This window comes from Microtus oregoni, unplaced genomic scaffold (assembly GCF_018167655.1).
Source record: "Microtus oregoni isolate MIOR12 unplaced genomic scaffold, Mior012 000067F_ref0000223, whole genome shotgun sequence".
Lineage (NCBI taxonomy): Eukaryota > Metazoa > Chordata > Mammalia > Rodentia > Cricetidae > Microtus > Microtus oregoni.
The window spans coordinates 657,192-729,001 of record NW_024543974.1 but is presented as its reverse complement, the minus strand read 5'-3'; the positions used below and the strand labels follow the sequence as shown (position 1 = coordinate 729,001).

The following is a 71,810-nucleotide window of genomic DNA, read 5'->3' as shown; positions in this document are numbered from 1 at the left end:
TCATGCCTGTACTCTGACCCCTCTACCTGCTCATCCTTCTTAGTAGCACTTCTTTCCATGTCACCACCAGATAAATTATGGAGAGCTCTCTGCTTTTGAGCATTGAGAACTCCCTCCTGGAAAGCAAGCAGGTGCCCTTACTAAAAGGAGCCTTTCCTGTCAAAAATCAGCTTCAAGAAAACTTGTACGTTCCAGGGTAGGAGCATGAGGATTAAAATTATTAGGCAAAAGGAACAGAGATATAGGAGAAATAAGAGACAGAAACAGAACAGCATCGGGAGGGACAGTCAGGGAATACTGAATCCACCTCACTTATTTTCCACAGGCTTATAATTTAGTCCAAAGGTGGAGAGGGGAGATAACAGACTATATTAGCATGACACAAGGAATAGACTTGAATTTTCTGACTTTGGTAGAGGTATCTACTTCAACACTCAAAATGCTAGTTAACCATACCATAGGTCAGCATGTCTCCTTTGTGGACACACCTGCTGTCAACAACTTTGAGAAAGCAAAAATAAGCTCAAACTCTCTGGCCTTCAGAAAAAGTGGAATGGGCTGACATCTATGTGTGCCCTGACATTTTCAGGATCACATTGCCTTGGATGGCAAGTGAGTCTGTCTTCTAGGTTGTAAGAGCCAGTGGCAAACAAACAAACAAACAAACAAACACACAGACACACACACACACACACACACAGAGAGAGAGAGAGAGAGAGAGAGAGAGAGAGAGAGAGAGAGAGAGTTGCTCTGAACATGGGACCCTCATGAGTTCCTAAGAACAAGGAAGTGGTTTCTGGTGGGCTTGCAGTAGAAAATCCTGAGAGCTAGGACATAATCACTAATCAAGGAGAGCACTATATAAGCTGCCCTGGAACATAATAAACTAGCATTCTTGTTTCAAGAGTGACCTACATCTCCATGTGTTCTTTACTCCCCAGACACTTGCCCGACTGCAGTTCTAAGTGCAGGCGTTATGGTGTGTGTGTGGGAACAGTGGGAAATGAAGACATGAGAGAGATAAAATGATGATACAATTTAGCTAGCTTCAAGCTCACTGGAAATCAGTGGTGGATTGATCTTGCCTTGAAGACCATCTGGCTAGTTTCTCAGCCTAGAGAGGGGTGAGTGACCCAACACCCAGAGATGTGAGAGGTAAATTTACAGTTTTCATGTAAGTTAGATCTGCCTTAGGCATTTTGTTACAGCAGCACAGATGGACACAGCAGCCTGATTGTCCAGCCTGGAGTTATGAATATGTAACCCAAGGGCACTTGTTCCTTCTAGCTCAAATTACCAGCCTACATGGTCTGCCTGGATTGCCCTTTTGTCTTGTGGGGTTCGGTGATAGCTACTTTAGGAGTCAACCAACATTCATGAACAAGTCAACATCTTGCAAGAAAGAGGTCTTTATTCAAATGCACTTTTGTGCTAGTCACCTCATGGAGACTCCAGGGACCTGGATTCCTGGGTGATGTGGATTCAATTTTCCACAAATCCACACTCATAAGAGGAAGGCTCTAGCTCTTGTTACCTCAGGATGTAACTTATTGGGAGAGGGTTGCTGGACACTTAATTTAGTTTTAGATAGTTTAGATGCGGTCCTACTGGAAGAAGTTGGGTACCAGAGCAGATAGGAATTTTGGTCTTGACACCTCACAGCAGCAGAGGCAGCTGTTGACCCAGAATAAGGACGGGAAAACCCTACGTGAGGGGAATGCACATCTTGTTGCTGCTTCAAAGGAAGCTGCGGACCCACAGGAGGGACCAGATTTGACACAGGGCAAGACCCAAAGGAACATCGATTCTAAAACCTACGGGAGTGTTCAGAGAAAGGCTAGACATAGAGCCTCTGGTCTAAATCCCCGTCATAGAGGAAAACAACACTGCAAAGTTATTATGACTGTAGTCCTCTTGTAAACATTGTAATTATTCCCAGTGAAAGAAGAAAGGAAATGAGAATTTAAAAAAGAAAAAAGAGAAACTCAGGAAACAAACCAAATCTAGATGTACAAGTCCAGCACAAAACCAAATAAATAACAACAACAAAAATAATATACTTTCTCCAAAAATTGCTGATCTCAGAGTAAAGTTTCTCATTAAGAACAATTTGCAAGCACTTATAGGCAAAGAATTAAAAACTATATTCAAATAACAGAAAGAAATTAATAATGTAAAATCTGCCTTCATCATCCAGTACTCATTTGAAAAAAGGTATGTGGACAGGTATGTTTAATCTCAGCACCAGGGAGACAGAGACAGGAGGATCAAAAGGAGCACACACATACACACTCACAAACATGCACGCGTGCAAGCGTGCTCACACACAGAGAGATAAAGAGAGGGATAGACAGAGAGAGACACACACAGAGAGACACACGCAGAGAGACACTCACACACAAAGACAGGGGGAGTCCTTTGAAATCAGGCTATTCCTAGGGTCACAACATTTCCAACCCCTTCTTTGGCTTCAAAGCACAGCCTCAAAGCACACATGCGTTCCTCTCCTTCAACGTGAGTGAGCCAAGAGGGAGGTAATGGAGAAAGCAATGGGACCTGCCCCATCCAAGGCACCCTAGAGAGGACAGGGAGTAAGGGGAAGAGTCAGAGACACATAGAGAGACACAGTGTCATCAGGAACCTGGTGTGCTGTCTGGGTGCATGGGGTCCGTGCAGAGAGGGCAAGTCTGCGCATAGCTAGCTAATACCCCACCCATAGCTGGTGACGGTCCAGAGAGGAGACCCCAAGGGACTTCTCCACGCTTGGGCACAGGCCACAGAGGGCTAGGCCCGGCCTGAAGCTAACAGGAATTGCCGAATCCATGTAGACAATCTGCAACGTCAAGCACGTTCGTGAACGTTTATTTTGGGGGTCAGGGGGTAGGGGTGGGGTCTGTGTGTGGAGAAACACGTATGCAGTGAGGAGCGGTCATAGCAAGCCCCACAGTCTCCCAGATGGTTCTCTTTTGGAGGTGGAGCTGCAGGGGGTGATGGCAGAAAGGAGGAGGCTCCCTTCTAAGGAGTGGGCGCAGGAGGGTCCCTGCCAGCCCCAATCCTGGCTGCTGACCTCTTCCGGGCCGCCTTTAGGATGGTCTTCTCAAAGAGCTCTTTTTCACGATAGTGCACAGGTGGGCCACGCAGGTACTTCTCTTCTGCCTCCTTGTAGCTGAGCTCATCCAGGGCAGCGATGGAGCAGATGATTGCCTCTGGAAGAAGAACCTCCATGGTGAGCCGGACTTGGTCTCCTCTTGCCAGCGAGAGCAGGGCCTGGTCTGCTTCCTTGGATATTTCTTGCAAATGTCTGGCCACGAGGTGCAACTGGTCTTCATCCTCCAGGTAGGTCTCAATGCAGAAGACTTCCCTCTTTGACTTCCAGAGGTCGTCCAGCCACCGGGACGGTTTCCTGCCCTTCACGATGTCCAGCAGGTGCTGGTCGGCCCCCTTTCTCTTCACGATGAAGTCTACGAGCTTCTGGTTGGCTCTGTCCCAAGCGGCTCTCATGCGGTCAGGCAGGAGTTTCTTGCGGGGCCTCTTCCCACCGGGGGCGGTCTCCTCCTCCCAGTCTTCCAAGTCGGCATAGCTCACCTTGGGGAAATCAATGCGCAGGTCGCCCTCTTGAATGGCTCTCCTCAGCGGGTAACTGGCTCGGGCGGTGTAGTAGTCCATAAAGGAGCCCCGGAAGGAGCCACAGGCGAGGTCCTCTCTGTAGCGGTCGATCACAGAGAGGCACCAGTTGATGCCCTGGCCGTACACTTTGCTGGCTCTCCGCAGGAGGGAGAATCTCTCCCCACAGTCCAGGAGCTTCAGCTTGCGGAGAGGGACGCGGACACCCCTGCGCTCAAACTGCATGTTGCCCTCGATCAGCAGCACCCTGGCCGTCTTGTCGTTCTTGCTGACACTCTTGACCACCGCCGGCCAGAAAGGATGGTCCTGGAATTTGAACCAGACCAGCATCCCTCGTTCGATGGTATTCGTCTCCTGGGCAGAAGCCACACTGGTGGCTTGGCAGTCTTCCTGAACTCCAGGGGCTCTCCTCTTGACCCTGGCCTTAGTCACCTTCGAGCGCACTCGAGTTTCCAGTCCCGAGAGCCCACAATGTGCACACAGCACATGGATCTTCCTTTTCCTGCCAGCAGTGCGGACTGATCTTCGCAGGCTCGGGACTGGAGGCGTGCAGGCTGCCGATGCCCCCTCTGAGTCTGGCCTCGGGGTCGGCGGACCGGGATCCTCCTTGTTCTCTGGGAGGGTGGTCTTCCTTTGGGCTCCAATGGCCTGGATCTCTAGGCCACCACACCCTACTTGCTGCTTGAGAGCTTTGGGCGAGGTAGAGGCGTGCCTCCTCGGTGGCCCAGAGGCAGGTCTATGCTCATTGTTAGCACGGGCACCCTCCCTAGAGGCCCGGGTGCTCAACTTTCTCTTGCCAGGATTATCACCAGCATTTCCTGTTGGCGTCTTGCAGGAACTTGGCCGAGCTCTGGTGCCCCTTAACATGTTCCCTTGCATTTCAGAGTAAGGGGACTCTACAGTGGCATGGGCCTGGGCTTCCCCCCCTTGCACTGCAGGATCATTCCCTGAGCCCATCAACACAGGTCCTGGGCGGCCTCGCTTCCCAGGACTCCTGTGGGAGAGCCCTTGGCCTCTCTGGTTGCGCCCTTGGGGGTGCTGGCGCTGGCGTGGGCTGGAGCTGGTCTCCTCTTTCGGAACCTTGGGAGCCACTGTGCTGGTTCTTCGGCCACCTGCCCTTTCTCCTTGATACAAGCGGGTTCCCTCGCCCAGAACATCCAGGGCCACCCTGAGGGCTCTTCTGTATGCCCTGGTCTGCCCTGGCGGGCCACTGCCCTGTGACTCCTTTCCGGCCAAGGAGGCGATGGTTACGATTTCAGACTTGGTTAGGGGCCTCGCCTCTGTGCTCCTCACTCTGGTCTTCTCACCAACAGAGAGAATTTGGACCTCCAGGAAAGAGGCCCCTCTCCTCTTACTATGGGCCGAGGTCCTGGGTCTGGTCAACACCCTTGCAGGCCACAGCTGGCCCTTCCAGCCACAGAGCACATACTCTGCAGAGTCCATGGCGATGGAACCCTGGGGCTGTTCTGATCAGGGCAGGGTGACCCCCTGCGTTGTGGTGGGCACTGCTCCCTGCTGGTCGTCTCTGTCTGGCCTGGCTCCCCTGCCTGCGGTGCTGTCCTCCCTCCAGAATCTGGTAGACAAGCTCAACCTGAGGGCCTCTCTCAGGGTGATGTGGGCCTGCCCTGTAAGTGTGGGAGAGGGAAGCAGAGCTGCGTTAGGACGGAATTAGCCTTTAGTGGATACTGAAGCAACAGCTCAGTGAGGTGAGGAGAGAGAAAGCAAGGGGGTGCCCAAAGTCTGTCGTTCCACAGGGATGAGGGTGTGTGCCTGAGAAGATATGGAAGGATCCAGAGCAGATGTGTGACACACGGTCACCCACCCTGAGGCTAGGGTGGTGAACTTCCTCCCGGAGAGGTGAGTGTCTTTACTTGGCTTGTGTATTTTCCTGCCCATCCAATGCCTTGGGGGCTCCCCGGGATTCCGTCCGGGTGGGGGGAGCCTCATTGCTTTCTTTCCTAGGGAGCTAACCCCCCCTGTGCCCCACCCCAGGAAGCCTGTGCACACCTAGTGCACCTTGCCTTCTGCACCAGTATGATACCAGGTTGAGGAACGGGGTGTGTGTGTGTGTGTGTGTGTGTGTGTGTGCGCGTGTGTGTGCCTGTGTGTGTGCGTGTGTGTGCGGAAATCTTCATGGCGATTTGCATAACATGGCAGGTAAGGATGGTTGCTGTCACTGTCATAGCTTCTGGCCTCCCTCCCCTTCCCCCGCCCCCTCATAGTTTGGTTCTGACCTCTTGCTCCCAACTCCGTGCTGGACCGACCTCGCTATGGGATCAAGTGCACGCGTGGCACAAAGGAGAGCCCCCCCAAGGAAAGCACTTCACCGTGGAGAAATGCTTTCTAATTGGCAGACTCAGTGGTGTCAGATGAGAGCAACAGGGTAAGTGTCGCCATTGGTATTGCCCACTCTCCTGCTGCTGCCTCAAGTCCATGGGCCCTGCACACCCATATCTGCTGGCGATGGGCACTGTTCTACCATCAGATCCCAGGCCACAGAACTCTCCTGCCCACAACCTCTGTGCCATAATGTTAATCCACAGGGTCGTCTTAGACAGACAGGAAATCAAAGCGGCTGTTTGATGCCCTGGATGGTCACTTGCCCATCCCTAAGTCCAGAAGGCATGCTTTGAATCTTAAGTGGTGTCCAATCTCATCTGTAGCGTAGCTCTCCCATACATGTCCCTCCATTCTCTACCTCTCCACACAGGGCCTCCCCCGTGCTTCTCAGTGGAGTCTCGTCCCTTTCTGCTCACTGTGAGTGGGTGTGTGTCAGGGGTCTACTCCTTTCCTGACTGCTCTTGCCTTGGGTCCGTGGGGCTTCTCTCATTACCGGGCCAGCACCAGGCACAGCGCTGCAGAGCACTGTGGACCAGGGGGTCCTGAGGCAGTTCCCTGAGGACCCTGGTCATTTTGGGGACTCCTGTTAGCCCACGACCCCTTCGGTGAGTGCGGGCACCCCGACCTCTCCCTTAGGGACTCCAGGCCTTGCCTTACCCATGGGAATTCCCGACCGGACAGAAATATGGGAGGCAAATGATATTCGCTTCAGTCCCTCAGCCCTCCCCTTCCCACCCTCTGTATCCATAAACACCCGTCGGTAATTCTAGCACCAGATCCCTATTCACTGCTCAAATGTACAGTGTCCCCTCTGTCGTATTCCCGTTCAAGTCTTACCGACTTCCAATCTGATCTCACAGTGCATAAAGTGGCTCTCAACATGCAGGAGTCTAGGTCTGGCCCAGGCCACACCTGCTGGGTGATGCAATAGTAAATGTGGACTGTGCAATCTGGGGCCCAATTTAGGGATCACCCGCAGTGGTTCTTCCTCCGAGAAATCTGTGTGACCTCACAGGGTTGGCCTGCTCTGATCCAGCCTCCGTGGAGTCCTCGGCCACAGGTATCTATCTGCTGAGGACACAGAGGAAAACATAGGCACCTCAGTTACTTCCGGCTGCCCTCTGCTGGACCTTCCGAGCACATGCTCACCAGCAAGGCTGACTGAGCACCATCTAGCCCAAGCAACCATGCCCCCATCCATATGCGGGTACCACACCTCGGGCACGAGAGAGCTCACCGCTCACTCGGTGCCCTTAGCAATCACGGAGGCCCGCGTTATAGTTATAGAATGCAAGCTTTCCACCCCAGGCAGGGGTGCCTGCAGGAGCTTCTGCTTCCCTCAGGCGTGATGTTCTCAGCCTCACACACTTCCTGAGTTAGAAAACATACCCGGGAATATCAAGTTTGTGTTCAAGCCCACATGCCAGGACATCCAGGCAGCATCTGTATCTCAGTCACAGAGAAAAGCGTCTGCACCCATTATCAGGCCACGCTCTTCCCGGCGTGTGTATTCCATCTGTGCAGGCCTACTGCGCCGTGCCTTAGAAAAGCCCTCCGTCTTTCTACAACCTGCTTAAATATTGTCAGTTTTGCCATCCGGCTCCATCGATTCAGGCATCACCTCTAGTGCACTACCTTCGACAGTTACCTTTCCGATGAAAGCAGCAAAGTCTTCCCCAGAGGTGCACGGAGAAGGGTGCAAGATGGAACCCTGAAATCCCTGTCTCAACACATGCTTTGGCCCCGTGCCCGAGGCCTTCTGTCAAGAACTCGCACACGGTCTCCGTGTGCGACATCCATTCACGTTTTGTCCAGATGGGAACTTCCAGATGGCTCCCCTCCCTGTGGTGAGACAAACAGACGGGGCCCAGTCTGACGAGAGGGTGCGAGAAGGGCACAGAGCGTATTGTTCACACGCAGGGGCTGAGATACAGGGAGAGATGCCGATGATGGGCTGCTGGGTCAGAGGGAAACCCCAGCTGCACACCCTGTAACACAGCCCAGCTGATGCTTAACCCATCTGTGAGCAGAGCAAAGACTCTGACCCGGGCACAAACTAACACCCATCGAGGAAACAGACGCTGCCCCTTCTTCAGGTGCTCTCATACCGCACTGACTTTTTTTTTTTTTTTTTTGCCTCAGTCTGCCTAGCTGCGATTAGTGGCCACTTTAGAGGCGGCTGTCTTTTGGAGGCATTTCTTCCCTTCTTGTGTCAGGTCTCCAGGCCAAGAGATCTGGAGACCTCGGCTTCTATCCTCCAAGGGAACTGCCAGTCCTCATCCATGTTTACCTCCTCCTTAAATGCCTTCCAGCTTCTCTCTCTCAGACAACACAAGCTACAACTCTCTCGGGTAAGGTGCCATCGCACCAACACGGCCATTCTGTCAAGAGCACGTGTGACAATCATTGCCAAACAGCGACGAGGCAGCCATTTATGTAGGTTGGCGAGCTATCCTTTCAGAGCCTGAAAGGATAAAGCTGGCACCAACGCGGTGAGGTGTCACCCGAGGACAAAGAGACAGGGCTGGCTGAGCACCAGTCCTTGGGGCTTCGCGTCAAACAGTAATAGCCAGAACCTTTCCTGTCCCACGAAAGAGCCAGCACGTACCCACGGCACACTCACGGGCCCAGCTCACATTCACTCAGGATGGCTGCAGGCACCTACCTGTCTGCCTCGTGTGTCTGTCTAGTGATCCCACGTCTCCGCTCTGTGAGTATCTTTCGCTAATATATCTGTAACCAGGAAAGAATGGCTTGTCCCCATTGTCATGGCAACCACAGTGTCATAGGAAAAACGTTCTCCCCTAGTAAGAGGCCAGTTCTCGGTAGAAATCAGGAAGGAGGCTGCCTGACTGTTCACTTACATCTCTGTCACCTAGTTCCCCCACCATCCCCTGCAGCTGCACGCATGAAACAGAGTAAGCATGCACACAACGACAGAAGACGATGTTGCCTGCCATTCCAGGGTGCAGGGGCCTTGGTGCTGGGCTTTGACAAGGGGCCGGGACAAGGCAAGACAAGAGCTGACAGGCTCCGTTCTACCTTCTACTATAATAAGATCAGGCAGGGGCCAGGTCTGAGAAGGACACCTTTTCACCTGACAGAATTTGAAAGGCAGGCACTTTGTCTCTCCAGCTGGAAATAAGTGTTCTAGGTCACTTTGCAACAAATATGGAGGACCGGGAACCTCCAGGAAATCAGGTGGCAGCATCATTCCCCCCACCCCGTCCTCACAAAAAAAAATTACACGGTGAATCTCAAGCAGAAAGGAGAGAGAACCCACTTCAAATGGCAGGAAGCTTTGGAAACCTCAAAGCCATGCACAGTGACATATTTCCTGCAGCAGTGCCACACCCCAAAACAAACCCAAACAGCAGCCATCTAGGAGAAAAGAAGTATTCAATATCCCCAGGCGGTGGAGGCTATCTCATTTAAATCAACACACCACACACACTCACACACACACACCACACACACACCACACAAACACACTTATACACAGACACACTCTCACACAGACACCAAACAATACACACACACCACACAAACACACTCAGACACACTCTCACACAGACACCAAACAATACACACACACACACACACACACACCACACAAACACAGACCTCTTACACCTGTTTAAGGTAATGGCAGAACAGAGAACAAAGTTAAGTTTAGGGGAAAAAATTAGGACCAGGGAATTGAAGGGGGCGTTTCTGACTGTTTTTTCCTGGAACTCACAAGAATTCTTAGGGTTTGTGAAAAAAGAAGTTTCAGACATATACATTGTATAAACAGTAGCATATTTATGTCAGAATGGCTGTGACAGATATTATTGCACAATGAAAAGTGTTAAGACTACGGAAGACAGCGTGTGAGAGAAATTTGATAACTTGTGTTCAAACTTGTGTTTATAAAAGCTCACACCTTTATAACCTGCAGGTCTTGTATTTGTATTTACCTGAAATTTGTTTGGTGAGGTTGTCCTTTTAAACTGACAAAACCTCTCAGCTGTCAAACTGCATCAGAGACCTTTGAGAAGGATGAAATTTTACTTGAATTACTGATTAAAAAACGACAGAGGACTTACTTGTTTGGCACCTAGACCTCAGGGTTCTCCGTGGTCACTGAAGGTCGCGTTTGTCTTTTGATGTTTAGAGCAGGGCCTGCCAGGCTCCAGAAGATCCTGCGGGCTACGAAATCTGTAGGCAGACAAGCCTACCTTGACCTGAGCAGCTAGGCTGTCGATTCCAGAGATTCTTTTCGTGTCTGGAGATCCTCAGTTCAGATGAAAGGCAGTTTTTCTCGGTGGTCAGCGCTTGGCAGTCGAAGCAAAGTGTGGATGGACGTTGTTCTGTGCCCATTTGCTTTCTGTCTTCTTTGAAGGAAGTAGAGTGCTGCTGCTAGGAGCCAACCTGTCTCTTTTTGTGAGGAAAAGTTTATTAATAATTAAATATTTAAATGCCATGTCTCCCAGATCTCGGAGCAGTTGTGGGCCGTTTATCAGGTGGAACTACAGTATAGAATCTGCCTGGAGAGCCGGGCCTGAGCTTGACTGTACCGGCTCTTAATTTACCAGGCAAGATTTACATTTGTAAAAAGACAGAAAGAAAAAAAACTGCTTGCAATAGAAGGTTAAGGGCAGAACTGACAATAGTAGAGAACATCTTACTACATTTTAAATGAGGTTTGGATCAAATATAAAGTGTTTTTGTAAGAAACTTAAAAGTACATGCCAGCATAAAACATAAGACTTATTGTTTCTGTAGTCTGAAATGAGATGCAATGAACAGACAATTATAACATTTAACGGTAAACATAGGTGCACCTAAGTTACATGTACGAACATACACACAGAGGGAACAGGAATTGGGCAAAGTGGATGTTCTTGGTGCGGCCAACCTAAGGCGTGCCACTGCACAAAACACACAAGCAACAGAGTCAGCACTGGGGGAGCAGACAGGGAACACTTCAGTAAAGATGACAGGACTTGGTCATCTACCTGGCTCTCAGTTAAGATGTCGGTGAAGTCATCTGACCTCAGTTAAGATGATGGTAAGTTCACCTGACCTCAGTCAAAATGGCAGCGGGACATATAGTGTATGGAAAAGCCACGAAATTTGAGCCGCAGGGATTTTAAGTTTAATAAAAAGAGAGACCCAGAGGCGTGATCCGCCCTGTACCGAACCACCATACCACAAGCCGTGGTGGGGAGCAAAAGGCTGGAATTGAAAACAGCCGCCTCATGGATCCGACCAATCTTGTTGGCAGCAGTAGCGGTGGCAGGGACAGTTTGAGGAATCTCCTTCCGTTTGTTTGTATGTTGACAGTAGTTAGAAAGCTCCCATAAAAGTGGAGCCTGGGGGACACTGGCGGAGTGAGGGAAGGAGCTGAAGAATTAGGACATTAAGGCCTGGGGTCTTAGGGCCTCTAAAAGGCACTCATCCCAGGGAATGGCTGGACTGACGGACATGGATGAAAGCCTGTGAAAATGGTGACACCACAAGGCCTATAGGGGGACATCTCCCATCTAAGGGCGGGTGACTAGGCTTCAGGGCCCGCGAGGTGATCATGGGCCTCACTTCCACCCTGGAGTGGACAAGGCCCAGAAGGGCTGCCTGGGAAAGCTTCCTGAAGGTGCTAGGGACCCCGACGCATGAGCAGGACCGCTTGTATGCCCCTGCAGAGACTCGGGGCCTTCCACATGGCTCGTTCAGTACCCTTTGAGCATTCCCGCCATTCCTCACAGGTCCTTACTTCCACATGTGGGAGCATTGCAAACAGGGAGCAGAGGTGTTCCGGGCACTTTCAGCCCTTCCTAGGTGAGTTTCCAGTTTGTGCATGCACAACCGAAAGCTCCAAGTCAAGTATGCTTCATTGCAGGGTCGGTCTCAAGACGGACCAGCGCCAGCCTGGCTCACATATGCTGACATGGTTTTCTATAGAGGTAGAACACTTCCCCATAGTGAGGCCGACCTGGGATGCCGGCCCCTCCCTCGCCCACCCGGAGGACCAAGAGCTAAAAGGGAGTCTGAGGATTGTGGAGAGCTGCGTCCCTCTGGGTGAGTGAGTAGTTACTGAAACCCAGGTTAGTCTCTGAGATGACGTCCTGAGCCCAAATTCCCCAGTGGAGTGGAGGAGGCCTGGAAGGGCTGTGTGGAAAGCTCTGATAGGAAGCAGGGACTGAGAAGAGTGGGCGGGACGATATGTGTGCTCACAAAGGACCAGGGACCTACCACATGGCCCTTTCTGATGTCTGGGCCAGTGAGACATTCATCCGGGTCCACAGGTCCACAGTTGTGCTGAGTCAAAACACGAGTGTGGGTGTTTAAGGTCCTCCCGAGCCTTAAAGGGAAACTTCCCCTCGACGCGTGCATACGTGTGTGCATGCCTGCGTGCATACGTGCTTGTGCGTGGTTGTGGGCGGGCCTAAAGACATTGGACAGGAGCACGCATGCTCACGCGCCCACGCTTTTCCACAGAGGCCGACGATTTACCGGAAGTGAGAACTAACTGGCTGTGACCACTGCCGAGGGGAAGCCGGGTTTCGGGTCGCCCTCCCGAGGCCATTCCTCTAGGTGAGTGACCAGGTGTTAGGACCCAGGATCTTCCCTGAGGTGGTTGGTGCCTGGCTCCTGAATTCCACACCACATCTCCTCTCCTCATGGCCCAGGTTCCCGGAGGAAAGTCTAGGAATGCTTTGTGAGGGACGCGGGACTGAGAAGAGCGGACCAGAAACAGGGGTGCTTGGGGAAAGACTTAGGGACCTCCCCATGGCCCGTTCCGAGGTCTCTGGGCACTTCCGATGTCCTCCGGGACATCCGTGGAGGGCGGGCCTAGGTGAAAGGGGCGGTGGGTGTTCAGGTTCTCACAAGCCTTAATCCGCTCTATTCCGGGACACGCGTGTGCCACCCCAACACTCAAGTCACGTATGTGTCATTGCCCCGTGGGCCTAGCTAGGTGTGACGCACCTTCGTGGGTAAGGAGGGTCTGTGGGGATCAACGTGAATCCTGTCCTCCTAGGTTTGTGACGAGGTATGGGGCCCCAGGAGAGCCCGTGATGTCCAGAGCCTCGCTTCTGAATGTGACTGGAAGAGGCCAGATTGAGCAGTCTGAGAAAGCTGTGCTGGGGCCCCACGGCCTGAGGGCACTGGGCAGGGCAGTTTTGCCTGCTGCTGGAGGGACTAGGGACCTTCCAGGAGGCACCTTTTGTACCTCTTGGGCATTTTCCAGATTGGTCCAGGGCAGAGAGCTAGACGGGCGGGCACACCGAGAAGAAGAGGTGCTCTGGGCCTTTCCCACCCTCGATAGTGGGGTCCCGTTTCAGCCATGTGTGACTGCAAGCCCAGAGTCCCTAGACATGATTTCTAGGTGAACCTTACCATAGAAGTGGAAGAGCCTAGGTTAGACCCTTGCCTACCCTCCTTTCCGCTCTTCCAGAATCAGGGATTCTTAGGTTCAGGAAGTGAGGACGAACTAGGTGTGATCCCCCTCGAGTGGAAGGACAGTCTCAGAGGATGGTGGTGAAGCAGGTCCACCTTGGCGAGTGACTGGTCACTAGGGCCCACCATGGTGGCCCTTGAGGTGATGTCTGGAGCCTCCCTTCTGCATCAGACTGCAATCAAGGACAGAGGGGAGATCTGAGAAAGCTCTGTCAGGACCGCAGGGCCCTGAAGGAGTGGGCAGGACAGCATGTGTTCTGGTGAAGGAAGTCCTGTCCCTTCGAGCCCCCGTCACTGCAGTTCCCGGACCAGTCGTGTGCACCTTCAAGTCCAGGTCAACACACAAGCTTCCTTACTTGCATGGGTCTAGTCCTTTAGCTCCTTGCAGCAGGCTCATCCATGCATGCCTGCATGCTTCTCCACCTGATCACACATCATCCCATTCGGGGATGTGGGGCCCACTCAGGTGGGACAAGCTTCCCAAGGGAAGAGAACTCTCAGGGAAATGTGGCTGAAGTGTGGTCACGTTATCTGGGTGGGTCCCTCTTCTGAAGATCTGGTGGTTCCAAAATCAGAGTCAGCCTGGATCCACAGTACTTGGTGCTGTATCACCTACCACACACGCCAGGCACTACCCCACCCCCATTCTGCCACACACACACACACACACACACTCACACACACACGCACGCACACACACAGACAAACACACACACTCTCCTCATGTCTGTGCACCAGCTGGGCCCACATGCGAGGCATCTCTCATGCATAGGAGTTGTTCCAGCCAGTAGGAAAGCATGCTTGTGGAGGCAGGCAATGTCTAGGTGTTACCTTCCTCTAAAGAGAAAGAGGTTTCTGAGGGAAAGGTCTTGGAGTAGGCTCCTCTTGGTGGGTGACTGCTTATTCTAAGAGAAACTGTGTCAGAGTGTGCGGAGGTGATCAGGCTTGTGCCTGGAAGATCCAAACTTGGCCTGTGAGGTGACTTGTCGAGGGGCAAATAGAAGGGCCCCCGGGGGCTGCACTTCATCACAGAGGGGTGTGGATCGTCATGGGGCTCCCTACAAATGCCACAGTGAAAAGAGTAACGATCCCCACGAGATCAAGATGAAATCTGTGTGCAAATACCTTAGTTATTTAGCAGATGTTGGTTCAAACTTCTAGAGGCTGACCCCAGGCGGGTTGTTTTTGACACGATTAAATAAAGCACAATTTGGGGGAAAAAATTCTTGGTAACGATGATCTCAGTAACATGTGCAGAATGAATATGGAGGCCTGACTACATAGAAACTCTCTTGCAACGTACATGTGACCTCTACCACGAAGATGGGTTCTATAGCTTAGGGACCTGGGGTCTGGTGTGGCTCAGTCACGCGGATAGCGTTGAGGTCACCAGGCCGTAACGTCCATGGGCCATCTCCCCTAAGGATGGGCTCTGTTGACCGAGAAACCAAACTAAAGGTGAAGGTCTAGGGAGGGAGAGTCAAACATAATAATCTGGGAGATCCGGGTGTGGCCTGGCTCTGCAGGCAGCACAGATCACCAGGCTGTTAACAGCATCCTCTCCAGGTCTTCTGGTTGGAAAACAGACGTAGGCATCCCTTCTGTTGACGAGACTAGCCTGGGTGCTTACCGTTCCTAGTTCCCATAGTGCTTGTCTGTGAGCACAGGGGCCTCATGCCCGCTTACAGGCTGTGTGTCACTCCCTGTGCGAGGGTATATTGGCGAACCTCTGCATTTGCCTCCATTGGGTCCTTCAAGGATGTTGGAGTCCATGTGTTGCTTCTGAGACATGCAGACTCAGAGTGGGTAGGGATTTCAGCTGAGTGTTCAGCAGGACTCAAGCGTGAAGTGCAGGGACTTGGCTCCAGTGACCCCATTGGCCGTCAGTGGGCTGGTGTCTGGGTTAATGGCCACTTGGTTTGGGGCCAGCCCAAGCAGTCCTATCCTGGGGCCAAGAAGTCAGCAGAAAGGGCCGAGACTGAGGGCTACAGGGCTGTGGAGAGCTCTGCATTCAGACAGAAAATTGGGACAGAATGTGATTGGATGTTGCGGGATATCGGTGTCATCCTCCTACCTCCTCTTGGCTGCAGCACAGAGAGTGCCAGGACTCATGGCCACAGCCTGTGCAGTCCGGGTCCCTGTTTCCATTGCGACCACGACATTCTTCTCGGTGTCTTTACTGTCTGTGTGCACCAACATTTCAGGAGTCGTCCCCAGCCCCGCAGAGCCCCAGCCATGTCAAGCAAGGAGCAGAAACATACAGAGAGAAGTGCCAAGCGCCCTAGGGTTGATCAGAATCTCCCACCAGATGACTTGCAGAACCCAGGTCGAGTCACCCCCGGTAACAACTGATATGGGGCATATGGGTGGGGGGATCCTAACCGAGGGGGGACATTCTGCTACTCCTCGACGGGTGGAGCACCGGGGTGGCCTAGTACTCACCGGGTCTTTCCCCGGAGTTCCAGGTGTGGGTGTGGGGATTCGCGTGCTGAGAAGTGATTCTCAAGCACGCTCTGGGTTTCTGTCCCCACCCGATGTTCTTCCCCGTGGCTGGGGTGCAAGGGAGTTGGCCTTGGCCAACAGGCCTCTGAAGAACCCGTGGGCCACGGTGGTTTTCCTTGCAAGGCTTGTACAAACACAAGTACCTCCTGTCCCCAGACTCAGGCCTAGTTGAATTTCACCTGGGTGGGACTGGGGTGGGTCATGAGTTCCTGGAAGAGTACTTTAAAACTGCCCTCGGCGATGGACTCTGTGGACCCCAGACTGAAGCTGTTTCCCACGTGGGACCATGAGAACAGCACACTTCATTCACAAAGGTTTTTCCTTTCTTCTCGGTGCAGCAAACAATCCGGCGGCTGATACCAGTGAGATGGGCAGCTGTTCCTCAGGATCAAACGTGCAGGAGGCCAGGTGATGTCTTAAAGCAACTTTGGCCTGACCCAGGAAGTAGTTTCAGTGTTGTTTTCTGCAGAAACTTCTGCCCTTTTCTGGGAGACGGCTACAAACGGAGAGTTTGGTGTTTCGTGAAATAAGCCAGCACCAGAGACGACAGTCAGCTGTTTTCTCTCATTTGAGGATCCCAGATTATAAATAGGTCCATAAAATGATATCACCCGAACTCAGAAGGGAGACTGGGGAGAGGCAGGCAATGGCCAATAGAGGGGAAGGTTTGAGGAGTGGAGGCCGACTCTGGAGGTGGAGTGTGGTCACGTGGCATGAAGGTTGAAGAGACACTGCTGGGTAATAGAGGAGGAGTAAGTAGCGGGAGGGGATTGAGGATGGAGGAGAGTGAATACGGCTGTAGTTCACGAAAGACGGCTGGGCACACCTCTATGAAACCCGTCAGTGCTGTACAGTGAATGGGCTCCGGTCAGCATGTAGTATACCAACCCCTAGGCTGTCACAACATAACACAAAGCCGCTGCTTGCGGAGAGGAGACTCTTTGTGGAGCCCAGTGCAGTTGGGCTGGGAAGGCCAGGGATGCAGTTTTCCTGAGTCATCCAGCACCCAGCCTGAGGTTGGTTTCCTGGGGATATGGCTGACTTTGAGTCACCCACGCTCCAGTAAGTAACCCTTAACCGTGTGCCCATATGTATCTGCAGTGAGCTCTTTGGTTCCCTGTGAAAACCTGAGTAAAGGAGTAAGACCAATGACCCGGGAGAGGCAAATCCGACTTTGCCTCACATGAGCGCTGGTCTCTCCGAAATCGCGTGCCTCGCCTGCCTTTCCTTCAGAGCGAAGTTAGGATGTTTGTCCTCAGTTAAGGATTCTTGTGTGCATTTTCCACAGGGAGCCTGTTCAGAAGAGGATACGGGATTTCAAAGGTGTGTTTGAGCAGGTCTTGCTAGTCCAGGAGCTTTCTTTCCGACCCTACAACTCAAGCGTGGTGAGAACGTGGTCGCCTGTCAACAGGACAACAGGAGTCTGTTAACAGTTCTGTCGCTCAGGGGATGGATTTTTATCATCATTATTATTAATTTTTGGAAGAGTAAATTGCCATTGTCGTCTAGGGGCTACCTTTAGCTTAACTTTTCACTAGCTGCTCTGAACAGGGGGATGTTGCAGCTGTCACTGAGGCGGGGGGGGGGAGAGTGTCCTGCTTCCTGCATTGCACTGGAGATGATGGGCAAGCAGGTTGATCTCTGCTTTTTATCTTACTGCACGAATGGTATGTGGCATTTCGGCAGCTGTTTTTCACCTTCTGAATTAAGTCACTTTTCTGGCTTTCCAAAGTTGCCCTCCTCCAGGAACCCGTGCCCAAGAAGGGCTTGGAGAGCAGCATTTAGGCCGTACACACCCGTGAGCCTGTCAGGGAAGGGTGAAGGCAGCCAGGCCGTGGCCCGGCAAGAAGAGTGTCATGGCGTGCGAACGAACATCAGCATCACGCATGCCACACTAGCTTGTGGTCTGTCGTCCACGGTAACCAAGTCAGAGTACCACACGCCCCTCAAGCTGAGACAGCTTTTTTTTATTACTTGTGTAGGTGACCCTAAAACAGCATTACAAGAGAGACATCGTCAATTCTTTGCCGGTGTATAGAGTCAGTTCATGCAAGCAAGGATGTCCGACAGCATTCCTTCTTTGTGGTACAAATGAACTGCTTGGTTTTTGAGGTTTCCAGAAAACGGTTTGTCAGTTCAGTGGTGGTCACTCGTCAAAGCACGATGCCCCCGTTTCTGTATTGCTAGCACAGAGGAGGTAGAGGCGGGAGAAACCAGAACTGGAGGTCGTGGTCGCTTACCTCTCAGGTTTGAGACCGGCCTGGGCTGCGCAAGAGGCGGTCTAAAATTTAAGAAAAGAAAAATAGAACAAAGAACAAAATGAACACCAGATCTGTACATACTCCTTCCTGTTACCGTGTAGGTGGTATGTCAGGGATGAAAGAGCGCCTCTTCCTGTGGATACTTGATTTAAAGTGATACCATTTCCTTTGTCGACTAGGGGACATTACCCGGTCCTTCCTGGCAAAGAGGAAGCAGTTTGAAAAGGATATACATGCCTCTTTCAGAATCCTGAATGCAAACCTCCACAGTATTTTCAAAGCGCAGCAGAAGTCAAGGTAAAGTTGTGACCGACCCTCTGTAAAGGAAACCTGTACCGCTTTCGCTCTTCCTTCCAAAGTCACTCCCGCCTGCCATTGTGACACTGTGCTGAGTGGAGTCGCTAATGGGACCTAGGTAGCACTGCATTTTCTCTGTGAGCTAGTCCTGTCCATAGCTGGAGGACCGCCCCCCTCGTTTATGCCGCTCAGGTGTGTTAGCTGCAGCAGGACTGGTAAGAGAACAGTTCCTCACCGGTCAGATGACAATACAGATAATGTCCTGTGAGGAAGGCCAGGCCTCTGTGGTCCTCAAAACTGTACCTTTTAGGATGTGCCATCGGCGCTCTCTTTGGTAAATCGTCGTCCCCGTGTGGGGAAATGGTTCTGTGCACTCTTTGTGTATGTGACTCCGAGAAGATGAAGGGTATGTTGCCTTCAGTACACGGACTTGGGCTTTCAGGATATCTAGGTTACTCCATAAGGGGAAGGGAAGATGAATCTAATTTTAAGCCGGAAATGCAATCTTGGGAAACGTATGCCTCCGAGCATCCTCGGCGTGCGAGAGGGAAGACGCACAAAGTGATGACACCGGTAGCAAATTAAGACAAGTTCTTCTGGGACGAGAGTGATATTTCCGCCTCTCAGGAGACAATTTAATTCATGCCCCCTTTCTCTTTTGCGCCTGGCTCTTGTCTCAAAATGTGAAGTGTGTGCATGCGTCCTTGCCGTAGCCTCACACAGCGTGACAGTGCTCAGTAATTGTGACTGTGTTTCACAGGCAAGAGCTTCACGCCATGCACTCCCAGATGTTTGAGTCGCTGCATCAGGGGTGGCTGGACGATGTGGAGAGTTCAAGGAAGCAAGAAGATCACCTCGCTGTGAGTGTCGCTCTTAGCTTGGAATAGAGCCACCTTGTCTGTTTCCGAAGTGGCGGGGCTTTGATGCTTTGATGCTGCATATCGCCACGGAAAGGGACCCGACAGGACAGGACGGGACATGAGCATCGGGAGACAGGGAGGGTGGTGCTTGTGTCCCCGAGAGACTGGCCGTCCTCTCCAGCTTGCTTCTTTTTCTGTGGAGGGGTGGTGTGGTCATGGCTGAGGAGCCAGCATAGGAGGGAGGCGGAGTAGGCACTGCTTGGAGAGCGCAGGAGAAGGTATGGGCTTGGGTGCTCAGAGGGAAAGCTATACCATCCGTGCAGTGTAGATGCCAAAGGTGCAGGACAGGGTGAGGGTGCGGTCCCAGGTAGACTTCTGACACAGTGACGAGGGAGGCAGAGTGAGAGCAGTGCCTGTGGCTGTGGCAGAGCAGGTGGAGGCTTAGCGTTCAGAGGTAGCTAAGTGTTCATGGACACAGACTAGTGCTGTCTTTGAGGAGTCTTTCATCCTGATGGAGGACAGGGCGGTACTCCCAAAGATGCTGACTTCCAAAAGTAGGGAAGCAGAGCCTGGAATCTGAGGGAGATGGAGACAGATTCCAGTCTGGCGGTGAGGAGCATGTTCTCCGGACCCCACTGATTGCCATGCAGCCATAGTCCTGCTGCTTGCTCCTCATGAAAACTCAGAAAATGAGTCACCTCCCTGCCTCAGTTTCCTAGGAGGGTGAAAGCAGAGCCGTGAAGAATCCCCGCCTTTCTAGACTTTGTGTATCGAGTGCTTGCAGTTTTTGACATGTTGCTGTGGAATGTTTGACCACAGGAGCTGCAGTATGTTTGCTATTCGTCTTCCCTGCCCTTCTTATTAGGTCGATAATACAGTTGATGGGATGATGTCACACTCCGGGGAATGACTGATTGATGAAGAACTTTTGGGGGGGCGAGGGTTGGGAGAAGGGATTCCTTGGAAGCTAGTCCGTGCCCTCGGTGTCTTCAAAATACTTTGTGAATAAACAAAGGAACGTTTTGTGCTTAATTTTGGCGAGTGAGGAGGGAATCCACAGATGAGGTGGGGCTTATGTTAATTTCAAACTGAATAACGATTTTATAGTATTTTTGCACCAGCTAGACGGACTATCTCCCTCTGTGACAGGTCAGGTCTTGTTATGTTGCTTTTGGCACTGAAGGGCATGTCTTCAAACGCGTTCTTGAAATGTCAGCACACAAAACATCACGGGAAGCGATTTCTGTGACTGGCAGCAGGGTTGGATGTTCAGTTGTACTGACATTTTGTCATTATTCTCCTACGTTTCAGCTTATAACTTGGAAGCAGATGAAGATTTTACAGAAAGCTATAGGGGATCACGAAACTACGATTGGAAACGCTAAAGATTTACGTGACACATTTTTGAAGGTCTGGTAGATTGCACTTGTCAACAGAACACACCCCTATGCCATGCCACGTGTCTATAAAAGGAGAAGACAGATTGGCCCTTTCTCAGCTTGTGGGAGAAGTAATTAGTTTTGCAGAGCATGATCACACTCTCTTGGGAAAATTTTCCCCACACCTAGGAGCGATGCTAAGGTTTGTTTGACCTGGGAAGCCGATGACAGTGTCGGGGGCAGCTTTCTAGCACAGGAGCTGGTGACGAGAGCTCTGCTTAGAGAGGATCACAGTGCATCGCAGTGATGAGTTATGGACCTCCGGTGACATTGCGATGGAGATTGGCACGTCTGGGGATCCTTCTGGTTTTCTCTGACTGTTTGGATTGGACAGATCAGTGAAATACACAATGGGCAAGGGTAGCTTTTATTTTCTTTCATACATTTATAGTCTTCCGACATTAGCATTGTTCTCCAGTGTTGGTGGTCATGCGTTTCAGCATCTCCCCAAGAGATGTGGGAAATGAAAAAACTGGTAGAGGGTTAATCCTCTTTGAACTGCGAGCTGGCAGTTCTACCCTTGCTGAAGCTCCAGGTCCTAAGTGACCTCTGTATATCCAGGGATTGAAGCAGCCCTTCAATGGGAATTCTTTTTGATGCTCTCATTAAAATGCTCTGTGAAAGATCTCTCCTCAGACCCGACTCAGATGCCCTATCTAAAGTGCTCCATGTGTCATAGTAAATTGAATGTTTTCAGGATGCTGGCGAGAAGCTAGGTCTGTCTTCTCTGAGCAAGTGTGAGTACCCCTGTTGGTACCCTAGTGAATATTCCTAGCACCCCCGTGTACTCCAGGAATGTGCCTATAAGCCCAGAGTGGAGAGGGTAGAGACAAAAGGATCCCTGGGGCTTGTGGGACCACCAGAACAGTCAAACTGTAAAGCCTCGTGTTTCGTGAGAGACCCTGCCTCAAAACTTGATGTGGTGAGGGGTTCTGGAAGGCGCAGGTGTTCCCGAGTGCACACGTATGCTTGCAGACAGGTACACGTGAAGGAAATCACTTTGAATTTGTTATGACCTCTGGTCGCCATACTCAGACACATGTGCATGCACACTCTCCTGCACCCCCATGCACGCAGAAATATAAGTTAGTATTCAAGACCTTGAGAGCCACCTACATACATCTAGGCCTTTAGGAAGAGCTTAAGAAAGGGAACATGCAGCTCTAATGCAGCTGAGTACTGCCTGGGAGCCTGTTGGAAGAGCCACCCAGAAAGGCTCCCTTCTAACTGTGGGTGCTCAGTGTGAGCAGCAGCAGTAGCTCAGAGGGAGCCTTGTGACTGGGTTTCTCTGGCTTCCCAGGTGGTCCCTTCTGCCCTGTGCTCGCTCTTCTCGCTCTCCCTCTGCTTCTCCACCCAGGCTTCCCTCCTTTCCTAGTCCTCAGTTCTGCCTCTGAGAGACTGTTGTCCTGAAACACGGCCTTTCCCTCTCCCAGATTTCCCGGTGGCCTTCTTGCTTTGTTCTCTCTGTTTCCTGTGTCCTCCGCACAACACCCTCTAACATACACACACACACACACACACACACACACACACACACACACACCACCCACACCTTCTTGAAAGCTTCACTGGCTGCTTGCTTCTGTCTCCCCGTCTTCCCTCCCAGAGTACCAGCTTCTCCTGAAGTGACTCCCATTCCCTACCCATGCTTTGCTTCTGTTTTGTGCCCAGAAAGCACCATGTGCGCTGTCTTCCCTAATGTTTCTACTGCTTGCAGTCGCCATCTGTGTCCTCTTCAGCCGCCAGCCCAGCAAGCTCCCCTTCCATACCTGTGTTCAGCTAGTGTGCAGGTCATCTGTTCCTAAGCTGCTCTGGACCCTGGGAATAGGGCAGGGACTGGACCGGCGTTTTGCCCTTTTCTGGACAGAGGGCGACACACTTCTTTCTCCTCTGTGTCCACCCCTGCAGTGTCCTTTGAGAGAACAGAGGGATTTGAGTCCTGGCTTGAGCTTTCCTTAGACCAAAGGGTCGTGGGATTGCACACTGTGTGTTCTTCGGTGAAAATCACATTCTATGGGCATGGCAAATGGCTCCTTCCTCTGGGCAGCCTTGGGGGTGTCCAGTGTGGGAATCCTTGGGGAGTCTCCAATGTGGGCCCATGCCTGGCCTCCCAGGTCTGCCCCACGTGAGGCCTTTAACATATCTCCACCCATTTTCCTGATAAGTCCCTTTGCTCTTCTTGTCCCACAATGATACCACCTTAAAATGGGGGACTGGAAGGTTTCCTGAAGTGGAGTAACTCTTTAGATGTGCTGAAGTAGCCACTGTTCTTACTCTGAATTCCTAACAAGCATCCTTTGGCTATGCAAAGTCGGTTCTTTTAAAATTACATGAGGTGAGGTGTCAAGCCAGACTCGAGTGGAGATTTGTTCGTTTGTTTGTTTCAGAAAGCCAAGGACTTGCATGAACATGGCAAAACTCTCATTGGTGGCGAAGAAAGTGAAGTGAAGAAACAAATCTCCAAGGCGCAGGACAGAGTTATCATGGAAAGTGTAAGTCGTGGGTCTGTGATGCTGTGTGCCTCGGAATGGCTTCCTAAGGGCAGAGATGGAACAATGATCCCCTAACTCTCCGTTTTCCCACAGCAAGAGCAGGATGTGTCGGTAGTTGAAACGTACCTTCAGTCCCTGGTCCTTACAGCTGTGAAGAAACCTTCTGAAGCTCACCTGGAGGAGGCACAGGGAGCAATAGCCGTGCCCAGAGGGTGTTAGTAGTAGTCAGTGCAGCTCCTTTCTCTTTACTTTGTCGGTTAGAAATAAGACTGAGACTCTGTTGACCATGAAGTGAACCCCAACAGTTCTGTGAGTAGCAACATTTAAGTGTGGACCCTCCTGACCCTGACATTCTCCCCAGCAGGGCCAGTTACATTCAGGAAGCCAATGTCATTTGATTCTACGACAGGCTGCTTTGGTTCTCTGTCACCTGCCCAAAGTGAATGTTACCTTGCTTATTTCAGGAAGAAATAAATAACGGTGGGATCCGCCTTTCCGTGCTTGCTTTCATCCATTCATGAGGTCACAGAGCCAACTGCATTGCAAATGGAAAACCAGCCCCACCTGCTCACTCAGACGTTCAGTAGAGCACAACTCTGTAGTTTTGTGCTCAGATGCGCTAGACTGTTAACACGGTTCCCGAGGCAGAGCCAGATCTTCACGTGTTGGCTTAGAGCTTGCAGTGGGGCTCTGGCTTTTCCCAAAGACATCCAGACTCATTTCTGGCATTATTCAACACTGGCTGGAAGATCCCTGCCCTTCCCTTTGGTCAAAAATATTTTATCTGTGAGTGTGTGCATAGGCACTTACAGTTTCAGTATTTTCGGTGGGTGTTTCCACGAGCATTTTCTAGTGTTCTCTTTAGAGTTTAATTTTACTCACGTAGTTCTGCGTGTGCGTGCGTGTGTGTTTGTCTGACTCTTGTGTCATTCTCTTACTCTTGTCCTGTGCTGTATCTTTTGAAGGAATCCCGAGAATCTGTGTTCAGTACATTTGACATTTATCTTCCTTGTTGAGTCTTTGCGAGCATATTCCCAGTGTGTGTCGGTACCAGGAAGGTCAGACTTTAGGCTCAGTTCCCCTAGGGCTTGAGTTACAGGGGGTTGTGAGCTACCCAAAGTCGGCGGTGGCTAGCTGAATCCCAGTCTTCTGGAACCACAGCTGGAGCTCTCAACCATGGAGCCATCTCTCCAGCCCTGTTCAGCACACTTGAAATTGCTTGACCTTTTACCCGGAGTTTGTGAGCTAAGCCTATTCTTTGTGTAGATTACAGAAATGAATCTATGATGGAGAACAAAAGCCTTCTGGGAGGGGAGAGAGGAAGGAGGATCACATTCTCCTGTCCTTCCCGTCCTGTGGCTCTGCCTACCACTCTTTGTCCCAAATTTTCATGGTGAATTCTAGTCTTCCTTTGAAGGCCAACCTGATGGATTTTTTTCTTTTTTACAAAAATGTTACGTGTGTGTGTGTGCACGCACACGCACACGTACACAGATAGGACAGAGGATAGACCTTGGGAGTGAGTCCTGAAGTTGTCGGACCTGGAGATTGGACCCAACTCATCAGGCCTGGTGGAACGTGCCTGTTCAGCCATCTTACTAGCCCATTGACTTTACTACCACATACATCCCTCCATCCCTCCATCCCTCTTCCCTCCCTCCATCCCTCCTCTCCCTCCCTAGTATTCCCTTCCTCCTCTTGTGTTTCACCCTCACCCCTGCCGTGTGTGTGACTGTGTAGGGCAAAGGCTGACACTGCGTATCATCTGTAACCCCTCTTTTCCCAGACAGGATGTGATATTTATTACTGAACATGATTTAGTAGGGTAGAGGGTAGCACCACAGTAGAAGCCCTGAGGAGTGTGGGGCCCGCCAATGCCCGTGGGACCAGGATTGGTGATGCAGCTGACCCCTCGGCCATCAGGAACGAGTCACTTCTCAGCGACTGTGTCCTTCAGATCAATCTACATTCAGTTTAGTGAAGCCTCACCTCTTTGAGAGAGACAGACAAAGAAGAACTCAGTGAGGACGACCAGGGCAAGAAAGTGGGAGGAAGGGGCTTAATAACACCACTTGCCTCTGGCAGCACGGAGAGCTTGAACTTGGCTTTACTTAGGGCCTCGATCCGATGTTCCTTATTCTGAGGCATGATTCAGGTGGACGTGATGGCCTGGACAGTGAGACCCCTGGCCGTGGTGACCTGAGGCTTCCCTAGGGCACAGCGAATACCTGTCTGGGGCCTAGATTGGAGGCGACATTGAGGTCAGAGCTCGAAGAGCCTTCAGAAGATTGTCTCCAAGGTCCCTTCGGGGAGCCCATACAGGCAACAGGGTGAGGTCACTCCGAACGAGTGTGCTGTTGGCAAGCATTGCACACCAGGCCCCAGTGAGAAGCTGCTGGCAACCGTTGCACAGCGGGCCCCGCTGAGAAAGGGGACCTCCCGTGCAGCTTAGTTGGCTGCAGATTTACCTTATCTTTTAAGACACAGTCTCTCAGTGAACATGAAACTCACTGATTTTGTCAGGCGGAGTGGCCAGAGAGCTTTGCGGATGGATCCAGCACTCTGTCCTCCACGCCAGACATGCTGGCTCTAGGGTTTAGGAGTATTGCTGTGCCTGGATTTTCCGTGGGCGCTGGTGATCTGAACTCAGGTTCTCATGCTTGCATGGGAAAACCTAACCCACTGAGCCATGATCCTTGCCCATCTTTAATTTTATGGTCAGTAACATTAGTGTTAGAAATGAATGACATCTGCGGTGCCATTTTATCCCACGTACACATGTGCATGGATGGTGTGCAGCCTCGCCATACTGCTACCTTCTCCCTGCTCTCAGATGCTACAACTCACAAACCTCTTCACAGCCTGGCCTATCCTACTTTCTGCTCCCTGGGTTTCATTGTGTTTGTTTGTTTGGTTGGTTGGTTTTCATTATGAGATAAAAGGGAACATGTGACACTTGGCGTGGCTCTCTTGCTGCTCTGTGATGTCCCGTTGCATCCATTTGCCTGTGGATTACAGGCTTTCCTTTGCTTGTCCCTCATGCGAATGTGCCATGTCATGTATGTGTTAAATACTGTATTCTGTATGTAACACAGCATTTTCTTCATGCCGTATTCGTTGATGGCCACCCAGGATACTTCCTTGAGCTTTTCAATGTCTCCTCTAACTACAAGGCAGCGTGTCTTTGTTGGTTTATGTTGTCAGCGTGGCTGGACTGACAGACGTCTAGAGTAGAATTAGGGAAGCTCACTTCTGGTGTGTCTGTTCTAGAACCATTGTCAGAGAGGACGGATTTCCCAGGAGAGTAACAGGGGAAGGTCTCTCCCTGGGTGTGGATTTTCCATGCAGTAGTCTGGGAGCCCAGGCAGAATTAAAGAAGAGAAAGCCTGCCAGGGCAGCCTAACTCCATCCTTCCTGAGCAAGAGCATGTAGTACCATCACCATCACTCATGGCCACAAGACTCCAGAGCCTCCAGCCATCTAATGGAGATGCACAGCAGCTACAGTCCAGGGAGCTTCCAGGCCTGGATTGCAGCTACATCATTTGTTCTCCTTGAGCCGAGGCTTCCAGCTTGTCAGTTTAGCTGTTACTGAATTATCCCACTGTCTGGCATGCAGAAAGCCATTTGTGGACAATCCAGCACCCAATTGGGTAAGGCATTCAAAGAATTCCAGCCACCCCGTGAATGTGTGTGTGTGTCTGTGTGTGTGTCTGTGTGTATGTCTGTGTCTGTGTGTGTGTACATTTCTCTATTGGTTCTATTCACCTAGACAGCCCTGACTTATACCGGATTCTCTCTTATGCGTGTGTTAGGATGAGGGGTTTAAGTTTAATTGGCCATGTTCATTAGGTGAAGCAAAGGGGGCTTCTGATTGCTGGACTTTGGTAGTCAACCTCAGGAAGAGGAAGTGACCACATGAGTGAATGGACCTTGGTGGCTAGCTTTAGGAATGTCATCTAACAGTCTTCAGCAAGGCAGAGGGAATGGGAGAGAAGGGCAAAGCCTGCCAGAGCCATGCACACCAATTTCAAGCTAGCCAGAGTCCCTTCAGCCATCCACGTTGGTGCCAGGACTAGAGAGAGCAAACTCGACATGGCACCTTTTGAGAGTCCTAAAACCCGTGGATTGCAACCTGAGGGCTGCAGACCCTCGGGGGTGGGGTGTCAAATGATCCTCTCACAGGGGTCGCCCGAGGCCATCGGAAAATGTAGATATTTCCATTTCTGTTCATAACAGTAGCAAAATTAGAGTTATGCAGTAGCAATGAAAACGACGTTTTGGTTGGGGTCACCACAACACGAGGGACTGTATTAAAGGGTTGCAGCATTAGGAAGGTTGAGAACCACTGCTTTACACTCTCAAAGCCCACCTCCAGTGACACACCTCTGCCCACAAGGCCACCCTTCCTGAGCCTCCCCAAAAGCAACACCAACTCGGGAACAAGAATTGAAATATCTGAGACTATGGAGGTGCATCCCCTTCTGACTACCATAGCCCTAATGCGGCTGAAGGCATTGCAGCCATGAATCAAGCCTCACGATAAGGGCCCTTATGGGGGGACACGCCCTGGAAAGCCTCCTCGAATCTAATACATGGGCCCTGTTGGTCCCTGCTTCATGCATGCATCTATGTGCTGGACAGCCTCCCTCGTGAGCACACATTCTCCTGGTCTGCCTCATGCAGGCACGCCTCTGAGGCATCTCTCGGGCATGGCTCACGCATGAGCTTGCTGTGCTCACCTTTATGCCTGCTAAGCCCGCCACTCACGTGGGCATGTGCTAGGCCCCACCTGCTGGAACACCCTCTCCCAGCCAATCATAGAGATGCAATCTTGGGGAGGAGAGGGACTGGTTCCATATGTCCTCTTTCTGAGGAGAAAGGCACTGGGGTGATAATGGCTAGGTGGGTGATCGGATATTGGGGGATGCTGTGCTGAGGTTTTGCGGGTAATGAGAGAAATGAAAAACCGGTCAGACTGATCTAATTGCTTTCCACCACGCTGTTTAGGCTAGGCTAAAACATTTCATATGTGACAAAGGCCATCTAGTAGGAGACAGTAGCACATGGGAGAGCATTGCCTTAGGATAGCCTAGAACTGGCCAATTAAAAATATGTCCAAAGTATGCTTCATCTACATACCCCAAGGACAGATAGGAACCGGCCAACCAAAGACATACGTATGTCCATACTTCATTTGTGTAATGATACGCTTATTGAATATCGCACCCTTTTGTCTCGATCCGTAGACTGGGTTAGGGTCCAGGAGGGACCCCTGAGAGATTCTACCTGAGGTCTGACTGTTCGCTTTCAGAAGCTTCTGGACAGAATTGGGGAGGGAGAGGATAGGGAGCCACCTGTGGAATTTATACCTTTGACTTGGAGTGTCTTTGGGCATATCCCACCTTGGAGGAAGGATGGTCTTCCCCCGGAATTCCAGGAAGCCTTGGGAGTCTGGTCGTCTTAATTTGTCTTGTGATTGTTCTCGTTCGCTTCCTTTGTGGGATATTTCCCTATCTTCCCAGACCCGGAACTAACATAACCAACAACATGGGAACGACTTGCTCTGCTCCTTTGGATTTAACCCTTGCACACTGGCAGGACATGCAGGACACCGCGAACAACAATAGCTAGCATGACTGTGAAGTAGCGTAAGTGGGTAACATTTTGCTCTGTTGAATGGCCTACTTTCAATGTTGGCTGGCCGGCAGAGGGGTAGAGGAAATAGATTGTCGTCCCCAAACTGGTCACCCAGACCAGGTTCTTTACATTGTGACTTAGCAGGGATTGATAGATCCGGTGGAGAGTCCCTGTCCTTGGGTTAAACAGAGTCAGGCTTACCTGTTGATGCCAGACTTTGGTCTCCTTCCTGCCTTTAGTTTCCTTCCTCTCTAAAATCCAATGGTGGCTGGTGGCTGTTTGGAGAGGCTAAGGAGATGAGGCCTTGCTGAGGGAAGGAAGTATGTCGCTGGGGTGTGTGTAAGGGGGGGTGGCCTTCAGGTTTCAAAAGCCTCCTTTTTCACTTGACTTCCTGGGTTGCAGTTTGAGATGGGAGCCCTCAGCTCCAGCTTCCAGCGGGAGGTGCCCTGTGTGCCACCTGCATTCCCTGCCATTATGGACCCTACCACTCTGGAAGCATAAACACCTAATAAACTCTTTCCTCTCTGTTGTTGCCTTGGTTATGGATTGTATCACAGCAATAGAAGCCCTAACTAAGACAGCCTGATAGAAGACCTGAAGGGCTGGTGTGGGAGTCCCCTCTGTGTGCTGTGATTACCATTAATGAATAAAGAAACTGCTTTGGACCTATGGCAGGGCAGAACTTAGCTAGGTGGGGAAAACTGAACTGAATGCTGGGAGAAAGAAGGGTGGAGTCAAAAAGATGCCATGGAGCCACCACCAGAGACAGAAGCTGGGAACTTTACCTGATAAGCCACAGCCACATGGCAATACACAGATTAATACAAATGGGTTAAATCGAGATGTAAGAGTCAGCCAATAAGAAGCTAGAGCTAATGGGCCAAGCAGTGATTTAATTAATACAGTTTCTGTGTGATTGTTTTGGGTCTAGGCAGGAAGAACTAGCGGCCCCCTTCCTACTACAAAGGTTCGGTCCCACGCATGGGTGCTATGTCAGCAAACCTAACTGTATCCTCTGGAAGGTGGCCTTTATCTGCATGAGACCCTCATGTCTATAAAAATAGAAATAAGCATCTGAGGTTACTCTGTTGGATCAGGGTGGTGAAGGTGACTGACCATTAAGGGACTCCACGGTGAGGCTCCAGCCATGGCAATCAGAATCTACCTTCCTCTACAGCCCTTGGGGAGCAGAGTGTGCATCGTGAGACGTGCCTGATGGCCATCCGTCAGGCATGCATGCAAGCCTGGATAGGCCACCGTACTCATCAGACCATGCTGTACCTGCCTCGCGTGTGAGCACGCCCTTCCAGCCAAAAAGGGGTGCATGTCCATCGGAAAGGCTGGGACTAACTATCTGTGGCTGGTTTCTGAAGGGAAGGAAGCTCTCGAAGGTGTGGTTGGGTTAGGATCACCTAGTGAATAACTGGGTGAAAGGGCATCTTCTGGCGAGGTTTTAGGCAAGTAATGCTTGAACCACAGCCCCTGGGGTTGGATGGTGGGGATCCCGGGGAGGCTTGCTCAAGAGGGCCTGTGATGTGATGTGCCTGTGTCTGGCCTTAGCCTCGAACTGGACTAGACACCTCTGGAGCATCAGAGGCGAGGTTCGAGAAATAGAGGGCCTGGGAGGCCTTAGCCGGACAGGGTGTTAGAGGAGGGACGTGCGGTATCCAACAGCTGGCCCCTGTGTACTATTCGGGGACAGGATGAACACCTGAGACCTCTGAGATACAGCCACGGGCCATCAGCAACCAGAGCGCCATTTGGAGAGAAAAGCACAGTGGACCTCTCAGGTATGCTCAACTGCTGTGCCCCAGGGTAAACGCCTGTCTCTGACTGATAGATCAGCCCAGCCCTGGAGTCTCGCCTGACCTCTCCCTGTAAGTGCTTATGTTTCATGTCCCGAGAGCAGCCCATGGGACCCACTGGCCCCCATGGCACATATACGCCCCTTCCCGTGGCATCCAATCAGAGACAGACACATACACAGGAAGATGGGCTTAACTGGCTGTGACCAAGGCCCAATGAAATGAGGCCGTGGCCCATGCCTCAAGGGGAGGGCGTGACTGGTCAAGCTAGGCGTGCTGAACCCCTTGGCGCATGCGCATCATGTTGGCCCGCCCCTGCGCGTGCGACAAGGGGTATCATGCCAGCCAATCAGAGAGTGTTATATTGCGAGGTGGGGCCAGACTAAACGTGGCCAACCTCTGAGTGGAGGGAAGCTGTCTAGCGGAGCCGAGGCACGTAGGTGAGTGGCGGGGTTTTTTGTTTCTTTGTTTTGGGGGTTTCGGGATACCGTGCCAGTGCTCCTGGGGTGGTTTAGAGGGATCAGGAAGACGAAAGCTCTTGACGCAGGACAGAGGGACCACAGAGCGAGAGGGGTCAGGGTGGCCTGTGAGGTGACTTCGGGAGCCTCACTTCCACTTCAAGCTGCAAGAGGCGCCAGAGGCAAGAATGAAAAGAGGTGATGAAGGCAGCTGAGCCCTAGAACACTGGGTGGGGCAGAGTCAGGGGCCTGAGAGAGGCGGTAGGGACTCTCCACATCTGCTGTTTTGTGTTCCTTTCCTTCCTGGGGTCTGTGGGTCCTGACAGGACAACTGGGTCCTCCTGCGATGCTTCCACTGGCAAGAGTTCGACAGGCTCACCGGTCTGAAAGGGAACTCTGGACACTTTAATCAAGCACATAGGCAACTGTAGGGCCCGAGTCGGGAATGGGCGACTGATGGACAGCGTCACACCTGTGCGAGGGCCTGCAGGCAGCCTCAGGAGTGCCAGAGGTGGGGCCTCTGTCTGACAGGGGCGGGAAAGGAGCCTCTCAGAGGGGCATTCTCAAGTGTGGTCACCGAGGTGAGTGGACAGGGTAAATAGCAGACTCGATCGCGAGCCCAGGTCAGCAGGGATGCACAGCCCTTTGGGGGAGGAGAGCGGGATCTTGAGGAGGAAGGGCGCAGGTTTATCTGTGAGGTGAAGTTTGAAAGACCCACTTTTGCCTGGTAGTGAAATAGGACGCTGAAGGCAGTAGAGGAAGGGGTTCTGAGGGTGGCAGGTTTGAAGAGAGCTGGGTGTGGCAGTGAGGTACAGAAGGGGAAGTAGTGACTGTCCATGTTTTCCTCCTTGTGTCCAGCTGGAGTCCTCAAGGGACATCTGGGGCCCACTGACATGCACCCAAGGGCCTTGCCTCGACAGAAATGCCTGTCTGCAGGGGGTGGGGCAGGACTGGGCCCCTTCTGCATCCAACGTCTGGGCAACTTCTGCATCCAGATCTCACAAGTGCCATTTCAGGCCACTTGAAAGACCCCCGTGGTAGGCAGTCTTTCAGACTGGGGAGACCCTCCCAAGGAACAGCGAGACCACTCTCCGGATGCAAACAGAAGAGGCTTTTATTCAGTACACAGGTACCTGGGGCGTCTTAGTCTCTCGGGAGACTAGCGCGCCTTTAGGCTGGAGAAGTAGGCTTTTTATAGGTTTGGGGAGCAGAAAGCATGGCTACAGAAGCGAGATGCATAGTTACAATGTTCTGATTGGACAATTCAAATAAGGCCAGGTTCAACCCAAGGACAATTGCGGGGATTCTCAAGTAATCAGATAAAAATTGGCTAACTATCTAGGGTGTAGACGGTTTCCCTTGCTCAGTTTCCCCTTTTCTAGCGGGTTCCTTACTCAGTTTCCCCCTTTTCAAGTTGGTTCCTCATAACAGGGGCTAGGTAGCCAACCGCAGATATCAGATATCCTGCCTGGCCCTCCACCCTTGTCTTGTGGTTGAGCTTTCCTGTCCTAGTTTAACTTACGAATTTTAAGTTCAAGCCTTGCAAAAATCGCGTTACTGCTGCTTAGCTTTTGGGTGGGGTTCTTTCACACTTAATCCTGGGCGTGTATGCCTTTGCAGCCCATCAGAGAGATGTGCATTGGGAGGTGGGGCCTAGATAGGCACGGCCACTGGCTGAGGAGAAGGAGGCTCCCAGGGTGGGAGAATACTTGCATGGATGATTTGCCATTGAGTAACTCTGTTATGAGTCTCCCCAGTTGTGATAGGGATCCGAGAGGAACCTTACTTAGCTCATGCACCAGGACAGTGGGATCTCAAAGAGGCAGGACCGAGGGAAACCTGTGGGGTGATCTCAGGAGCTTTGCTTCTAAATGGGACTGAGCAAGGCCCCAGAATGCAAGGTTGGGGAGGGGTCAAGAGGGCTACAGGGATTGGGCAGGCTGAGTGGGACAGCTTATGAGCTGGGAGACGTGGCCCAGGTGACTGAGTAGGCCGTCAATGCGTTGGCGTTCCCAACCAGACACGGGCATTTGGTGCCTTGTTTGGCAGGCGGGAGGCAGTGTGTAGTGATGAGGCAAGCTGGCCTGCTTTTCCTCCCGCCCGGCTCCCGCATGGCTAGCTTTACACCCGAAATAACAACACACAAATCGTATTCATTTAAACACAGCCTGTCCCATTAGTTCCAGCCTCTTATTGGCTCATTCTCACTTCTTGATTAACCCATTTCTAATAATCTGTGTAGCACTACGAGGTGGTGGCTTACCGGGAAGATTCTAACCTACGTCCATCTCGGGCCGGAGCTTCATGGCATCTGCCTGACTCTGCTTTCTTTCTCCCAGCATTCTGTTCTGTCTACTCCACCCACCTAAGGGCTGGCCTATCAAAAGGCCAAGGCAGTTTCTTTATTAACCAGTGAAAGTAACACATAGACAGATGACCCTCCTACACCGGCAGTGCCCAGGATTTTCCTACCCAAGGGTCGGGAACACAGCAGAGGACCAATCTTGAGAGGTAGTGGGTCTGAGAGCTCCACGTTCAGATAGAGATATGGTGCAGAACTGAACTGTGGTGACATCCTCTTGCCTTCTCCTTGCTGCAGTACAAGTGCCAGGGCATCTGGCCACATCCTGTGGAGTCCAAGTCCCTGTTCCCATTGCCATCCTGTAATTCCTCCTGGTATCTGTAGTGGCCGGAGTCCTGTCTAGCCCAAGAAGATTCTAGCCATGTCAAGCGGGGAGAAGAAAGCCCGTGAGAGTGCTGGCACGTGTCCAAGGCTGGATCCGAATCCCACGTGGGATGACACCAAGAACCCAGATGCAGTCACCCCAGGTAAAAAACAAAACCAGAAACAATAACAACAACAACAACAAGCCAGATAGGCCTTGTAGGGCTCTGTCCACCTGGTTAACGTCCTAAAGTCTTTTGGTGGGTGGGAAAGCCCCTGAGAGTTCTGAAACGCATCCGAGGCAGGTCTGATTCTCATGTCAGATGACACCCGGAACCCCGATTCAATCACTCCAGGTTTGAAGAAACAAGATGGGCTGCCATATGGCTGTGTCCACCACAGGGGACATCCTAAAATCTCTTGGTGGGTGGGAAAGTTCCTGACAGTGCTGGCACACATCCAAGGCTCATGCATATCACATTGCATGACACCAAGACCCCAGATTTCATCACCCAAGGTTAAAAAAAAATCAAACAACAACACCAAAAACAGAAGGGCCCTGTAGGGCTGTGTCCACCCCGGGGGACATCCTAAAATCTCTTGGTGGGTGGAGCACTGAGTGGATTATGTGCATGAACTTTTATTGGAATAGCAGGAGGTTTCAGATGCTAATAACTCTTGTTCAAGCTTCTTGGGGCCTTTAGGTTCCCCCACCTGAAATTTCTGCTACACAGGAAACCTGCCACATGCCTAGTCAACATGCCTCTCCGGGAGCACATGGGTCACAGTGACTCTCTGGAAGGCCTGTACAGGTGCCTGGACCAACTGGTCTGAGAGTCAAGCCTAAAGTGGTGTGTGTGTTGTGTGTATCTCTGTGTCTCTGTGTGTCTGTGTGTCTGTGTGTGATGTATATGTGATATGTATGTGTGTGTCTGTGTATCTGTATGTCTGTGTCTCTGTGTGTGATGTATATGTGACATGTATGTGTGTGTGTTCATGATTTCACGGATGACTATTGAAAAAGTGTAAGGAACAGATGCTGGCTATGGAATCTAGAAACACTATAATGACACTGCTTTCCGTGGGGGATGATGAGAACAGCACACTTTGTTTCAAAATAGTTTTCCTCTTTCGTTTTAAAACACCAGGAAGAGAAGTCATTGATGTCAGTGGTGAGGACGGTACTTCCTCTGGAACAGAAGGGCAAGAGGCCAGGTGATACGTTTTCATATTTTCACGAAATAAATTTAGAAAAGTCTGGCTGGAGAGAGGGCTCAGTGGAAGAGTGCTTAAGGTGCAAACACAGCAGCCTGAGTTCAGGCCCTCAGCACCCACAGATAAAGCCATGCGTGGCCACACCCAGCCTTTAAGCCCAGAAGTGAGGGCTGAGGAGGCATGGCAGAACCTGGGGGATATTCCGGGTCCTTGCTGATTGCCAGACTAACAGAATAAACGGAGATAGTAAGTAAGTAAGTAAATGCAGCAACTAAGGCGCATGCACCACGTGGATGTACTTGGGTGCATTGAGCTGAAGGATCTCAAAGCAGCATCCTACAGTAGATCAGATGTTCAATGTGGTAAGGAATGAAAATCTCATGCCTCCAACAAAGTACGGATCCTGTCATAGAGCCTGTCTGACAGGAATAAGGTGGCCTGTTCTTGAAATGTGAATTGTATGTAGGCTGTGTGGCACCCTCCACTTCTTCCACTCACTACAAGAATGACCTTTTATGTACATCGAAGTAAAAAGGTAATTTCTTTGCAGGAAGAAAATACAGAATTTATTTGAAGAATTTGAAGGTACATTCTAGGAGATATCAGGAATTTGAGAAAATTGTTTCAACCAAAGAAGTGCAAGGCGAGGGAGGTATCGCTTGGCAGACAAGAGAGTGTGTTTACTGCCTTGTTCTCAAACAGTGTCAAATAGTATTTATTAGATTACCAACTCTCTACTTCACGTTAATTGCCAATATTGAGAACATGGCACCTGTGGTGTGGATGCTGTTATTTACTAACAGTGGGATCTTTGAAAATTAGATGTAATTATCTGTCTTCAAGGTTTTGATTCGCACAAGTGATATGTCTGTTTCTAATATCACATTTGAAGCCAGCCGGTGGTGGCACATGCCTTTAATTCCAGCACTTGGGAGGCAGAGGGAGGCAGATCTCGGTGAATTCGAGGCCAGCCTGGTCTACAAGAGCTAGTTCCATGACAGGCACCAAAGCTACACAGAGAAATCCTGTCTCTAAAAACAATCCAAACAAAATACCACATATTACTTTACTTGTTTGTATTTCAGTCCAGCTCTCTGTCTCCTCTCTCTCTCTCTTTCTCTCTCTCTCTCACTCTCTCTCCCTGTGTGTTTGTGCGTATGTGCGTGTGTGTTGCGTGTGTGTGAGTAGGGGTGGTGGCCAGCCTCCCTTAAATACCTGACCACTGTTTAGTGTGTAAAGAATGGTACATGCAGTGGGGAGCTGAAGTCAGCACTGGGACCATTGTATGCGCAGACTGAGTCCTGCTTTAAATGTCTCTGTCAGAAGTCAGTCACACAAACAGTTAAAAAAAACATTGCAATCCGAGAACGTTCTAGGAGCTCTGTAGAGGTTTCTGACAGAGAATCGATTCTGGAAACTTCAGGAATCAGGATAGGGAGGTAGCTGAGTGGGAGAGCACTCGCCTTCTATGCTTAAGGCTCTGGGTTCCATCCCCAGTACCACAGACTTATCGATCAGTGTGGTTCCCCCGTTAGAATATTCAGGGTGTCTACCCTGTCAAATTTGCCTAAAAGCTCCAATGGCTACAATAGTTACAGTATTTTCATCTGACTGTGCAATAATCTCGGAGCCTTTGGAGATCTTTGTAAACGGACTACTGTTGTGTTTTGCACAAAGCGGCCCAACAGTCCCTCAGAATGTGTCCTTGAACTGGAGCATAAATATGTACATTGATTGAATTTTACCTTTTAATGATGCCCCATGAGGAAATTGCACAGCGATTTGAAACCCTTTCTTGCCAGTTTTGCTAAGTTCCCTTCACTGTGTTTTGTCTGTAATATATAGACACTGAAGTCCAGCTCTCCAATCTCACCTCAAGGTCATAACCACTGAAATTCTTGACTGAAAGAAAGGAGGCAGATATTCTTGCCATTGACAGATTGTTTCCCTCTATTAATAGCAAGTGGTTTTCTAAGTAGAAAACTAAAGCTGGCGGAACTTTACAGTAATGGTTTCAAGAATGTGTTTCGATACAGAACCCAATAAGAACTTTCTTCAGGGCAACAGCGAAAGATTCACAGCGATCATCATGGAGTCTTCTGAAACCTTGGAGCTGAAATTTGAGGATATTCTAAAAATCCAGGGCGAGCAAAGGTACGGTTGTTGCTTCTTGGTGCTGTTATCCCGGACGCTTTGACATTTGGTTAGTAAGCACGATAGCTAGAGGTTGAGGAATAGCCGTGACCCCCACGGGCCAGAAGCTCAGTAGGAGAACGTGTTCGGCTTGGCATTTCTGTATAGGGTAGACTTCTTTAGTCATGTTATAGCCTCACATCATCACCGAAGTCAGCTGCGTTTCCTAGCCATGAATTACGATGACCGTTTTTTATTTTTGTTGTTGTTTTTTTTTTTGTTTGTTTGTTTGGTTGGTTTTTTCGAGACAGAGTTTCTCTGTGGTTTTTTTTTGGAGCCTGTCCTGGAACTAGCTCTTGTAGACCAGGCTGGTCTCAAACTCAGAGATCCACCTGCCTCTGCCTCCCAAGTGCTGGGATTAAAGGTGTGCGCCACCACCGCCCGGCTATGATGACCGTTTTGACACATTGCTGTTGAGTCAGTGGAACAGTATGCATCACGTGAACGTGCTGGGCACCTGGAGCTTGAAATCCTCAAAGCATTCATCCCACAGTCGGTCGAGCCTCTGTTCGGTGCCATAGAAATGAAAATCCCATGCCTCCAAAGCCTTATAGCTATCAGGAGCAGTGTTCACTGTGCTACTGTACCGAGATCCACACTGGCACAGCGTGAGGAAGAGCAAGCAGGTAGGCCACCGCAGAATTCTCTGATGGGAGCGGATGTGCATGCTCCTTGGACCTGTTCTTCAGAAAGAGAGAACTAACCACAAGTTGTGTCTGTCAGACAGACGAATATTTGTGGAATGATAGTAAAACAATAGTTCTTCCTGAGCTTTCTGGCACAAAGGCGTGGGAAGGTACTTCTCTCTCAGCAGGGAGGAGCAAATGCTGTGATGTAAAATGAAATAATCCAGTCAGCTTCCTTTTCCCTGTCTGCATAGTTTAGAGGCCATTTCCACATCCTCCACCAATAGCGTTAGTGAGGGCAAGTCAGTCGTGCTTCAAATGTACTTTCTTCCTATTGGGATGGAGTATGGCACTATTCCTTGCTATATCATTCACAGGCAGAAACTTTATCAAGAATATTCTCTTCAGATGAAGACTTTGAAAAGAAAGTTATCCGAGGATGCAGCTGAAGTCAAGAAACGTGCAAAAAAACTCGCTGTGAGTGTCAAGCAGCTTAGCTTTCAAGGAATCCATTGTGTCAGCATCAGAAGTAGCAGGGCTTCCTGCAGCAAGTCTGGAGGGAAGGGACGAGACAAGAACTTAGGGAGGCAAGCAGGGTGGTGGATGTGGTGACAAGAGACTGGCCACTGACCGTTTCCCCCTGGTTTGTTCCTTTTCCCACAGAGAGATGACAAGGTCAGTGATGGTTAGCAGCCATCATGGGGGGGGGGGTTAGCAGGTGAGCAGGCACTGCCTGGAGAGTGCAGGAGAAGGTATGGGATTGTATCTTAAGAGGGAGCCCTTTCTGATCCACCCAAGAAGTGCAGACACCAGGAGCAGGAGGCCCACCAGAGCCTTCTGACACAGTGACGAGGGAGGCAGAGTGAGAGCAGTCCCTGTGGCTGCGGCAGAGCAGGTGGAGGCTTAGCCTTCAGTGCTTGGAGTTCAGACCAGCCCACTCCCAGAGGTGAAGAAGGCAAGGCTTCAATCCGTGATAGCCATGGGATGACTGACTCTCCTTTAACCTGGAGATTTGAGTGAGGTTTTTATGAGTTTTGGGGCACAAATAAATGCCTGACACCGGACAGTGCCATCTTTGAGGGAATCTTCCTTCCTGGTGTAGGATGGAGCTGCCCTCCTGGAGATTCTGACTTCCAAAGTGGGGAGGCCGAGGCTGGGATGTGGAGGGAGATGGAGGCGACCCCCCCCCGTCCAGTCGAGTGGGCAGGAGTATGGCCCCTGCATTCTGCATTCCCACCAGTTGGAACGCAGTCACGGTTCAGTCCCTTGCTAGTCACGCTCACTGGGGAAAATAATTTACCTCTGTGTCTCAGATTGCTAGGTGTGAGAGGAGAGATACTTAAGGTCCCCATCTCATGGAATTGGTTTCAAAAGACTCTTAGATGTGCATTCTTATATTGGTCCAGGACAGTATCCGACGTAAGTCTTACAGAATCCTTGCCTGTTAAGCAGGCCAGCTGTGGACTCTACTCTTACTGGCAAGAACAAAAGGGAGTGGGTTCCTATGTAGGGAGTGAGAGACACTGGGGCCATCTCAGGGTAATTTCTGTAAACACAGAGGGTTCACCAGCTATGACAGTCTCTAATGGATGGGTTTTCAAGTCTTCAGAAACTAACAGCAATGTTTTAGATACTGTTACGTAGGAAAACGTTCCATTAAATGAATGAGATTCTCATCACTATGGTAATATTTTAGTATTAGATAACTTGTGTGAAGTGGTCATCGTGCTTGAAAAATTGCTAGTGATTTCTTTGTATATGTTTTGCATAAATATGATACAAAGTCGCGTTTTTGTAATATTTCTGAGTTTCCCTGTATTGTTCTTACATCTTTTACTGTCTGTGTCTCAGAATATCTTCAAGGAGCAGCAAAAATTTATTCATCAGTCTCTGGGTATTCAGAAGAAGAGAATGGAAGAATTTAAAGATCTGTGTGAACAGTACTTGGAGGTCTGTTGTACATTCTGAAAGCAACCCACACACAGGGACATTGAATACTCTGGCGTTCCTTCCATGCTTTGGCTTATTCCTTCGGAACGTTACCTGTAAACATCTTCCTGTCAACAGAGGTTTCTGTCCCGCCTGGTCCCGCAGTCATTCAGTCCCAAAGAAGCACACAGAGGCCTACATTTTATTTATAAACTGGTTGGCCTATTGGCTCAGTCTTCTCATTAACTCTCATATCTTACATCTCAACCCACAATTCTTGTCTGTGTTAGCCACATGGCTTGGGACCTTTTATCAGCGAGGCATTCTCATCTTGTTTCCTTTTGGACTGGGTCACAACTGAAGACTTGACACTTTCCTCTTCCTGGAATTCTTCTGTTTTCTTGGCCCCGCCTCTACTTCCTGCCTGGCTACTGGCCAGTCAGAGTTTTACTGAAACAGTGCAAGACCATTGTACCAGAGCATCTTCCAGCATTTTCCTCATGGTGTCATGGTTCCATGTAAACCTAAGTACAAAATGAGTTTTTACTTTTAGAGTTCACATACGGTGGGTAGAGTCCTTTGAAGCAGGAATTGCTGCCTTGGTGATTTCATCCAGAGTTGTTCGTATTGTACAGGGCATTGATGCCTTTCAGACCGTCTGTTCTTGCTTCACAGTGCATTTTCCCTTGGGTGTGTGTGTGCACTGAGGCACACGCACGTGTACGTTCCTCTGGGTGTGTGTGTGTGAAGGTCAGAAGCCAGCCGTGGGTATCTTCAGTCACTCTCCTTCATATCATTCAGGATGGCTCACTGAACCAGCAACTCGCTTGCCCCTGTGGCTGGGCTGGCTGTTCACCAGGTCACAGGGGTGGCGTGCCCAAGGGAAGAGGTCTTGCGAAATTTTATAAGCTCCCCCCCACAGTATTTCACACAAGCATTTAAATGTGGCATGTGCTATTTCACACACTACTGAAGGCACTGTGGGGGTGGAAACCATGAGTTTTAATTTCATGGTATTCAGTGGTACACGACAAGCTACTCCAGCTCCCAAAGAAATGAGTGGCAGTCAATGAGCTCATGCCTCATGCTCTCTGTTTTCATTGGGATTCATTCTTGATTTGCGGGGAGAGGGATCCATGCTAGGTAGGCAAAGCACCCTTCCCCCGAACCCTCCGCCCCCCCCCCGCCCCCCCCCCCCCCGCTAATGCCACAAGGTTGAACTTTCAGCAGTGGGTTGTGGAGTGGTAACGTCTGTGTCTCTTTGGTGGGTGACGGATCTCCATGTTGCACATGCTGTATGCTTGTTTTGGAATAATGAAACCATGTCTTTTCACCACATCTACTCCCTTTTAAATATTGCTGTTCGCATTTGTAAACAAAATGACCGGGGCTGATTTCTGCCCATGTCTCTTTCACTTTAGAAACTTGTAATACTGAGGGATTCTCGGGGAGAATCCCCCATTGAAGAGCTGAGACGTCTAATAGCCACCTTGGAAACAAAACTTCTGATGCTGAATGTAAGTACTGAGCCTTTCAGGGTAAACTGGGGCTTGACGAGCACTGTTTATTTTAATATGTCCGTTTAATATGTCCTTGTGCTTCACAGCGCCAGCAAGAGAATGCTGCTGGTCAACTGTCTCTCCTGGATCTGTTATTCTCATAATACTCTGAAGAAATGAAAGTCGATACGAGGGGAGCGACTCTCTCATGGAAATTCTCTGGGAGAAGGTGCTTGTGGTTTGCGGCTTCAGCGACTACATCTTCTTGTGTTCTCCTGTTCCTAAAGATACCCCTTTCTGCTAAAACCCAAGTAAACCGAAGGATTTGTGTGACAGCAGTCCAGAGATGTCTATAGCATCCTCCAGCCCACGGGTCGTAATGGCAAGTTTTTCTTGGTAGCGTCGTAATTAATGGTTAGCAGTGCATTGGGGTCGATACAGTGGGGTCTTGTACCTCAGTATCACTTGACCAAATTAGAAGGCACAAGAGTGGTCCATCCTTGTCATCTTCAGAGAAATAGTTAAAGGAGGCACACTCTTGCCATTGTATACTGCTGTTACATTTGTTCAGTCATGGAGCCTATGGGAATGACGATAACCCTGCAAAGGGAATGCGTCCTGTAGACTTGAAAAGACTGTGCCCCAGAAGTAGTGAAATTGGTAGAATTCATTAGAACTCCTGAAGAAAAAAAGATGTAAGTATTGTGACGAGTATGTGAAAATGTCACTTCCCGACAAAATTTATAAGGTCTTTCAATGCAATGTGGTCTGCTACCTGATGTCAACTGCCTGTCACATTAAGAGTTGATCCTTAGTATGCCTATAGCTCACTTCCTCGTGGTTTATGTATTTCCTCCTTTGTATGGATAGCGGTAACTGAGAATGTTTTGTGATTCAAATTTATTGTGCATGTAGTATGTGAACATCAGTGATAGACAAGGTCTTCTGTACACTTAAGACTCTTATCCTGTGGTGTCCTTCATATGTGTGTGTGTGTGTGTGTATACATACATACATATATATACATATATATACATATATATATATACATACATACATACATACTCCATGGGAAATCATTACTTGGAAACATTTGGTTTAATAAATATGGAATTGTTTCAGACTTGCTGGTATGAGTCATGTAATTGCACTCCCTTCCCAACGTTTCATGCCCTTTTAAACAAAAATGGTCCCATGCTAACTCATGTTTCTGCATGGGGCCTCTCCTCGTCCTGACCACTTGTCTCATTGTGTCCTGTGATGCAGAAGCATTAAAAACAAGTGTGTGTTCGGCATCTCTCATTTTCTACAAGCAGAATTCATTTCTCCACAGTCAATGAGAGAACTTCCCCTCTGGCCAGAATCATGGTACTTCCTAAACTGTGAATCATCTAGGGGAACTTCCCCCTTTGTTCAAAATATCTGTGATCGTATGGACCTTCAGTAATGCTTCCAGCACTGAATATCTCCTACTTGAGATATTCTATCAGTAGGAGATGAAAAATACATTTCCCTATCATTGAATCTTGTATTATTCGAGTGTGTACTCCTGCGTGTATGAGAGAGAGACAGAGAAACAGAAAGAGACAGAGAGGGATGGAGAGAGGGAAAGAGAGAGAATATTTTGGTATGTGGTACATGTGTAAATGTGTTCCTATGTGTAGCACGTGTGTGTGAATACACGTGTATGGAGTATGCAGGTTTATGCATAAATCTTTTAGTATGCAGTACATGTGTAAATGTGTTCCTATGTGTAGCACATGTGTGTGTGAATACACGTGTATGGAGTATGCAGGTTTATGCATAAATCTTTTAGTATGCACTACATGTGTAGATGTGTTCCTATGTGTAGCACATGTGTGTGTGAATAGACGTGTATGGAGTATGCAGGTTTATGCATAAATCCTTTAGTATGCAGTACATGTGTGTGTGAATACACGTGTATGGAGTATGCAGGTTTATGCATAAAACTTTTAGTATGCAGTACATGTGTAAATGTTCATATGTGTGGCACACCTGTGTGTGAGTGCATGTATGCATCTCTGCATGTTTTCAGATGTGTGTAAATCATTTGGTATGTGCTTCATATATATGTGTTCTATGTGTAGACACACTTGTTTTTGAATGCATGTGTCCACCTCTGTGTATGTTTGCAAGTGTAAATCTTTTGATATGTGGTTCATATATATGTGTTCATATGTGTAGCACACATGTGTGGATATGTGTGTGAGAGAGTGTGCAGATCTTTTGGTATGTGGTACGTATGTTTATGTGATCATAGGTGTAAGTGGAGACTTCACGTTCATTTCCTGGCCAACCAGACCCAAATAGTCACAACAAAAACTTTATTAATTACAACACAGTTTTGCCGACGGCCCAGGCATATTCCTAGCTATGTCTTACATCCTAAATTAACCCATTTCTACTCATCTGTGTATCACCACGAGGCTGTGGCTTACCGGTAAGTTTCCGGTGTCTGTCTTTTTTGGCAGGTGCATGGCATCTGCCTGACTCTGCCGTCTTTCTCCCTGCATTCATTTTAAATTTCCCACCTAACTTTGTACTGCCCTGCCATTGACCAAAGAAGCTTCTTTATTAACCAACGGTAGTAAAACCTATTCATAGCATACAGAGGGGAATCCCACAACACATGTGTGTAGAACTCATGTGCGTGAATGCATGTGCACGCATGCGTGCGTGTGTTCACAACTGCATGTGCATATGCTGGCAGATATGATTTTGCATGTAGAAGCCATACATACTCCAGGCACCCACCTAACTTATTTTGACACAGGGTAATGCTGTGACCGTGGGGCTCATTGATTGGTCTAGAGCGTTAGGCCATTGAGTGCCAGGATTCTACCCTGTCTCTCTTCTTCAGTGCTGGTGTTATAGACACTCACCGTTGGCCTTAGATGTGGTATGTGTACGTATCTGTGCATGTGTATGTATGTGTATATGTATGTATGTGCAAATATGTTCGTTCAGGTTCCCAAGGAGGGTGTCAGACCCCACAGAGGGGGAGTTATCAGTCACCTGACAGGGTTCCTGGGATTTGAACTCGGGTCTTCTGGAAGAGCAACAAGTGCTCTTAAACACCGAGCCGTCTCTACATCACCTTGTGCTGAGGTTTTCAAAGGTTCTGGAGATCTGAACACATCTGGGCTATTTGGTATCTCTGGTCCTGGTTGTAGGAGCCTGATATGGCCTGGTCCAACAGATAGTGAAGATCACCAGGCTATTAATCACCTCCAATCCCCAGCCTTCTGGATGGAAGAACAGGTCTCACATCTTTTCCGTTGAGAAGACATTACTGCATGCTTAACGTTCCTGGTTTCCCAGGAGATCTGTGGGCACAAGGATCTTCCTGCTCCCCACAGACTGGGACACTGTGATTGGAGCTGAGATGTGACACAGGAGACAGACCCACATTTGCAAAGTGTAGATGCCACACATTGAAATAATGAGAACTGTCACAGAATGTGTTCTGTATGCATCATCAGTGTGGACAAGGAACGGATAAAATTTCTGAGTTCAAAGCCTACGAAACGAATATGTACATGGAACTGGGGAGATGGCTCAGCAGGTAAAATGCTTGCTGAATTAGCATGAAGACCTGAGTTCAGATCCCCAGAACCATTGAAAACCTCGGCACAGGGTGCTGTAGAGACAGCTCGGTGTTTAAGAGCACTTGTTGCTCTTCCAGAAGACCGGAGTTCAAATCCCAGGAACCCTGTCAGGTGTCCCAAGACGGACTGATAACTCCCCCACTGGGGGGTCAGACACCCTCCACGGGAACCTGAACGAACACATTTGCACATACATACATGGACACATACACACACGCACAGTTACACACACATACCACATCTCAGGCTAACGGTGAGTGTCTGTAACACCAGCACTTGAGAAGAGAGAAAAATTTGTGAGATGTAGCATCTGAGAGCAGGGAGAAGGTAGCAGTATGGCGAGGCTGCACACCATCCATGCACATGTGTACGTGGGATGAAATGGCACCACAGATGTCATTCATTTCTAACACTAACGTTACTGACCATAAAATTAATGATGGGCAAGGATCATGGCTCAGTGGGTTAGGTTTTCCCATGCAAACCTGAGAACCTGAGTTCAGATCACCAGCGCCCACGGAAAATCCAGGCACAGCAATACTCTTAAACCCTGGAGCCGGCATGTCTGGCGTGGAGGACAGATTGCTGGATCCATCCGCAAAGCTCTCTGGCCACTCCGCCTGACAAAATCAGTGAGTTTCATGTTCACTGAGAGACTGTGTCTTAAAAGATAAGGTAAATCTGCAGCCAACTAAGCTGCACGGGAGGTCCCCTTTCTCAGCGGGGCGCGCTGTGCAACGGTTGCCAGCAGCTTCTCACTGGGGCCTGGTGTGCAATGCTTGCCAACAGCACACTCGTTCGGAGTGACCTCACCCTGTTGCCTGTATGGGCTCCCCGAAGGGACCTTGGAGACAATCTTCTGAAGGCTCTTCGAGCTCTGACCTCAATGTCGCCTCCAATCTAGGCCCCAGACAGGTATTCGCTGTGCCCTAGGGAAGCCTCAGGTCACCACGGCCAGGGGTCTCACTGTCCAGGCCATCACGTCCACCTGAATCATGCCTCAGAATAAGGAACATCGGATCGAGGCCCTAAGTAAAGCCAAGTTCAAGCTCTCCGTGCTGCCAGAGGCAAGTGGTGTTATTAAGCCCCTTCCTCCCACTTTCTTGCCCTGGTCGTCCTCACTGAGTTCTACTTTGTCTGTCTCTCTCAAAGAGGTGAGGCTTCACTAAACTGAATGTAGATTGATCTGAAGGACACAGTCGCTGAGAAGTGACTCGTTCCTGATGGCCGAGGGGTCAGCTGCATCACCAATCCTGGTCCCACGGGCATTGGCGGGCCCCGCACTCCTCGGGGCTTCTACTGTGGTGCTACCCTCTACCCTACTAAATCATGTTCAGTAATAAATATCACATCCTGTCTGGGAAAAGAGGGGTTACAGATGATACGCAGTGTCAGCCTTTGCCCTACACAGTCACACACACGGCAGGGGTGAGGGTGAAACACAAGAGGAGGAAGGGAATACTAGGGAGGGAGAGGAGGGATGGAGGGAGGGAAGAGGGAGAGAAGAGGGAGGGAAGAGGGATGGAGGGAGGGAAGAGGGATGGAGGGATGGAGGGATGTATGTGGTAGTAAAGTCAATGGGCTAGTAAGATGGCTGAACAGGCACATTCCACCAGGCCTGATGAGTTGGGTCCAATCTCCAGGTCCGACAACTTCAGGACTCACTCCCAAGGTCTATCCTCTGTCCTATCTGTGTACGTGTGCGTGTGCATGCACACACACACACGTAACATTTTTGTAAAAAAGAAAAAAATCCATCAGGTTGGCCTTCAAAGGAAGACTAGAATTCACCATGAAAATTTGGGACAAAGAGTGGTAGGCAGAGCCACAGGACGGGAAGGACAGGAGAATGTGATCCTCCTTCCTCTCTCCCCTCCCAGAAGGCTTTTGTTCTCCATCATAGATTCATTTCTGTAATCTACACAGAGAATAGGCTTAGCTCACAAACTCCGGGTAAAAGGTCAAGCAATTTCAAGTGTGCTGAACAGGGCTGGAGAGATGGCTCCATGGTTGAGAGCTCCAGCTGTGGTTCCAGAAGACTGGGATTCAGCTAGCCACCGCCGACTTTGGGTAGCTCACAACCCCCTGTAACTCAAGCCCTAGGGGAACTGAGCCTAAAGTCTGACCTTCCTGGTACCGACACACACTGGGAATATGCTCGCAAAGACTCAACAAGGAAGATAAATGTCAAATGTACTGAACACAGATTCTCGGGATTCCTTCAAAAGATACAGCACAGGACAAGAGTAAGAGAATGACACAAGAGTCAGACAAACACACACGCACGCACACGCAGAACTACGTGAGTAAAATTAAACTCTAAAGAGAACACTAGAAAATGCTCGTGGAAACACCCACCGAAAATACTGAAACTGTAAGTGCCTATGCACACACTCACAGATAAAATATTTTTGACCAAAGGGAAGGGCAGGGATCTTCCAGCCAGTGTTGAATAATGCCAGAAATGAGTCTGGATGTCTTTGGGAAAAGCCAGAGCCCCACTGCAAGCTCTAAGCCAACACGTGAAGATCTGGCTCTGCCTCGGGAACCGTGTTAACAGTCTAGCGCATCTGAGCACGAAACTACAGAGTTGTGCTCTACTGAACGTCTGAGTGAGCAGGTGGGGCTGGTTTTCCATTTGCAATGCAGTTGGCTCTGTGACCTCATGAATGGATGAAAGCAAGCACGGAAAGGCGGATCCCACCGTTATTTATTTCTTCCTGAAATAAGCAAGGTAACATTCACTTTGGGCAGGTGACAGAGAACCAAAGCAGCCTGTCGTAGAATCAAATGACATTGGCTTCCTGAATGTAACTGGCCCTGCTGGGGAGAATGTCAGGGTCAGGAGGGTCCACACTTAAATGTTGCTACTCACAGAACTGTTGGGGTTCACTTCATGGTCAACAGAGTCTCAGTCTTATTTCTAACCGACAAAGTAAAGAGAAAGGAGCTGCACTGACTACTACTAACACCCTCTGGGCACGGCTATTGCTCCCTGTGCCTCCTCCAGGTGAGCTTCAGAAGGTTTCTTCACAGCTGTAAGGACCAGGGACTGAAGGTACGTTTCAACTACCGACACATCCTGCTCTTGCTGTGGGAAAACGGAGAGTTAGGGGATCATTGTTCCATCTCTGCCCTTAGGAAGCCATTCCGAGGCACACAGCATCACAGACCCAGGACTTACACTTTCCATGATAACTCTGTCCTGCGCCTTGGAGATTTGTTTCTTCACTTCACTTTCTTCGCCACCAATGAGAGTTTTGCCATGTTCATGCAAGTCCTTGGCTTTCTGAAACAAACAAACGAACAAATCTCCACTCGAGTCTGGCTTGACACCTCACCTCATGTAATTTTAAAAGAACCGACTTTGCATAGCCAAAGGATGCTTGTTAGGAATTCAGAGTAAGAACAGTGGCTACTTCAGCACATCTAAAGAGTTACTCCACTTCAGGAAACCTTCCAGTCCCCCATTTTAAGGTGGTATCATTGTGGGACAAGAAGAGCAAAGGGACTTATCAGGAAAATGGGTGGAGATATGTTAAAGGCCTCACGTGGGGCAGACCTGGGAGGCCAGGCATGGGCCCACATTGGAGACTCCCCAAGGATTCCCACACTGGACACCCCCAAGGCTGCCCAGAGGAAGGAGCCATTTGCCATGCCCATAGAATGTGATTTTCACCGAAGAACACACAGTGTGCAACCCCACGACCCTTCGGTCTAAGGAAAGCTCAAGCCAGGACTCAAATCCCTCTGTTCTCTCAAAGGACACTGCAGGGGTGGACACAGAGGAGAAAGAAGTGTGTCGCCCTCTTTCCAGAAAAGGGCAAAACTCCGGTCCAGTCCCTGCCCTATTCCCGGGGTCCAGAGCAGCTTAGGAACAGATGACCTGCACACTAGCTGAACACAGGTATGGAAGGGGAGCTTGCTGGGCTGGCGGCTGAAGAGGACACAGATGGCGACTGCAAGCAGTAGAAACATTAGGGAAGACAGCGCACATGGTGCTTTCTGGGCACAAAACAGAAGCAAAGCATGGGTAGGGAATGGGAGTCACTTCAGGAGAAGCTGGTACTCTGGGAGGGAAGACGGGGAGACAGAAGCAAGCAGCCAGTGAAGCTTTCAAGAAGGTGTGGGTGGTGTGTGTGTGTGTGTGTGTGTGTGTGTGTGTGTGTGTATGTTAGAGGGTGTTGTGCGGAGGACACAGGAAACAGAGAGAACAAAGCAAGAAGGCCACCGGGAAATCTGGGAGAGGGAAAGGCCGTGTTTCAGGACAACAGTCTCTCAGAGGCAGAACTGAGGACTAGGAAAGGAGGGAAGCCTGGGTGGAGAAGCAGAGGGAGAGCGAGAAGAGCGAGCACAGGGCAGAAGGGACCACCTGGGAAGCCAGAGAAACCCAGTCACAAGGCTCCCTCTGAGCTACTGCTGCTGCTCACACTGAGCACCCACAGTTAGAAGGGAGCCTTTCTGGGTGGCTCTTCCAACAGGCTCCCAGGCAGTACTCAGCTGCATTAGAGCTGCATGTTCCCTTTCTTAAGCTCTTCCTAAAGGCCTAGATGTATGTAGGTGGCTTTCAAGGTCTTGAATACTAACTTATATTTCTGCGTGCATGGGGGTGCAGGAGAGTGTGCATGGACATGTGTCTGAGTATGGCGACCAGAGGTCATAACAAATTCAAAGTGATTTCCTTCACGTGTACCTGTCTGCAAGCATACGTGTGCACTCGGGAACACCTGCGCCTTCCAGAACCCCTCACCACATCAAGTTTTGAGGCAGGGTCTCTCACGAAACACGAGGCTTTACAGTTTGACTGTTCTGGTGGTCCCACAAGCCCCAGGGATCCTTTTGTCTCTACCCTCTCCACTCTGGGCTTATAGGCACATTCCTGGAGTACACGGGGGTGCTAGGAATATTCACTAGGGTACCAACAGGGGTACTCACACTTGCTCAGAGAAGACAGACCTAGCTTCTCGCCAGCATCCTGAAAACATTCAATTTACTATGACACATGGAGCACTTTAGATAGGGCATCTGAGTCGGGTCTGAGGAGAGATCTTTCACAGAGCATTTTAATGAGAGCATCAAAAAGAATTCCCACTGAAGGGCTGCTTCAATCCCTGGATATACAGAGGTCACTTAGGACCTGGAGCTTCAGCAAGGGTAGAACTGCCAGCTCGCAGTTCAAAGAGGATTAACCCTCTACCAGTTTTTTCATTTCCCACATCTCTTGGGGAGATGCTGAAATGCATGACCACCAACACTGGAGAACAATGCTAATGTCGGAAGACTATAAATGTATGAAAGAAAATAAAAGCTACCCTTGCCCATTGTGTATTTCACTGATCTGTCCAATCCAAACAGTCAGAGAAAACCAGAAGGATCCCCAGACGTGCCAATCTCCATCGCAATGTCACCGGAGGTCCATAACTCATCACTGCGATGCACTGTGATCCTCTCTAAGCAGAGCTCTCGTCACCAGCTCCTGTGCTAGAAAGCTGCCCCCGACACTGTCATCGGCTTCCCAGGTCAAACAAACCTTAGCATCGCTCCTAGGTGTGGGGAAAATTTTCCCAAGAGAGTGTGATCATGCTCTGCAAAACTAATTACTTCTCCCACAAGCTGAGAAAGGGCCAATCTGTCTTCTCCTTTTATAGACACGTGGCATGGCATAGGGGTGTGTTCTGTTGACAAGTGCAATCTACCAGACCTTCAAAAATGTGTCACGTAAATCTTTAGCGTTTCCAATCGTAGTTTCGTGATCCCCTATAGCTTTCTGTAAAATCTTCATCTGCTTCCAAGTTATAAGCTGAAACGTAGGAGAATAATGACAAAATGTCAGTACAACTGAACATCCAACCCTGCTGCCAGTCACAGAAATCGCTTCCCGTGATGTTTTGTGTGCTGACATTTCAAGAACGCGTTTGAAGACATGCCCTTCAGTGCCAAAAGCAACATAACAAGACCTGACCTGTCACAGAGGGAGATAGTCCGTCTAGCTGGTGCAAAAATACTATAAAATCGTTATTCAGTTTGAAATTAACATAAGCCCCACCTCATCTGTGGATTCCCTCCTCACTCGCCAAAATTAAGCACAAAACGTTCCTTTGTTTATTCACAAAGTATTTTGAAGACACCGAGGGCACGGACTAGCTTCCAAGGAATCCCTTCTCCCAACCCTCCCCCCCCCCAAAAGTTCTTCATCAATCAGTCATTCCCCGGAGTGTGACATCATCCCATCAACTGTATTATCGACCTAATAAGAAGGGCAGGGAAGACGAATAGCAAACATACTGCAGCTCCTGTGGTCAAACATTCCACAGCAACATGTCAAAAACTGCAAGCACTCGATACACAAAGTCTAGAAAGGCAGGGATTGTTCACGGCTCTGCTTTCACCCTCCTAGGAAACTGAGGCAGGGAGGTGACTCATTTTCTGAGTTTTCATGAGGAGCAAGCAGCAGGACTATGGCTGCATGGCAATCAGTGGGGTCCGGAGAACATGCTCCTCACCGCCAGACTGGAATCTGTCTCCATCTCCCTCAGATTCCAGGCTCTGCTTCCCTACTTTTGGAAGTCAGCATCTTTGGGAGTACCGCCCTGTCCTCCATCAGGATGAAAGACTCCTCAAAGACAGCACTAGTCTGTGTCCATGAACACTTAGCTACCTCTGAACGCTAAGCCTCCACCTGCTCTGCCACAGCCACAGGCACTGCTCTCACTCTGCCTCCCTCGTCACTGTGTCAGAAGTCTACCTGGGACCGCACCCTCACCCTGTCCTGCACCTTTGGCATCTGCACTGCACGGATGGTATAGCTTTCCCTCTGAGCACCCAAGCCCATACCTTCTCCTGCGCTCTCCAAGCAGTGCCTACTCCGCCTCCCTCCTATGCTGGCTCCTAAGCCATGACCACACCACCCCTCCACAGAAAAAGAAGCAAGCTGGAGAGGACGGCCAGTCTCTCGGGGACACAAGCACCACCCTCCCTGTCTCCCGATGCTCATGTCCCGTCCTGTCCTGTCGGGTCCCTTTCCGTGGCGATATGCAGCATCAAAGCATCAAAGCCCCGCCACTTCGGAAACAGACAAGGTGGCTCTATTCCAAGCTAAGAGCGACACTCACAGCGAGGTGATCTTCTTGCTTCCTTGAACTCTCCACATCGTCCAGCCACCCCTGATGCAGCGACTCAAACATCTGGGAGTGCATGGCGTGAAGCTCTTGCCTGTGAAACACAGTCACAATTACTGAGCACTGTCACGCTGTGTGAGGCTACGGCAAGGACGCATGCACACACTTCACATTTTGAGACAAGAGCCAGGCGCAAAAGAGAAAGGGGGCATGAATTAAATTGTCTCCTGAGAGGCGGAAATATCACTCTCGTCCCAGAAGAACTTGTCTTAATTTGCTACCGGTGTCATCACTTTGTGCGTCTTCCCTCTCGCACGCCGAGGATGCTCGGAGGCATACGTTTCCCAAGATTGCATTTCCGGCTTAAAATTAGATTCATCTTCCCTTCCCCTTATGGAGTAACCTAGATATCCTGAAAGCCCAAGTCCGTGTACTGAAGGCAACATACCCTTCATCTTCTCGGAGTCACATACACAAAGAGTGCACAGAACCATTTCCCCACACGGGGACGACGATTTACCAAAGAGAGCGCCGATGGCACATCCTAAAAGGTACAGTTTTGAGGACCACAGAGGCCTGGCCTTCCTCACAGGACATTATCTGTATTGTCATCTGACCGGTGAGGAACTGTTCTCTTACCAGTCCTGCTGCAGCTAACACACCTGAGCGGCATAAACGAGGGGGGCGGTCCTCCAGCTATGGACAGGACTAGCTCACAGAGAAAATGCAGTGCTACCTAGGTCCCATTAGCGACTCCACTCAGCACAGTGTCACAATGGCAGGCGGGAGTGACTTTGGAAGGAAGAGCGAAAGCGGTACAGGTTTCCTTTACAGAGGGTCGGTCACAACTTTACCTTGACTTCTGCTGCGCTTTGAAAATACTGTGGAGGTTTGCATTCAGGATTCTGAAAGAGGCATGTATATCCTTTTCAAACTGCTTCCTCTTTGCCAGGAAGGACCGGGTAATGTCCCCTAGTCGACAAAGGAAATGGTATCACTTTAAATCAAGTATCCACAGGAAGAGGCGCTCTTTCATCCCTGACATACCACCTACACGGTAACAGGAAGGAGTATGTACAGATCTGGTGTTCATTTTGTTCTTTGTTCTATTTTTCTTTTCTTAAATTTTAGACCGCCTCTTGCGCAGCCCAGGCCGGTCTCAAACCTGAGAGGTAAGCGAGCACGACCTCCAGTTCTGGTTTCTCCCGCCTCTACCTCCTCTGTGCTAGCAATACAGAAACGGGGGCATCGTGCTTTGACGAGTGACCACCACTGAACTGACAAACCGTTTTCTGGAAACCTCAAAAACCAAGCAGTTCATTTGTACCACAAAGAAGGAATGCTGTCGGACATCCTTGCTTGCATGAACTGACTCTATACACCGGCAAAGAATTGACGATGTCTCTCTTGTAATGCTGTTTTAGGGTCACCTACACAAGTAATAAAAAAAAGCTGTCTCAGCTTGAGGGGCGTGTGGTACTCTGACTTGGTTACCGTGGACGACAGACCACAAGCTAGTGTGGCATGCGTGATGCTGATGTTCGTTCGCACGCCATGACACTCTTCTTGCCGGGCCACGGCCTGGCTGCCTTCACCCTTCCCTGACAGGCTCACGGGTGTGTACGGCCTAAATGCTGCTCTCCAAGCCCTTCTTGGGCAGGGGTTCCTGGAGGAGGGCAACTTTGGAAAGCCAGAAAAGTGACTTAATTCAGAAGGTGAAAAACAGCTGCCGAAATGCCACATACCATTCGTGCAGTAAGATAAAAAGCAGAGATCAACCTGCTTGCCCATCATCTCCAGTGCAATGCAGGAAGCAGGACACTCTCCCCCCCCCCCCCCGCCTCAGTGACAGCTGCAACATCCCCCTGTTCAGAGCAGCTAGTGAAAAGTTAAGCTAAAGGTAGCCCCTAGACGACAATGGCAATTTACTCTTCCAAAAATTAATAATAATGATGATAAAAATCCATCCCCTGAGCGACAGAACTGTTAACAGACTCCTGTTGTCCTGTTGACAGGCGACCACGTTCTCACCACGCTTGAGTTGTAGGGTCGGAAAGAAAGCTCCTGGACTAGCAAGACCTGCTCAAACACACCTTTGAAATCCCGTATCCTCTTCTGAACAGGCTCCCTGTGGAAAATGCACACAAGAATCCTTAACTGAGGACAAACATCCTAACTTCGCTCTGAAGGAAAGGCAGGCGAGGCACGCGATTTCGGAGAGACCAGCGCTCATGTGAGGCAAAGTCGGATTTGCCTCTCCCGGGTCATTGGTCTTACTCCTTTACTCAGGTTTTCACAGGGAACCAAAGAGCTCACTGCAGATACATATGGGCACACGGTTAAGGGTTACTTACTGGAGCGTGGGTGACTCAAAGTCAGCCATATCCCCAGGAAACCAACCTCAGGCTGGGTGCTGGATGACTCAGGAAAACTGCATCCCTGGCCTTCCCAGCCCAACTGCACTGGGCTCCACAAAGAGTCTCCTCTCCGCAAGCAGCGGCTTTGTGTTATGTTGTGACAGCCTAGGGGTTGGTATACTACATGCTGACCGGAGCCCATTCACTGTACAGCACTGACGGGTTTCATAGAGGTGTGCCCAGCCGTCTTTCGTGAACTACAGCCGTATTCACTCTCCTCCATCCTCAATCCCCTCCCGCTACTTACTCCTCCTCTATTACCCAGCAGTGTCTCTTCAACCTTCATGCCACGTGACCACACTCCACCTCCAGAGTCGGCCTCCACTCCTCAAACCTTCCCCTCTATTGGCCATTGCCTGCCTCTCCCCAGTCTCCCTTCTGAGTTCGGGTGATATCATTTTATGGACCTATTTATAATCTGGGATCCTCAAATGAGAGAAAACAGCTGACTGTCGTCTCTGGTGCTGGCTTATTTCACGAAACACCAAACTCTCCGTTTGTAGCCGTCTCCCAGAAAAGGGCAGAAGTTTCTGCAGAAAACAACACTGAAACTACTTCCTGGGTCAGGCCAAAGTTGCTTTAAGACATCACCTGGCCTCCTGCACGTTTGATCCTGAGGAACAGCTGCCCATCTCACTGGTATCAGCCGCCGGATTGTTTGCTGCACCGAGAAGAAAGGAAAAACCTTTGTGAATGAAGTGTGCTGTTCTCATGGTCCCACGTGGGAAACAGCTTCAGTCTGGGGTCCACAGAGTCCATCGCCGAGGGCAGTTTTAAAGTACTCTTCCAGGAACTCATGACCCACCCCAGTCCCACCCAGGTGAAATTCAACTAGGCCTGAGTCTGGGGACAGCAGGTACTTGTGTTTGTACAAGCCTTGCAAGGAAAACCACCGTGGCCCACGGGTTCTTCAGAGGCCTGTTGGCCAAGGCCAACTCCCTTGCACCCCAGCCACGGGGAAGAACATCGGGTGGGGACAGAAACCCAGAGCGTGCTTGAGAATCACTTCTCAGCACGCGAATCCCCACACCCACACCTGGAACTCCGGGGAAAGACCCGGTGAGTACTAGGCCACCCCGGTGCTCCACCCGTCGAGGAGTAGCAGAATGTCCCCTCTCGGTTAGGATCCCCCCACCCATATGCCCCATATCAGTTGTTACCGGGGGTGACTCGACCTGGGTTCTGCAAGTCATCTGGTGGGAGATTCTGATCAACCCTAGGGCGCTTGGCACTTCTCTCTGTATGTTTCTGCTCCTTGCTTGACATGGCTGGGGCTCTGCGGGGCTGGGGACGACTCCTGAAATGTTGGTGCACACAGACAGTAAAGACACCGAGAAGAATGTCGTGGTCGCAATGGAAACAGGGACCCGGACTGCACAGGCTGTGGCCATGAGTCCTGGCACTCTCTGTGCTGCAGCCAAGAGGAGGTAGGAGGATGACACCGATATCCCGCAACATCCAATCACATTCTGTCCCAATTTTCTGTCTGAATGCAGAGCTCTCCACAGCCCTGTAGCCCTCAGTCTCGGCCCTTTCTGCTGACTTCTTGGCCCCAGGATAGGACTGCTTGGGCTGGCCCCAAACCAAGTGGCCATTAACCCAGACACCAGCCCACTGACGGCCAATGGGGTCACTGGAGCCAAGTCCCTGCACTTCACGCTTGAGTCCTGCTGAACACTCAGCTGAAATCCCTACCCACTCTGAGTCTGCATGTCTCAGAAGCAACACATGGACTCCAACATCCTTGAAGGACCCAATGGAGGCAAATGCAGAGGTTCGCCAATATACCCTCGCACAGGGAGTGACACACAGCCTGTAAGCGGGCATGAGGCCCCTGTGCTCACAGACAAGCACTATGGGAACTAGGAACGGTAAGCACCCAGGCTAGTCTCGTCAACAGAAGGGATGCCTACGTCTGTTTTCCAACCAGAAGACCTGGAGAGGATGCTGTTAACAGCCTGGTGATCTGTGCTGCCTGCAGAGCCAGGCCACACCCGGATCTCCCAGATTATTATGTTTGACTCTCCCTCCCTAGACCTTCACCTTTAGTTTGGTTTCTCGGTCAACAGAGCCCATCCTTAGGGGAGATGGCCCATGGACGTTACGGCCTGGTGACCTCAACGCTATCCGCGTGACTGAGCCACACCAGACCCCAGGTCCCTAAGCTATAGAACCCATCTTCGTGGTAGAGGTCACATGTACGTTGCAAGAGAGTTTCTATGTAGTCAGGCCTCCATATTCATTCTGCACATGTTACTGAGATCATCGTTACCAAGAATTTTTTCCCCCAAATTGTGCTTTATTTAATCGTGTCAAAAACAACCCGCCTGGGGTCAGCCTCTAGAAGTTTGAACCAACATCTGCTAAATAACTAAGGTATTTGCACACAGATTTCATCTTGATCTCGTGGGGATCGTTACTCTTTTCACTGTGGCATTTGTAGGGAGCCCCATGACGATCCACACCCCTCTGTGATGAAGTGCAGCCCCCGGGGGCCCTTCTATTTGCCCCTCGACAAGTCACCTCACAGGCCAAGTTTGGATCTTCCAGGCACAAGCCTGATCACCTCCGCACACTCTGACACAGTTTCTCTTAGAATAAGCAGTCACCCACCAAGAGGAGCCTACTCCAAGACCTTTCCCTCAGAAACCTCTTTCTCTTTAGAGGAAGGTAACACCTAGACATTGCCTGCCTCCACAAGCATGCTTTCCTACTGGCTGGAACAACTCCTATGCATGAGAGATGCCTCGCATGTGGGCCCAGCTGGTGCACAGACATGAGGAGAGTGTGTGTGTTTGTCTGTGTGTGTGCGTGCGTGTGTGAGTGTGTGTGTGTGTGTGTGTGTGTGTGTGTGGCAGAATGGGGGTGGGGTAGTGCCTGGCGTGTGTGGTAGGTGATACAGCACCAAGTACTGTGGATCCAGGCTGACTCTGATTTTGGAACCACCAGATCTTCAGAAGAGGGACCCACCCAGATAACGTGACCACACTTCAGCCACATTTCCCTGAGAGTTCTCTTCCCTTGGGAAGCTTGTCCCACCTGAGTGGGCCCCACATCCCCGAATGGGATGATGTGTGATCAGGTGGAGAAGCATGCAGGCATGCATGGATGAGCCTGCTGCAAGGAGCTAAAGGACTAGACCCATGCAAGTAAGGAAGCTTGTGTGTTGACCTGGACTTGAAGGTGCACACGACTGGTCCGGGAACTGCAGTGACGGGGGCTCGAAGGGACAGGACTTCCTTCACCAGAACACATGCTGTCCTGCCCACTCCTTCAGGGCCCTGCGGTCCTGACAGAGCTTTCTCAGATCTCCCCTCTGTCCTTGATTGCAGTCTGATGCAGAAGGGAGGCTCCAGACATCACCTCAAGGGCCACCATGGTGGGCCCTAGTGACCAGTCACTCGCCAAGGTGGACCTGCTTCACCACCATCCTCTGAGACTGTCCTTCCACTCGAGGGGGATCACACCTAGTTCGTCCTCACTTCCTGAACCTAAGAATCCCTGATTCTGGAAGAGCGGAAAGGAGGGTAGGCAAGGGTCTAACCTAGGCTCTTCCACTTCTATGGTAAGGTTCACCTAGAAATCATGTCTAGGGACTCTGGGCTTGCAGTCACACATGGCTGAAACGGGACCCCACTATCGAGGGTGGGAAAGGCCCAGAGCACCTCTTCTTCTCGGTGTGCCCGCCCGTCTAGCTCTCTGCCCTGGACCAATCTGGAAAATGCCCAAGAGGTACAAAAGGTGCCTCCTGGAAGGTCCCTAGTCCCTCCAGCAGCAGGCAAAACTGCCCTGCCCAGTGCCCTCAGGCCGTGGGGCCCCAGCACAGCTTTCTCAGACTGCTCAATCTGGCCTCTTCCAGTCACATTCAGAAGCGAGGCTCTGGACATCACGGGCTCTCCTGGGGCCCCATACCTCGTCACAAACCTAGGAGGACAGGATTCACGTTGATCCCCACAGACCCTCCTTACCCACGAAGGTGCGTCACACCTAGCTAGGCCCACGGGGCAATGACACATACGTGACTTGAGTGTTGGGGTGGCACACGCGTGTCCCGGAATAGAGCGGATTAAGGCTTGCGAGAACCTGAACACCCACCGCCCCTTTCACCTAGGCCCGCCCTCCACGGATGTCCCGGAGGACATCGGAAGTGCCCAGAGACCTCGGAACGGGCCATGGGGAGGTCCCTAAGTCTTTCCCCAAGCACCCCTGTTTCTGGTCCGCTCTTCTCAGTCCCGCGTCCCTCACAAAGCATTCCTAGACTTTCCTCCGGGAACCTGGGCCATGAGGAGAGGAGATGTGGTGTGGAATTCAGGAGCCAGGCACCAACCACCTCAGGGAAGATCCTGGGTCCTAACACCTGGTCACTCACCTAGAGGAATGGCCTCGGGAGGGCGACCCGAAACCCGGCTTCCCCTCGGCAGTGGTCACAGCCAGTTAGTTCTCACTTCCGGTAAATCGTCGGCCTCTGTGGAAAAGCGTGGGCGCGTGAGCATGCGTGCTCCTGTCCAATGTCTTTAGGCCCGCCCACAACCACGCACAAGCACGTACGCACGCAGGCATGCACACACGTATGCACGCGTCGAGGGGAAGTTTCCCTTTAAGGCTCGGGAGGACCTTAAACACCCACACTCGTGTTTTGACTCAGCACAACTGTGGACCTGTGGACCCGGATGAATGTCTCACTGGCCCAGACATCAGAAAGGGCCATGTGGTAGGTCCCTGGTCCTTTGTGAGCACACATATCGTCCCGCCCACTCTTCTCAGTCCCTGCTTCCTATCAGAGCTTTCCACACAGCCCTTCCAGGCCTCCTCCACTCCACTGGGGAATTTGGGCTCAGGACGTCATCTCAGAGACTAACCTGGGTTTCAGTAACTACTCACTCACCCAGAGGGACGCAGCTCTCCACAATCCTCAGACTCCCTTTTAGCTCTTGGTCCTCCGGGTGGGCGAGGGAGGGGCCGGCATCCCAGGTCGGCCTCACTATGGGGAAGTGTTCTACCTCTATAGAAAACCATGTCAGCATATGTGAGCCAGGCTGGCGCTGGTCCGTCTTGAGACCGACCCTGCAATGAAGCATACTTGACTTGGAGCTTTCGGTTGTGCATGCACAAACTGGAAACTCACCTAGGAAGGGCTGAAAGTGCCCGGAACACCTCTGCTCCCTGTTTGCAATGCTCCCACATGTGGAAGTAAGGACCTGTGAGGAATGGCGGGAATGCTCAAAGGGTACTGAACGAGCCATGTGGAAGGCCCCGAGTCTCTGCAGGGGCATACAAGCGGTCCTGCTCATGCGTCGGGGTCCCTAGCACCTTCAGGAAGCTTTCCCAGGCAGCCCTTCTGGGCCTTGTCCACTCCAGGGTGGAAGTGAGGCCCATGATCACCTCGCGGGCCCTGAAGCCTAGTCACCCGCCCTTAGATGGGAGATGTCCCCCTATAGGCCTTGTGGTGTCACCATTTTCACAGGCTTTCATCCATGTCCGTCAGTCCAGCCATTCCCTGGGATGAGTGCCTTTTAGAGGCCCTAAGACCCCAGGCCTTAATGTCCTAATTCTTCAGCTCCTTCCCTCACTCCGCCAGTGTCCCCCAGGCTCCACTTTTATGGGAGCTTTCTAACTACTGTCAACATACAAACAAACGGAAGGAGATTCCTCAAACTGTCCCTGCCACCGCTACTGCTGCCAACAAGATTGGTCGGATCCATGAGGCGGCTGTTTTCAATTCCAGCCTTTTGCTCCCCACCACGGCTTGTGGTATGGTGGTTCGGTACAGGGCGGATCACGCCTCTGGGTCTCTCTTTTTATTAAACTTAAAATCCCTGCGGCTCAAATTTCGTGGCTTTTCCATACACTATATGTCCCGCTGCCATTTTGACTGAGGTCAGGTGAACTTACCATCATCTTAACTGAGGTCAGATGACTTCACCGACATCTTAACTGAGAGCCAGGTAGATGACCAAGTCCTGTCATCTTTACTGAAGTGTTCCCTGTCTGCTCCCCCAGTGCTGACTCTGTTGCTTGTGTGTTTTGTGCAGTGGCACGCCTTAGGTTGGCCGCACCAAGAACATCCACTTTGCCCAATTCCTGTTCCCTCTGTGTGTATGTTCGTACATGTAACTTAGGTGCACCTATGTTTACCGTTAAATGTTATAATTGTCTGTTCATTGCATCTCATTTCAGACTACAGAAACAATAAGTCTTATGTTTTATGCTGGCATGTACTTTTAAGTTTCTTACAAAAACACTTTATATTTGATCCAAACCTCATTTAAAATGTAGTAAGATGTTCTCTACTATTGTCAGTTCTGCCCTTAACCTTCTATTGCAAGCAGTTTTTTTTCTTTCTGTCTTTTTACAAATGTAAATCTTGCCTGGTAAATTAAGAGCCGGTACAGTCAAGCTCAGGCCCGGCTCTCCAGGCAGATTCTATACTGTAGTTCCACCTGATAAACGGCCCACAACTGCTCCGAGATCTGGGAGACATGGCATTTAAATATTTAATTATTAATAAACTTTTCCTCACAAAAAGAGACAGGTTGGCTCCTAGCAGCAGCACTCTACTTCCTTCAAAGAAGACAGAAAGCAAATGGGCACAGAACAACGTCCATCCACACTTTGCTTCGACTGCCAAGCGCTGACCACCGAGAAAAACTGCCTTTCATCTGAACTGAGGATCTCCAGACACGAAAAGAATCTCTGGAATCGACAGCCTAGCTGCTCAGGTCAAGGTAGGCTTGTCTGCCTACAGATTTCGTAGCCCGCAGGATCTTCTGGAGCCTGGCAGGCCCTGCTCTAAACATCAAAAGACAAACGCGACCTTCAGTGACCACGGAGAACCCTGAGGTCTAGGTGCCAAACAAGTAAGTCCTCTGTCGTTTTTTAATCAGTAATTCAAGTAAAATTTCATCCTTCTCAAAGGTCTCTGATGCAGTTTGACAGCTGAGAGGTTTTGTCAGTTTAAAAGGACAACCTCACCAAACAAATTTCAGGTAAATACAAATACAAGACCTGCAGGTTATAAAGGTGTGAGCTTTTATAAACACAAGTTTGAACACAAGTTATCAAATTTCTCTCACACGCTGTCTTCCGTAGTCTTAACACTTTTCATTGTGCAATAATATCTGTCACAGCCATTCTGACATAAATATGCTACTGTTTATACAATGTATATGTCTGAAACTTCTTTTTTCACAAACCCTAAGAATTCTTGTGAGTTCCAGGAAAAAACAGTCAGAAACGCCCCCTTCAATTCCCTGGTCCTAATTTTTTCCCCTAAACTTAACTTTGTTCTCTGTTCTGCCATTACCTTAAACAGGTGTAAGAGGTCTGTGTTTGTGTGGTGTGTGTGTGTGTGTGTGTGTGTATTGTTTGGTGTCTGTGTGAGAGTGTGTCTGAGTGTGTTTGTGTGGTGTGTGTGTATTGTTTGGTGTCTGTGTGAGAGTGTGTCTGTGTATAAGTGTGTTTGTGTGGTGTGTGTGTGGTGTGTGTGTGTGAGTGTGTGTGGTGTGTTGATTTAAATGAGATAGCCTCCACCGCCTGGGGATATTGAATACTTCTTTTCTCCTAGATGGCTGCTGTTTGGGTTTGTTTTGGGGTGTGGCACTGCTGCAGGAAATATGTCACTGTGCATGGCTTTGAGGTTTCCAAAGCTTCCTGCCATTTGAAGTGGGTTCTCTCTCCTTTCTGCTTGAGATTCACCGTGTAATTTTTTTTTGTGAGGACGGGGTGGGGGGAATGATGCTGCCACCTGATTTCCTGGAGGTTCCCGGTCCTCCATATTTGTTGCAAAGTGACCTAGAACACTTATTTCCAGCTGGAGAGACAAAGTGCCTGCCTTCCAAATTCTGTCAGGTGAAAAGGTGTCCTTCTCAGACCTGGCCCCTGCCTGATCTTATTATAGTAGAAGGTAGAACGGAGCCTGTCAGCTCTTGTCTTGCCTTGTCCCGGCCCCTTGTCAAAGCCCAGCACCAAGGCCCCTGCACCCTGGAATGGCAGGCAACATCGTCTTCTGTCGTTGTGTGCATGCTTACTCTGTTTCATGCGTGCAGCTGCAGGGGATGGTGGGGGAACTAGGTGACAGAGATGTAAGTGAACAGTCAGGCAGCCTCCTTCCTGATTTCTACCGAGAACTGGCCTCTTACTAGGGGAGAACGTTTTTCCTATGACACTGTGGTTGCCATGACAATGGGGACAAGCCATTCTTTCCTGGTTACAGATACATTAGCGAAAGATACTCACAGAGCGGAGACGTGGGATCACTAGACAGACACACGAGGCACACAGGTAGGTGCCTGCAGCCATCCTGAGTGAATGTGAGCTGGGCCCGTGAGTGTGCCGTGGGTACGTGCTGGCTCTTTCGTGGGACAGGAAAGGTTCTGGCTATTACTGTTTGACGCGAAGCCCCAAGGACTGGTGCTCAGCCAGCCCTGTCTCTTTGTCCTCGGGTGACACCTCACCGCGTTGGTGCCAGCTTTATCCTTTCAGGCTCTGAAAGGATAGCTCGCCAACCTACATAAATGGCTGCCTCGTCGCTGTTTGGCAATGATTGTCACACGTGCTCTTGACAGAATGGCCGTGTTGGTGCGATGGCACCTTACCCGAGAGAGTTGTAGCTTGTGTTGTCTGAGAGAGAGAAGCTGGAAGGCATTTAAGGAGGAGGTAAACATGGATGAGGACTGGCAGTTCCCTTGGAGGATAGAAGCCGAGGTCTCCAGATCTCTTGGCCTGGAGACCTGACACAAGAAGGGAAGAAATGCCTCCAAAAGACAGCCGCCTCTAAAGTGGCCACTAATCGCAGCTAGGCAGACTGAGGCAAAAAAAAAAAAAAAAAAAAAGTCAGTGCGGTATGAGAGCACCTGAAGAAGGGGCAGCGTCTGTTTCCTCGATGGGTGTTAGTTTGTGCCCGGGTCAGAGTCTTTGCTCTGCTCACAGATGGGTTAAGCATCAGCTGGGCTGTGTTACAGGGTGTGCAGCTGGGGTTTCCCTCTGACCCAGCAGCCCATCATCGGCATCTCTCCCTGTATCTCAGCCCCTGCGTGTGAACAATACGCTCTGTGCCCTTCTCGCACCCTCTCGTCAGACTGGGCCCCGTCTGTTTGTCTCACCACAGGGAGGGGAGCCATCTGGAAGTTCCCATCTGGACAAAACGTGAATGGATGTCGCACACGGAGACCGTGTGCGAGTTCTTGACAGAAGGCCTCGGGCACGGGGCCAAAGCATGTGTTGAGACAGGGATTTCAGGGTTCCATCTTGCACCCTTCTCCGTGCACCTCTGGGGAAGACTTTGCTGCTTTCATCGGAAAGGTAACTGTCGAAGGTAGTGCACTAGAGGTGATGCCTGAATCGATGGAGCCGGATGGCAAAACTGACAATATTTAAGCAGGTTGTAGAAAGACGGAGGGCTTTTCTAAGGCACGGCGCAGTAGGCCTGCACAGATGGAATACACACGCCGGGAAGAGCGTGGCCTGATAATGGGTGCAGACGCTTTTCTCTGTGACTGAGATACAGATGCTGCCTGGATGTCCTGGCATGTGGGCTTGAACACAAACTTGATATTCCCGGGTATGTTTTCTAACTCAGGAAGTGTGTGAGGCTGAGAACATCACGCCTGAGGGAAGCAGAAGCTCCTGCAGGCACCCCTGCCTGGGGTGGAAAGCTTGCATTCTATAACTATAACGCGGGCCTCCGTGATTGCTAAGGGCACCGAGTGAGCGGTGGGCTCTCTCGTGCCCGAGGTGTGGTACCCGCATATGGATGGGGGCATGGTTGCTTGGGCTAGATGGTGCTCAGTCAGCCTTGCTGGTGAGCATGTGCTCGGAAGGTCCAGCAGAGGGCAGCCGGAAGTAACTGAGGTGCCTATGTTTTCCTCTGTGTCCTCAGCAGATAGATACCTGTGGCCGAGGACTCCACGGAGGCTGGATCAGAGCAGGCCAACCCTGTGAGGTCACACAGATTTCTCGGAGGAAGAACCACTGCGGGTGATCCCTAAATTGGGCCCCAGATTGCACAGTCCACATTTACTATTGCATCACCCAGCAGGTGTGGCCTGGGCCAGACCTAGACTCCTGCATGTTGAGAGCCACTTTATGCACTGTGAGATCAGATTGGAAGTCGGTAAGACTTGAACGGGAATACGGCAGAGGGGACACTGTACATTTGAGCAGTGAATAGGGATCTGGTGCTAGAATTACCGACGGGTGTTTATGGATACAGAGGGTGGGAAGGGGAGGGCTGAGGGACTGAAGCGAATATCATTTGCCTCCCATATTTCTGTCCGGTCGGGAATTCCCATGGGTAAGGCAAGGCCTGGAGTCCCTAAGGGAGAGGTCGGGGTGCCCGCACTCACCGAAGGGGTCGTGGGCTAACAGGAGTCCCCAAAATGACCAGGGTCCTCAGGGAACTGCCTCAGGACCCCCTGGTCCACAGTGCTCTGCAGCGCTGTGCCTGGTGCTGGCCCGGTAATGAGAGAAGCCCCGCGGACCCAAGGCAAGAGCAGTCAGGAAAGGAGTAGACCCCTGACACACACCCACTCACAGTGAGCAGAAAGGGACGAGACTCCACTGAGAAGCACGGGGGAGGCCCTGTGTGGAGAGGTAGAGAATGGAGGGACATGGACGGGAGAGCTACGCTACAGATGAGATTGGACACCACTTAAGATTCAAAGCATGCCTTCTGGACTTAGGGATGGGCAAGTGACCATCCAGGGCATCAAACAGCTGCTTTGATTTCCTGTCTGTCTAAGACGACCCTGTGGATTAACATTATGGCACAGAGGTTGTGGGCAAGAGAGTTCTGTGGCCTGGGATCTGATGGTAGAACAGTGCCCATCGCCAGCAGATATGGGTGTGCAGGGCCCATGGACTTGAGGCAGCAGCAGGAGAGTGGGCAATACCAATGGCGACACTTACCCTGTTGCTCTCATCTGACACCACTGAGTCTGCCAATTAGAAAGCATTTCTCCACGGTGAAGTGCTTTCCTTGGGGGGGCTCTCCTTTGTGCCACGCGTGCACTTGATCCCATAGCGAGGTCGGTCCAGCACGGAGTTGGGAGCAAGAGGTCAGAACCAAACTATGAGGGGGCGGGGGAAGGGGAGGGAGGCCAGAAGCTATGACAGTGACAGCAACCATCCTTACCTGCCATGTTATGCAAATCGCCATGAAGATTTCCGCACACACACGCACACAGACAGGCACACACACGCGCACACACACACACACACACACACACACACACACACCGTTCCTCAACCTGGTATCATACTGGTGCAGAAGGCAAGGTGCACTAGGTGTGCACAGGCTTCCTGGGGTGGGGCACAGGGGGGGTTAGCTCCCTAGGAAAGAAAGCAATGAGGCTCCCCCCACCCGGACGGAATCCCGGGGAGCCCCCAAGGCATTGGATGGGCAGGAAAATACACAAGCCAAGTAAAGACACTCACCTCTCCGGGAGGAAGTTCACCACCCTAGCCTCAGGGTGGGTGACCGTGTGTCACACATCTGCTCTGGATCCTTCCATATCTTCTCAGGCACACACCCTCATCCCTGTGGAACGACAGACTTTGGGCACCCCCTTGCTTTCTCTCTCCTCACCTCACTGAGCTGTTGCTTCAGTATCCACTAAAGGCTAATTCCGTCCTAACGCAGCTCTGCTTCCCTCTCCCACACTTACAGGGCAGGCCCACATCACCCTGAGAGAGGCCCTCAGGTTGAGCTTGTCTACCAGATTCTGGAGGGAGGACAGCACCGCAGGCAGGGGAGCCAGGCCAGACAGAGACGACCAGCAGGGAGCAGTGCCCACCACAACGCAGGGGGTCACCCTGCCCTGATCAGAACAGCCCCAGGGTTCCATCGCCATGGACTCTGCAGAGTATGTGCTCTGTGGCTGGAAGGGCCAGCTGTGGCCTGCAAGGGTGTTGACCAGACCCAGGACCTCGGCCCATAGTAAGAGGAGAGGGGCCTCTTTCCTGGAGGTCCAAATTCTCTCTGTTGGTGAGAAGACCAGAGTGAGGAGCACAGAGGCGAGGCCCCTAACCAAGTCTGAAATCGTAACCATCGCCTCCTTGGCCGGAAAGGAGTCACAGGGCAGTGGCCCGCCAGGGCAGACCAGGGCATACAGAAGAGCCCTCAGGGTGGCCCTGGATGTTCTGGGCGAGGGAACCCGCTTGTATCAAGGAGAAAGGGCAGGTGGCCGAAGAACCAGCACAGTGGCTCCCAAGGTTCCGAAAGAGGAGACCAGCTCCAGCCCACGCCAGCGCCAGCACCCCCAAGGGCGCAACCAGAGAGGCCAAGGGCTCTCCCACAGGAGTCCTGGGAAGCGAGGCCGCCCAGGACCTGTGTTGATGGGCTCAGGGAATGATCCTGCAGTGCAAGGGGGGGAAGCCCAGGCCCATGCCACTGTAGAGTCCCCTTACTCTGAAATGCAAGGGAACATGTTAAGGGGCACCAGAGCTCGGCCAAGTTCCTGCAAGACGCCAACAGGAAATGCTGGTGATAATCCTGGCAAGAGAAAGTTGAGCACCCGGGCCTCTAGGGAGGGTGCCCGTGCTAACAATGAGCATAGACCTGCCTCTGGGCCACCGAGGAGGCACGCCTCTACCTCGCCCAAAGCTCTCAAGCAGCAAGTAGGGTGTGGTGGCCTAGAGATCCAGGCCATTGGAGCCCAAAGGAAGACCACCCTCCCAGAGAACAAGGAGGATCCTGGTCCGCCGACCCCGAGGCCAGACTCAGAGGGGGCATCGGCAGCCTGCACGCCTCCAGTCCCGAGCCTGCGAAGATCAGTCCGCACTGCTGGCAGGAAAAGGAAGATCCATGTGCTGTGTGCACATTGTGGGCTCTCGGGACTGGAAACTCGAGTGCGCTCGAAGGTGACTAAGGCCAGGGTCAAGAGGAGAGCCCCTGGAGTTCAGGAAGACTGCCAAGCCACCAGTGTGGCTTCTGCCCAGGAGACGAATACCATCGAACGAGGGATGCTGGTCTGGTTCAAATTCCAGGACCATCCTTTCTGGCCGGCGGTGGTCAAGAGTGTCAGCAAGAACGACAAGACGGCCAGGGTGCTGCTGATCGAGGGCAACATGCAGTTTGAGCGCAGGGGTGTCCGCGTCCCTCTCCGCAAGCTGAAGCTCCTGGACTGTGGGGAGAGATTCTCCCTCCTGCGGAGAGCCAGCAAAGTGTACGGCCAGGGCATCAACTGGTGCCTCTCTGTGATCGACCGCTACAGAGAGGACCTCGCCTGTGGCTCCTTCCGGGGCTCCTTTATGGACTACTACACCGCCCGAGCCAGTTACCCGCTGAGGAGAGCCATTCAAGAGGGCGACCTGCGCATTGATTTCCCCAAGGTGAGCTATGCCGACTTGGAAGACTGGGAGGAGGAGACCGCCCCCGGTGGGAAGAGGCCCCGCAAGAAACTCCTGCCTGACCGCATGAGAGCCGCTTGGGACAGAGCCAACCAGAAGCTCGTAGACTTCATCGTGAAGAGAAAGGGGGCCGACCAGCACCTGCTGGACATCGTGAAGGGCAGGAAACCGTCCCGGTGGCTGGACGACCTCTGGAAGTCAAAGAGGGAAGTCTTCTGCATTGAGACCTACCTGGAGGATGAAGACCAGTTGCACCTCGTGGCCAGACATTTGCAAGAAATATCCAAGGAAGCAGACCAGGCCCTGCTCTCGCTGGCAAGAGGAGACCAAGTCCGGCTCACCATGGAGGTTCTTCTTCCAGAGGCAATCATCTGCTCCATCGCTGCCCTGGATGAGCTCAGCTACAAGGAGGCAGAAGAGAAGTACCTGCGTGGCCCACCTGTGCACTATCGTGAAAAAGAGCTCTTTGAGAAGACCATCCTAAAGGCGGCCCGGAAGAGGTCAGCAGCCAGGATTGGGGCTGGCAGGGACCCTCCTGCGCCCACTCCTTAGAAGGGAGCCTCCTCCTTTCTGCCATCACCCCCTGCAGCTCCACCTCCAAAAGAGAACCATCTGGGAGACTGTGGGGCTTGCTATGACCGCTCCTCACTGCATACGTGTTTCTCCACACACAGACCCCACCCCTACCCCCTGACCCCCAAAATAAACGTTCACGAACGTGCTTGACGTTGCAGATTGTCTACATGGATTCGGCAATTCCTGTTAGCTTCAGGCCGGGCCTAGCCCTCTGTGGCCTGTGCCCAAGCGTGAAGAAGTCCCTTGGGGTCTCCTCTCTGGACCGTCACCAGCTATGGGTGGGGTATTAGCTAGCTATGCGCAGACTTGCCCTCTCTGCACGGACCCCATGCACCCAGACAGCACACCAGGTTCCTGATGACACTGTGTCTCTCTATGTGTCTCTGACTCTTCCCCTTACTCCCTGTCCTCTCTAGGGTGCCTTGGATGGGGCAGGTCCCATTGCTTTCTCCATTACCTCCCTCTTGGCTCACTCACGTTGAAGGAGAGGAACGCATGTGTGCTTTGAGGCTGTGCTTTGAAGCCAAAGAAGGGGTTGGAAATGTTGTGACCCTAGGAATAGCCTGATTTCAAAGGACTCCCCCTGTCTTTGTGTGTGTGTGTCTCTCTGCGTGGGTCTCTCTGCGTGTGTCTCTCTCTGTCTCTCCCTCTCTATTTATCTCTCTGTGTGTGAGCACGCTTGCACGCGTGCATGTTTGTGAGTGTGTGTATGTGCTCTCCTTTTGATCCTCCTGTCTCTGTCTCCCTGGTGCTGAGATTAAACATACCTGTCCACATACCTTTTTTCAAATGAGTACTGGATGATGAAGGCAGATTTTACATTATTAATTTCTTTCTGTTATTTGAATATAGTTTTTAATTCTTTGCCTATAAGTTCTTGCAAATTGTTCTTAATGAGAAACTTTACTCTGAGATCAGCAATTTTTGGAGAAAGTATATTATTTTTGTTGTTGTTATTTATTTGGTTTTGTGCTGGACTTGTACATCTAGATTTGGTTTGTTTCCTGAGTTTCTCTTTTTTCTTTTTTAAATTCTCATTTCCTTTCTTCTTTCACTGGGAATAATTACAATGTTTACAAGAGGACTACAGTCATAATAACTTTGCAGTGTTGTTTTCCTCTATGACGGGGATTTAGACCAGAGGCTCTATGTCTAGCCTTTCTCTGAACACTCCCGTAGGTTTTAGAATCGATGTTCCTTTGGGTCTTGCCCTGTGTCAAATCTGGTCCCTCCTGTGGGTCCGCAGCTTCCTTTGAAGCAGCAACAAGATGTGCATTCCCCTCACGTAGGGTTTTCCCGTCCTTATTCTGGGTCAACAGCTGCCTCTGCTGCTGTGAGGTGTCAAGACCAAAATTCCTATCTGCTCTGGTACCCAACTTCTTCCAGTAGGACCGCATCTAAACTATCTAAAACTAAATTAAGTGTCCAGCAACCCTCTCCCAATAAGTTACATCCTGAGGTAACAAGAGCTAGAGCCTTCCTCTTATGAGTGTGGATTTGTGGAAAATTGAATCCACATCACCCAGGAATCCAGGTCCCTGGAGTCTCCATGAGGTGACTAGCACAAAAGTGCATTTGAATAAAGACCTCTTTCTTGCAAGATGTTGACTTGTTCATGAATGTTGGTTGACTCCTAAAGTAGCTATCACCGAACCCCACAAGACAAAAGGGCAATCCAGGCAGACCATGTAGGCTGGTAATTTGAGCTAGAAGGAACAAGTGCCCTTGGGTTACATATTCATAACTCCAGGCTGGACAATCAGGCTGCTGTGTCCATCTGTGCTGCTGTAACAAAATGCCTAAGGCAGATCTAACTTACATGAAAACTGTAAATTTACCTCTCACATCTCTGGGTGTTGGGTCACTCACCCCTCTCTAGGCTGAGAAACTAGCCAGATGGTCTTCAAGGCAAGATCAATCCACCACTGATTTCCAGTGAGCTTGAAGCTAGCTAAATTGTATCATCATTTTATCTCTCTCATGTCTTCATTTCCCACTGTTCCCACACACACACCATAACGCCTGCACTTAGAACTGCAGTCGGGCAAGTGTCTGGGGAGTAAAGAACACATGGAGATGTAGGTCACTCTTGAAACAAGAATGCTAGTTTATTATGTTCCAGGGCAGCTTATATAGTGCTCTCCTTGATTAGTGATTATGTCCTAGCTCTCAGGATTTTCTACTGCAAGCCCACCAGAAACCACTTCCTTGTTCTTAGGAACTCATGAGGGTCCCATGTTCAGAGCAACTCTCTCTCTCTCTCTCTCTCTCTCTCTCTCTCTCTCTCTCTCTGTGTGTGTGTGTGTGTGTGTGTGTCTGTGTGTTTGTTTGTTTGTTTGTTTGTTTGCCACTGGCTCTTACAACCTAGAAGACAGACTCACTTGCCATCCAAGGCAATGTGATCCTGAAAATGTCAGGGCACACATAGATGTCAGCCCATTCCACTTTTTCTGAAGGCCAGAGAGTTTGAGCTTATTTTTGCTTTCTCAAAGTTGTTGACAGCAGGTGTGTTCACAAAGGAGACATGCTGACCTATGGTATGGTTAACTAGCATTTTGAGTGTTGAAGTAGATACCTCTACCAAAGTCAGAAAATTCAAGTCTATTCCTTGTGTCATGCTAATATAGTCTGTTATCTCCCCTCTCCACCTTTGGACTAAATTATAAGCCTGTGGAAAATAAGTGAGGTGGATTCAGTATTCCCTGACTGTCCCTCCCGATGCTGTTCTGTTTCTGTCTCTTATTTCTCCTATATCTCTGTTCCTTTTGCCTAATAATTTTAATCCTCATGCTCCTACCCTGGAACGTACAAGTTTTCTTGAAGCTGATTTTTGACAGGAAAGGCTCCTTTTAGTAAGGGCACCTGCTTGCTTTCCAGGAGGGAGTTCTCAATGCTCAAAAGCAGAGAGCTCTCCATAATTTATCTGGTGGTGACATGGAAAGAAGTGCTACTAAGAAGGATGAGCAGGTAGAGGGGTCAGAGTACAGGCATGAAGAGTAGGACACCGGGCTAGGAACTATGGAAAAGAAGGGCTGTCCTTGTTTGTAAAATTGATAACCTTTGGTAGTGAGTGAAATAGTATTTGGAGGGGAAAAACAAACGAAAGGAGAGGAGAGGAGAGGAGAGGAGAGGAAAGGAATATGTTTGCCACCTTTGTTGAAGTAACCTGATAGACGGCATCTGTATAGGTGGGTGAAGCACAGGGAAAGAACAGGTATGCAAAGGTGCTTGAAGCACCCTAGTTGAAACATCTCAATTGTTAAATTCCTGAGGGGCATCCAAATGGACATTCTGATGCACATGGGCAGATCTGGAGGAGGGATCACTACCAGCATAGAACATCTCTGAACTACAGTTAGGAAATCACCCACACTATACTGAGCTCCAACAAAGGAACAGGAAGAGAAAAAAAAAAGAGGCGGAGAGGTTTGAAGAATAA

The 71,810-nt window shown here is 50.5% G+C and overlaps 2 pseudogenes; one reads left to right on the top strand and one right to left on the bottom strand.

Annotated features, from left to right (window-relative positions):
* Nucleotides 1–25,541: 25,541 nt before the first annotated feature.
* Nucleotides 25,542–25,717, bottom strand: LOC121440496 (annotated as a pseudogene).
* Nucleotides 25,718–45,594: 19,877 nt separating this feature from the next.
* On the top strand, nucleotides 45,595–45,770 carry LOC121440490 (annotated as a pseudogene).
* Nucleotides 45,771–71,810: the final 26,040 nt, after the last annotated feature.